Raw genomic sequence first — 72,089 nt, 5'->3', positions numbered from 1 at the left:
TTATTTAAAGATCTGATAGCCTTGATAGGACTACACTGGAAGTTTTATTCTTGTAAGATGAAGTCTTTAGTTTGTAGGAGTATCTCCCATCAGAGATTCAGGCTATGGGGCTGTCAATAGAAGTGAAATTTCTTAGCCAGAAATACCCAGTTTACACACACCAGATTTAGCAGGAACAGAAATAGTAGTGGTAAAATAAGCAGGGGAAACTTAATGCCCATTCATCCACACCCAAATGGATTGTGGATTAAAATAGCATGTAACAAATTGCATTTACTGGATGATCTAAATTCTGTAATTGTGCTCACTTCACTTTGTGTCATTTTACACAATTTACACAGTGAAAAAAGGGAGCTACTAAAAAGGAGAAAAAGGAAAGAAACTGAGAGAATAAATCAAATCGTATTTCCCATACCTTGCTTTTCCAGATGCACATGCATTATAATTGTCAATTCCCATATGATATGAATTATTCACTTCTAATATATTATGCTAGACCTGTGTGAACATATTCATTTAGCACTGATGCATACATTCTTACCAACCTACACGTCATGCTTGACTTAGCCAGAATTTACATCCGAGTTTGATTCAGCAATTTCTCTGTTAGACCTAAGAAGAAGCCTATAGACTGCGTCTCTGCTAAAACAATTCCTGGTTTTCGTAGACTGGTTCAAACTGAATCCTGGAAAATCTGTCTGTGTGTTTTTCTGGAGAAGAGAGAAAGTGGGGGAAAAAAAGAAAGTCTTTCATGAAACCAAAGGAAATCATTAGCAGTAGGGTATATCATGATATCTTAGTGAATGGCCTAGTGATGCTATCAATAAGGAGTTATTTACTATACGTATAAATCAGTGTTGTAACAGGAAGAATTAAGCATTGTATAGAAAGCAGTGTACCCTCAGGATTTTTTTAGACTTGTAAGAAAATTATGTTTCTTTCGTATTGCTTGCCTTCCCTTTTTTAAAATGAAAAGCCTCCTTTGGTTACGGATGTGAATCAGAACTGTACAGTTTTCATCAAGTAAGTAAACCTAGTTAATTCGTTTTTATATAAAAAGTATGTGAAGATAGTCTCAGGCAGTTACTTTGTGGGTAACAAGGGTTTTTTTGCTGAACTACTATTGCAAGCATTCAGTTCTGTAGTAATGACAATGTATGTGCACACTAACGATTAACAAGCCAGCACACAGTGTAAAAAGTTAAAAACACAATACCCCCTAGCCATTGTACACACAATAAAAAGCACAGGGTAGAAAAACATTTAGAAGAAAACCCTGTAATTTCTGAAGGCTGCAACGTGCAATTTGTTTAAAAGCATTTGAAATTGTAATTCTGTTTTCTGGGATTAGGCAAAGAACAGTCTGCAGATGTGACGCTTGTGAGGCCAGCGGTTACCTGGAGCTGTATCAGTTACATCAGCTGACAGTCCTGTCATGCGATCATTATGATGATAGTTTGTAAGTAGATGATCTGTTTTAATTATGGGGCTTGATTGCTACTTGGAAAATGTATATACATACAGAGGCTGATAGAGTTATATATTTAATATGCATAAGAAAATACAGATTTTTAATATTCCATGATGTCACACTTCCATATTTGTTATGTATACAGGGCTTGTGTATACACTAGGTGTTTCAGCAAGAAAATTTCTCCTCCTGAGGGTCTTGGAGCCAGCTGTCCCTCCGTTTTTACTGTGTTTGAAAGCAGTTCTGACTGAATACATCCTCATGTCAAAATGGTATCTGTCAGAAACAGGACATGAAAAAAATGGTGTATAGTAAAAGTATGCACATGGAGATAACTGAACTGTTATCATCATTATTAAGTAGTTGGTGAATGTGAATTTTATAAAATACAAATCCCGATCTCTCATACATTAGCAGAATATGCATTTAGACCTTTGATTCATTTTTATGCAACCAACTGCACACTAATTTTTTTTAGTAATTGGTGCTTTTTTACTGAAATAATATTTTAAAATAATAAATACTTTCAAGTAGATAATAAATGCATGGTACTAAAAACTATCCAAATTTTCTGGGAAAACTCTACCTCTTATGTAATTGTAAATAATTTCAGTTTGTCTTTGAAGTTTGTGAACTAAAAAATTTACAAATATATAAATATTATGTGGAAATTGTATTGTCAGAGATGTGCAGTGTTGGGACTGTAAATTGTTTTTATCCTAAGAGTAAAGTGATTAATATACAGCATGCTTGGAGATGTGGGAGTACAGGGCTGGGGAAGGGAGAACTTGGTGAGAAAATTAATAGTTCCATACAAATTTCCGATGAGCAGCAGTTAATAGTATCTCGCATACTAATGTCTCTTTTGCTGCCGTGAAGGACACCGAGCTATTTTTTCCTTTAAAAGTGTATGAGCATTTGTACTTCATGCTCTGTTTGCACACGTGCACTGTGGTAGTAGCCTGGCTCAGAAACATCTCCAGATATTCCAGAGAAGCGAAAGGTCGGCCTGTGAGTAACCAGGCTCGCATTTGGATCCAGAACCACGTGCTCTCTTAAAGAGGCCGAGTGAGATATTTTATGACTAAATACATGTATATTATTTTAGCTTTTAAAGGAAAAGAATTAGTAGCAGTGAGCCCTTAGTGTGCGCGTAGACATCTTTTTAGTCAAGACACCTTCTGTGAATTAGCATGAGAATTATGCAGATAAGCTCTTTATCTAGCTCCTGTATAGTTCTTTGAAGTCTTTAGAAGTATTAGGAATTAAGCTAAAGGAAACTGAATAAATAAGCGGTGTTTTGTTTGCATGAGAGATTAACTTTGCTAAATATAGGCATTGCTTCACATTGATATCTAGTGACAATCGTTTTTCCATATGCCATGTAAAAATTAATTTTATATCTAAGATGAGTTTTATAATTCACAGTACATTGCTGTGAGTTGAATTGAAATTTATTTGAATTTCTTAACAAACAGTGGTATTGTCATGATAATTATGGAATAGTGTTATTACTCAGGGGACACCCAGAGACAAGAAAATAAGAGATTGCTGCAGCCAGACATTACATATGCTTAAGTACCAGCAACTATGTTTTAAAGACAGGGAGGGAAATCAGAGATGCCAACAGAGAAAGGAATATGGGAACCTAAATCTCACAAAAAGAAGAATTCCAAAAGACCTTCATCCCCACAGGAGAATGTCGCCACTTTTTCCATGCAAAAATGACTTCAATCTAAAAGAAGATCCGGACATACATTCCCTCCGGGCACAGCAGGAGCCTTGCCTAGAATGACACCCACCAGTCAGCTCGCTGGCGCGCAGTCCTCTCAGCACGGCCCGTGTCTGTCTCCCGCAGCCAGGATCTTACTATCGTTTCATGAATTATTGACTTAGCTTCCATAAATGTTACAACTGGATACATGCCAAAGCGGGGGAGTGATGAGTTATTTCAGATTTCTCCTTTTCTCGCTGGAGTTGTTGCTCCTCTGGAGCTTTTGTCACACATCTGGTCTCTAACGTAAAGAGACCCTTCTCCAGCTCATAGCATTTATGTGTTGGTCTTTCATAATGACGTTTTTAATATGTCAGGGTGCGCTGCTGTAGTCTTTTTATATAGACTTGTAACTTTATTAGAAGTTCTTGCTCACTAATCTGTTAGTTATTTTTAAAGTGAGTCACACTGATTTTTGCTTTATTTCCTTCTTGGTTGTGTATCTTAATGTATTTTTTTATGTGCAAATAGTGTTTAGCAAAACCTTCAGTATGGGAAGAGCTATTAAAAAGAAAGGGTAACCTGATGCTTACTCCAAGTTGGCTTACCTAGACCACAGGCAAATGATTCATCTCAAAGGTAGCAGGTAACTGTCTAAAAAAAAAAACCCAAACGAAACTTAATGTAACTCTGTTATAGGAACACACATTTTCCACTGAATTAAATTTATCAAAACAGATTATCAAAGCTTTATAATTAACTTCCTAGCAAATAAGATTTAGCATATATTATGTGAGTGCTGTGTGTTAATCAAATAATATTTAGTGAGGCACCCACCTATGCATGCTCAGGAATTACGAAGTTAATGAAAGACGGCAGTACACAAAACTGTAACTAATTAAGCAAGACACAAAAAATTCGGTAGATGTTTGACTGAATATGTTAGAATATACTCATTATCATATTTACATGGTAAGTTTATTCCAGTACTTAAGTTTGGCAAACTAGGCTATTTAAAGTTAACTTTCTGTCTTCTGTACAGATTTATACTCTCTGCATTTCTTTATGTGTTTTTCAACTTCTGATTTTAAATAAAAAGTTTATATACCTAAAACATTTTGGCTTAAAAGGGGAGAATAGAAGAATAACGAATGAAACTCCATACTAGGGCAATACCACCGCTGCTGTGCAGCTCCCCAGAGGGTTTGTTGCTGTGTGACACACACACACGCCATCTTGCAGAGTGTCTAAAGCTGCTGCGACCGCCCAGCACAAGCCTCAGCAGGTCCAACGCTGGGCAGGGCCAGGGGCTCACCCGCTCCCTGTGCCCGCGGGGAGGCTGCGAAACAAGGCTGCGCTCATCCTGCTCTTCCATCATCAAGCTACAGTGCCCTCTGAAGCTTTTTGTCCTCTTTAGAGATGAAAAATATATGGAGAGAAGATATCACAAAGTGTCTAAACCCTGGCTAGGCTGAATTAGACTGCGTGGCTGTTTCCATGTATTGCAGAAAGAGGCGTATAGGCAATAAGTGCCCAATGCCCAGGCTTCAGTAGGCTACTGCAAGTTAAGTGGGCTAAAACGGGTGTCAAAGAAGTAGCACAGCCCAGGGACTAAAGCATATTAGAAATTAGTGGGCTACACTTTGAAATCTTTTTGTGATAATTCAGCAATTTCATGTAATTGCTGTGATTCTACAGTTTAGCCTTTTCCACTTACTTATACACAGGCACGCGTACTTAAAATTAATTTAAAGATGCAACTAATAATTCCTCTTTTTAGAGGAATAAATAATGAGGGTATAAACATCTGAATGGTTTTCTATACCGTTTTCCAAGGAAAGTGAAGTGGTTGTTTCAGAGGTGCATGGAATAAAAAAAGGTGTAACGTATCTCTGTAACAACAGAGTCTATGTTGCAAAGATCTTTAAAAATAAAAATTTCTTAAGTCATTCTGTAGACACTAAAGTATGAGTATGAGAAGCCACTCAAACTTGTACCTCTCACAAATAGTGTGTTCTCTGTCTTTAGACTGAATTGCATTGTACGAGAAAAGATATCATTTCTGACTCTAGTTTACCACTTTTTTTGCATGATGCTTTAAGCAAGCATTAAGTGAATCACATGAAATTATTGAGGAGGAGTTTGTTTGTTTTAAGATAAAGACAGGTCTCTCTAACTCCATTCTAGAAAATGCATAAAGGAAAGGAAAATCACAATTATACAGAAAATCATCTGTGATGATAAAACACAAATACATGCAATGGAAGAACAATTTAGATGAGAAACTAGCACTGTTTGTGTCCTTAATTTATTTCCACGATTTTCTAGATCAGAATGAGAAATGCTCCGGCTGTTTTTAATTAAACCTGTAAGCTGAAGACTGTTTGCTTCTTTTCTTTTTTTAAACAAAAATATTGTTGATTATAGAGCATATGTTGTTTAGTTAGAATGCTAGCTCTTGCTGTTCAGATGCATTTGAGTTTCCTTTGTATACACTTTGAGCTTGTGAGGGTGGTTTGGTTTTTTTTTTCCACTAAAATGTCTTTAGAAAGTGAAGCCTATCAGTTGAAATGCATCTTTACTGTTAATCCAGCAGAAGTATGGTGAGTAGCAGACTCATGTACTGACACTGAGAAGGATGGAACATCCTATTTGTTTTACCCACAGAACAAAACTGATTTTTGATGTTGTCGAAGATTTGGATGAAGAGAGGGGAGGGGGCTTTCAGCTTACGTTCTTGTGGAAACAAAGGTTATGAGGTTTTTGCTGGCTATTCATCTCCTCCCTGATAACATTTTTTGATCTATTGGGCAGTTTCAAGCTAATTTGAAAGTGTTAGAAACTCAAAGTGAGTAAGTTTCCACTGGTTTACTGAAAATATAAAACCAACACATGGACTGACATCAAAAGAGTGCTGTGGAGGAAAACGTTGTAGTACGCACTCAGCCATAGTAGAGCACATTAGAAAATCCACTTGGCACAGCCATTAGAGTGCTGTTAAGGATTTGCTTATACTTTGGACCTGGGTAATCTGGAGATACAGTGCCTCCAGAAACCCAGCTATGTATTCTTGTAGCTTTTAGTTTTATTGTGTCATCTATATGCCAAATTGCTGCTGTTGAACGTCATTACCGGCTGGTACCTCATGTATTCATGTGCAGGATGCTTTAATTTTATAATTTACCTATATTTTCGTTCTTGAAGAAGATCTCTTGCCTCCCATGCTCATTAAGGTTTTTCCTGCTGATCACTGGCAGATCATTTGTCCTATATAGTGTAAAGTGCTTAGACAGATTTTACAGGTCTACGAGCCACCTATTCAAAACTCCCTGCTGTATAGCGGGAGACTTCTGCTTTCTGTTTCTTTCACTGAGTTTTGGATCAAACTGTATGGAGTATTTACTGCACTTTGTTTGAAAATAATAATGTTTTTCTGGGGAGTTAAAAATGGGACACTGGATCAACAAAAAATTGTTTACTGCCATTGTATTACGAAGTAGAAAAGGTGTTCTACTTATGCATGGGGATGAGCTATTTAAAGTAAGCACCATGTGGGAATATTGATAAATATACAGAGTTTTGTACCAATAGAGATGTTTGTTTTCGTGCCAAGGGGGTTTCGCTCAATTTTTTTTTCCCATACATTTCCTTTTCCGTTGGAATCTTTGCAGTTAAATAGTTTTACAATTTCGTATATGGTCGATGTGTTTGATGTGTGGTTGGCCAGATGGTGGATGTGTTTTTGTATCAAAAATCCAACCATCAGAGAGCAGGTTTCATTCTTCCATTTCTGAACGGTGGAATGGACTTGGATATCCATTTTGCAAATGTAGGACTGTACTTCCTCTTTCAAAGAAGAATTGCATGTTATTTCTCATTTTCTGATCAGAACATGCAAATATTGTAGTAAAAATAAGTTAAGCTCGGACTACTTGGAAAAGAAATTATCTTCTGAAAAAAAAAATTAAAGTTGACATTTCAAGCATGTTCCTCTTCTATTAGATTATAACAAAGATGTTACAAAAAATCGGCAGAATGGAGATAGAGGAAAGGTGATTGGAGGGGATTAGGCTGGTAATTAAAGTGTGTTTTATTTAGGGAACATGTAGTTTAAAATCTCTGCCACGCTGCCTTTCTGTACTCCGGGTGGTGCCCTAACAGTGGATTATAAAGGCAAGCCCACAGCCGGAGTGTCCATTTTTAATAAATTGGGGAGCGTAGCTCTGAAATACAAGAGACTGAACTTCATGGTTCTGATCCTAAAGATATTAATAACGTTATAGAATTAAAATATTTTATCTAGCAAGGCCCTGGTGGTCAGCACTTTAATTGATAAGTGTCATTACAGGGGAAAAAGGCAGAAGAGGTAATTAGACTTGAGGATGTCACAGCTCAGGCAAATTCGTTCTTATTACTGTTATCACTGTTTTAATGTATTAGCAGCAGTAATGTGTTAATATTCAACTGTTAAATCTGATTCTTAAACAAGTTGTTTCATCAAGAGGAGTGTTGGGGGGAGGTATGCAAAGTAAGATTGTAAGATTTAATAGAGCAGTTATAAGTTTTACTTCAGTGACTAGCACTGGTGGGTTTTTTAGAGATCAGGTCTTTCTTATTTTGAAAGTACCTAATTACACTCTAAAATAAATAGAAAATTCATCCAACTGCCAGCATGAGTGGTCCCCAAAGAGGTGCGTGTCAAAAGTCTCCTGTACAGTTGAAAGTGGAGTTCAGGGAGTGAAGTATTAAATGCAAACAGAACGGAAGATTGTTCTCATAGCTAAGTGTGTTTTTTTCTGAATGTTTTTGCTATGCTTAGAAGTACAAGCGAAAGCTTCCAAGTGCTTTTATTTCCACTGCTGTTTCATGTGTAGATCTTTTGTCTCTATGGATTGAACACAGTAAAGTATTTCAGAAGAGAGGTCTAAGCACACAACTAACTACTGTGACCTGCGGTTTTATTTTTTAAAGACTTATGGAAGTTAGCATGTACAGTTTTTATACTTATGAAGGCTGACAGGCTCCAAAGAAAGGGCCTGTCATTGATGTGGCATCCCAATAGGAAATGATGTAAAGTGAGTATCTTTCTGCTTATTATGTTATTGGTTACTCTAATAAATTCATTAAAATAATGACATATGAAGTTAGGAAAAGTTCCCATACAAGGGTCTTCTCAAGAACACTAAGCAGATTAAATCCTCAGCACCAATCTTGGTACCTCAGTCACGAATAAAGATATCAAAGAGATCGCTAAACTGTTAGAATTTCTCATATGGCTGAAAAAGGGTGTAGGAGAGCTAGAAGAGGTTTTCCAAGTGGCAGTGTAATACTGGTTGCTTAACAAGTGGATACAGAAGACTGACACAGAAAGTGCTGTTGTATTGTGGAGAAACAGATCATAATGATGTTAATAGATGAGTTCATTAAGATTTAATTCAAATAATGTTCAGTGACTATGTGCAAGTCTTTTAATTTTTTTATTTTTCACATCTAAGGAAACTAATGAATAATGTTTTGCTTTAGAAAGTTGGTTCTGCATCTTTTGAAATGATGTTGTGACAGGCTGTTAAAGAAAACCACCTGAACTGGGCCTCTGCCCTTTAAAAAACTGAGTGAGCAAGTCCAGTAGCAGGGCGAAGTCCAGCTGCCATTTCAGCAGTAAACATTTGAAAACAGGCTGAGCTGCTGGGGCATGACTAAATGAAGGTTTCATGCCTGTGTTTATGAAGCCTTCAAAGTGACCAGGATTATCCCTACTGGCCTTTAAAGTTCTTGCAGTTCTGAATTGCTTTGATCTGAGCAGCCCTTTCTTCTGCAACCGTGCTTGGGGATCCCATAGTCTTCACCAGTACTTATTTTTGGGTCTGCTTTGTATACACTTAAAAAAGGTGAAACATTTGAGATTCATAGTCAGCATTGTACTGTGGCCACCAGTCATAGCTAGTGGGTGATACTGCCACCAAATCATCCACCATCTGTATAACTAGTGTTACAGTTAATATCTGAAATTCAAGAATTCACTTTCTCCTCTGTCGCACGTACTGTTTCCTACAGATGCACAAAGGTTATTGCTTCTATTTTTCATTTAAAACCTTTCTGTATTTTTTATAACTGCTTAGAAGTCAGTTGTCTGTCAGCACACAGCAAGGTACTTTCTTTATAATATCTTTGTTCTGAACTTTACTTAGAAATGAAGATCAGGTCAGACCTTTTTTTTCCTTGTATACTTTTTTTCTAGTGCTCTTGGAGGGATAAAGCAGAGGCCTTTCAAAGCAGTTTGGCTTCATTCCAGCATCAGACAACGCATTTGATTATGAGGTCCTAAGATCAATGTAGTTTCTTGAAAGTGGCCTCAATTTCAAAAATGCGTGATTGGGATGTGCAGATTGACTTGCTGTACATCGTCCTGTGTAGATTTTTTCCAGTGGAACGTTAGAGGTCATTTTCCAAAAATTTACTTTTCTAAGTTGACATTAGAATGAATACAGTATTTTGCACTTCACATTTGTCCCCTCTTTCTAGACTAACTTCTGCTGTTTCACAGGAATTAAGACACTTCCTCAGTGTTGTAAAGAGAAGCAGGAGCAGCCAGCAAAGATCAGTTCCTAAAATCACAAATGTTAAAGACCAGTAGATGCAAGACCCTAATTTTTTTCAGTAAGTGTCAGCAATTTTACATCTGTCACCAATTCTCTTGATTTTTCTCTCGTGGCTCGAATGGGAGGTGGAGTGATAGTTGAAACACCATGCTTTCTGGAGGCACTTGATTAAGAATCTCAGCTCTTACATTTTTTACATAAAAGAGACGATGACAAAAGAAGTGTGCTTATCTTGCTGCTGCAGTTTACCTTGTCATTATGCTACAAAAAAATGTATATAGTATATAATATTTTGCTTTTTGAGTATCACTCCTTGCATATTTCCATTCTATTATAGTGAATTGGAGGCAAAGTGATGAAATAAAAAAGACTCACATCTGAATGAGAAAATGGTCAGAGAGACTGAAAGGTAAATCAGTGACACGAATTGTGATTTCCACAAGCTGTTAGAGAAGACAGAGAACCAAGAAAGCAGGTGAATGAAAGTATACCAAAATGGAAAAACAGGAGCTTATTAACATATGATCTGAATTAAAATATCTTGAGTTACTGAAAACAGTTTTTCATCTTTTAAACATTCAGTTTTTGCCACTTTCAAAAATTAGTAACAGTTCCCTACTGTGTTCAGACTAATTTAACACTTTAATGTCTGTATATTATTATTCCATATTCTTTCTTTTTTAGACAGATCAGAATAGAATCAATTTTATACTTCCAATAATCTGTATTGCTTATTTTGTTCTTCATGAATCAGAATACTATTTATTAACAGTTATTATTTATTAAATACTATTTATTCTTTGAAACTTGGAGAATGTTTTGTTTAATGGTAGTATCAACAAGTCTGAAAAATGTTAAAATAATGAGGTATGTTGAAGTATTACTAAATAACGCCCTACCATATCTTACATCCACAGCACACATACTGAGCAGAAGCTCTACTCTCATGAGGTTTAACACAATGACTCTCAGACTTCGTACGTATGCTTTGCATACAATCTCTGTAGATTAATAAAACTCAATGAAATATTTACCTTAATTGCACTTCAGCCTCTTTCTTTTAATCATGTTTAATAGATCTAACAGCAAGTACTGCTTCCCACTGGTGGTTTTCTCATTAGCACACTATTGGAAATAAAATCTGAAGATGAAGGTTAGCCACTAAAACAGCAGACAATTTATTTCCTGGGTTTTTACATAGGACATCCACATAACCCTTGTACTAAAAGTTATATCACAGAATCACTGAGGTTGGCATTGACCTCTGCAGAGTGTATAGTCTAATATCCTTGTTCAGAGCAGGGACAGCTAGAGCGCGTTACTGGACGTTGTCCAGCTGGTTTTTGAATATCTCCAAAGACAGAGACTCCATGACCTCTCTGGGCAACCTGCTCCAGTGTTAGACAGCTCTTACCATAAAAAAGGTTTTTTTTCTTATGTTTAAACAGAATTTCTTGTATTTCAGTTTCTTGTATGAGAGAAGCTCCTTGTATGAGAGATCTGCAAGCACCTAATCATCTTCATGGCCCTTTACTGGACTCTCTCCGGTAAGCCCATGTCTCTTTTCTGCTTGGGAGCCCACAACTGCACACAGCACACCAGATAAGGCCTCACCAGGACTGAGCAGATGAGAAGGTTCACCACCTTTGACCTGCTGGCCATGCTTTTGTTGCTCAGACTGGGATGCTGTTGGCTTTTTTGCTGCAAGGGCACATTGCTAGCTCATGATCAGTTTGGTGTCTGCCGGGATCCCCAGGGCCTTTTCTGCCAAGCCATTTTCCACCCAGTTGCCCTGCAATGTGTACTGGTTCACGTCTTCTAAAAGATCCCCTATAAAGGGTGACAGGTTTAACTTTCTACTAAAGTCCATTTCACAGTGTGGACACAGCTGCAAGAAAAATTTTATTTCCAGTAGCCCTTTTAGGATGTTCATTGTGTTGCTACAGTAGAAGTTTTCATGCTGACCCAGTGCTACCCTCTTGCTCTCTTCCATCTTATAGCTACAAAATAGATACTCATAAAGTGTTTAGTGTCACTTCATGTCATTGGAGAGAATGAATTTATTTTATTGTTTGAAAAGCAGAAGTTTAATATGTTATCCTGGTACATCTGACTGTATCCTTCTAATAGGTATTTGAATAATTTTATTGTCACAGAAATAAATTGTTTTTTTCCTAAAGATCAAAGCATCTCCTTTCCTTAATGTTTTGTATTCAGTGACAAACATACCACATCTGATTGTGGACTTGGAAGACATGCAGAAAGAGTGCACAAGTGACAAACAGGAAAGGAAATTGGTATCTGGGTTTGAATCAGTTGTCTCGCAAGTGAAATTGTCAACAAGTGTGGAATTTAAAGGAAGATTAAAATATTTTGATTTATTCCATTCTGCATATTCAATATCAGTAGTTTCATACCAGAGAGAACAATGTAAAATATAGTAAGACAGATCAGGATTACATCAGGATCAATATTCGGATCAGGATACCAGCAGCAGTCACTTGTATTGACTCCTAGCATCCATTTTTTTGTGGTGCCATGGAAGTAATGAATTTTTAACTTTTTCCAGTGTCTGCAAATCGGGCGAAAAACTCACTCGTGTTATTGGGAGGTAAGAATGAACATCAAAGGGTGGTTACGTCTTAATTCGTATAGATGTGTGTGTAGATATATGGGGGTGTGTGTATATATATATATATGTAATTTATAGATTAGAAATTATGCATGAGGAGGGTCTTTATCAGTGTCCATTGATAGGTAGATTTTTCTTTAACACAAGTTCAAGACCCATTTATTAGTTGTCCACGTATCAACAAAGAAGAGACTGAATAATTTTCTGATATTACGGTCCATAATGGTAAAGTTTTGTTTTTTAATGTCTATTTTGACACTTAGCTACTTATCAGCCAATATCTCTGACTTGACCTTATAACTTTCAAGCAAGAAAAGTCACCAGGAAACTTTGTAAAACTTGTAATGCTTCAGAAAGGTAAACTTCAAGCCAGGTTCATCTCTTGTTCTCAAATCCTCCCAGCATTAAAATTGATGAAGAGATGATTTATCAGGATGAGGAGTATTCAACCATGACATACAGAAATTCAGAGCTCCATGTATGTCCTCATTTGTCATTGTCTTCAGTCATTCGTCATTTATGATCATTACAGTTTTATGCAGCAATGGTTCAAGTTCTGTTTTGAAATAGCTCGCATCATACATTTGTAGAACCTCATTTAAAATCTCTGAAAGTATTAATTTATTTAAAAGAGAAACTTAATGAGGCTCTTTGCAGTCCCAAATTCACACTTAAAAGTATGTGGGCCAAACCGTGCTATTATATACCGTCTTTATTCCTTGTTTCAGTGAAAACTTTTTCATTTTTTCATAAGCAGGCTAAGCAGGAAAGCAAAATCTAGTCCTCTTTCTATTTTTTTTCCCAGAGAACAAAGTACTTGAAAATAACTTGAATTGTCTACTGCAGTCTTGTAAATTTTCATAGTATTTTATATTAGGATTAATCAGCTGATAAGAATCAATGCAGCTGATCATCTGATTAGCTGAACTAAATTGTAATTAGGTGCTAATGAAGATCATTTATAAGCATACGGCATGCATATGATTCTTAAGTTTTATTTCTAAAGCTTGACAGTGTTCTACTAATTTTTATTTTCCTCTTTGCTTTGTGTTAGTATGTTTGAATGCTGTATTTCCTTCTTGCTCTTAAGATAGTAGAAAAAAAGCACATCTAGGTTATTTTTTTAAGGAGGTTGAAAAATTATTGTGAATATCTAAAAATTTGTTTAAAGTTTGTTTCACTCTCTAACGTGTAAGGTAGGTAACAAATTGGCTGGACTGCTGGGCTGCAAAGACTATGACCCGGAGTGCAAACTCCACCTGCCAGCTGGTTACCTGTAGTAACCCTTAGGAATTTATACTGGGGCCAGTGCTGCTAAACATTATTAAGAGCATGGATGTTGGGACAGAGTGCCCTCTCAGCAACTTTGCTGGTGGTATCCGCTTAGAGGGAGTGGTTGATACAGTGGAAGACAGGACTACTATTCAGAAGGACCATGATAAGCTGAAAAAGGTTGACTAGAGTCTGATAAACTGCAACAAGGGCAAATGCGAAGTCCTGCCTCAGGGGTGGAATAACCCCATGGAACAGTATAGGCTAGAAGCTGTAGATGAAAACCAGAAAAGTACCTGGGGTGTCTTAGTGGACAAGCTGAGCAAGAGTCAGCAGTGTGCCCTTACAGCAGAGAAGGCCAACTGCATGCCACGTTAGCAAGGGTGCCAGAGAAGGTCGAGGGAGTTGTTTCTTTTTCTCCGCTCAGCTGTGGAGCGTTGTGTGCGCTCTTGGGCTCCCCAGCACCTGAGAGATGTGGGCATGCTGGAGCGAGTCCAGGAGAAGCCATAAAGATGGTCAAGGGCTTGAAGCACATGATGCATAAGAGGAGACTGGGCTAACTGGGTTTGGTCAGTCTTAAGAGGAGAAGCCAAAGAGAACATCTGTGCCATCATAATTTAGGTATTCTGCTCTTTTGTAATACCTGGTTCAAAATAAGTAACAGAGATTTATAAACAGAGCTTTGTAAACAGAGAACTACAGTAGCCTTTGGGAAATTTGATGTGATTTAAAGGCAAAAATAGTAACTTAAATTTGAAAAATAATAGAACCAAATCGAGCCTAAAGAGATAAAACACTCAAGTCCCATTAAAATTCACTGCACTCTTATTTCACTCACACAAACAAGGTTTCTTGTTCTTTAAATTACAGGTAATTAACATTTGTTTGCTTGTTTGTTTTCAATTTAAAATAATGATGTAGAAGTTAATTCTCTGCTGCCTGGTGTTTGAGCCTTACACACAGACACACACAAACACACAAAAAAATCTCATTTGGACCAAGCTTGTCCGGTAATGATTCCGATCAGAGAATTACATTATGGTTTCATTAACTCCAGCAAAAACTTGTGGTTCTTTTGCTTACACTAGTTATAGTCTGTTGAGATAGTGGTGTAGGTTGCTGTATCTTTTTTAGGGCTATTTCTCACTGGAAAAACAAAGAAGGTATTGAATTGTTCTGTTCAACATAGTTACTGTTCGGTGAAGTTACTGTTAAGCATTATTCGGTGCTTTCAATAACTTGAAACTGCTTGAAAATACCCACATGATTACAGAGAACTCAACCCCTCTTTTGTATGGGTTAGCATATTACTCTGTCAATAAGACGATAATAATAATAACTTGAAAAAGTAGCAAAGCAATTTCAGTATCATGATAAATGTTTCAGATAAATTGCTAGCTTATGCATTGACCTTGGTGAGCGCTTTCATGGGAATGTAGGAGGATTATATACAACTTGTCAAACAAAACAATAGTTTATGATCTTAAAAAATTAAATTGCCTCAGCATAATTGTAAAAAATGGACAAAAAAAGACAATAAATGTAAGTAGCTGTCCAGGTCATGTCTTTATTAATAGCATGTCATTAAGCAAACTAAAAAGCGTTAACTGTGCCATATTTAGGGATTAAGTGGGAGCAGAACCTCATTAGCTCTAACAGGAAATCTCCGTCAGATGATAGCAGGGCTGGGAGCACTTCACTGAGTACATCTGTACAGTCCATCCTTATTAAAGGGTCAAGTAGAGAAACAAGGCACCTGAAGTACCACAGTATATCGGGTTGTCTCAGAGCCTCGTGGAAGGACTAGAGAGCTCCTCCTATCCTCCAAGAACACATTTGCCTGTCTGGCTTGAAAATGCCTAATGTTTAAAAGGTTAGAAGAAGTGATTTGTCCAAGATGAACCCAGACTGCTCGAGAGAATAACCTCTGTATGAAACAAGCTTAGTGGCCTCTGTGGCTTTCGTAACAGACAAGTGTCCTTATCTTCACACCTGCCTCCCTCCACCCCCTTTTTAATTTTATCCTCTTCCAGTTTCTTGCTACATTTTTTTTCTTACTTCAGCTGTTTATTCCAGTGTTGTGTGCGGATAGCCTCTGCATTCCTCTCAGGACCCTGTGCGCTCCCTAACAATTTACCGTCTGGGCAGTTCCAGCCCGTGGGGGCCAGCCAGATCCTTGCCCAAGATGAAGGGGAGTGAAAGGCTGTAACAGAAGTGCCCCCTCTATAAGGATGATGAATAGCTAAAGAAAAGCAGTAGCAGTAAGTTGAAGCAAACCATTTTCTGCTGCAGCACTCTGGGCTGAGGTTTCCAAGGGGCAGAGTGCCAATTTAGCCGATCACTCTCATGGTTGTGATAGGACTACATCACCCATTATGAAAAGGATTAACGCCTGCCAGAAGTAACAGAGACAATTTTTTATTCTGACCCTTCTGGCCTGGGTCAGTTTAAACTGATATTTGTTGAGAACCCTTAAAGCACTAAAACAAAGACAGCCAGCCAATAGTGAAATTTAAACCTACCAAAAAACCACAAAAGAAATTAGTTATAAGTAGGGGAAAAAGAGTTGGGTTGCAGAAAAGATTAGTGATATCTGGACACTACTCACTGCATATGCAGAAAATATTAAATTCAGTGCTGCAATTTGTTTTTTTCCACGGTAGCAGAAAGATTGTTGAAGCAGATTAGGAGCTATTGAAGACACTATTAATTCACTTGTCTTTTCTTGCACTATTTCTGTGAAATTATTCTTTTGTAACCTTGTAGCCCTGTAAGTACGGTCTTGCTGTTGCTTGCAAAAGGCCATAGTCTTTGTGTTAACGTAGGCCTTAGGACCTGTCAGGCTTTGTCTGGACTTGATTCAGCCTGTGTGTGCTCTGTTTTATCTGGTTTAGCTGTAACAACAAGCAGGTGCTACTGCCTATTTTTGTTAGTTTTTGTACAATTGTCTGGTCTGTGCGTGTGTGTATATAAATACACATCTATGCATGCTTATACATTGTTATATGTGTTCTGTAACCAGTAGGTAGGAAAAGCAAGTAGTTTTTCTGTGCACAATGATCTACCTATGGCCCTGGAACAAAAATGCAGCATAGAAGAGTATAGACAAGAGATAACAGCGGGGGGTTTGAATCTACAGGAACATGATGATATCAAAGGCCCAAGAACTATAAATAACTCACCAGTGGAGGATTGTTGTTAAAAGAAACAAGCCTGAGACCTGGGTAAAACAAGCTTTAGGGGTAGGTAGCAAAGAGAAGAAAGAACAGCAGTCTAACATGCATGAAAACACACCATATATAATACATATTAATGTCACATGTACTTGCAAACCGGTGAAGAATGAGCATGTGTGCAAGCATATAAAAATGACCTCAAGTAGTTCCAGGGCTGAGAAGAAATAAAACATGGGTAAGGGTAGGCACGACACCGTAAAAAAGCATCGATTTTAGAGCATTTGTGTAGATATTTTAGCCTAATATATTGTGAGATATAAGCGCTAGTATCATAGCAACTGGACTAAATGTTTAGACTGGTAAGACTTCAGCTGGGGTAACAGTAATTTCCTGGCTTTGCGTAGAAGGTGTGTTCATTTTGCTCATATTTAGATTTTTAACCGCAAGAAACAATGAGATTTTAAGTGCAACACATGACAAACTGGTGGGAATTTGTACAACCTACACTGTAATTTAGGTGAAATAAATTGCTAGCACTTGGTTGCACAGCAGTGTGCACAACCTGGTGCAATAGTGACTCCAAGGTGTGCCTCTCCAGTTTAGTAAAATTCCCAAGGAGTACTGAAGTTCTTTCCGTAGCAGAAGTAGCTGATACTGTTTTTGAACAAGGAAACACCTATGACTAGGAAAGAATAAATCTATTTCTAGAAATATAAAGTTTGTCAGTTGACCCCATGGAGGTCGAGCAACCCAACCTCTGTACGGGGCCAGGAAAACTAGCAGGTTACCAGCCGTTTTGCTCTAGAAGAGAATGCAGTGTGAGCCATCGTTATCTAGTTATAGTCCAGAAATACTGTGTCCTGTCTTACAGTTGAAATTTTTGTACATGTAAGTAGCTGACCAGTTTAAGAAGTGTGACTTTCAAGTAAAGCCCTCCCTAATCCGCTAAAATGTAAACATATAATTTAAACATTTTTTAACAACTAGTTTTAACAACAACTTCACTGCAACTATATATGACCATGAAGGCAAGGAAAACGTAACAATTTGTAAGCTGGAACACTTTGCTGCTTAATTTATCTCATAGTGGCATATTGTAGTTCAGCTGTGTCTGACTACACACCGTCCTACCTGTAAATAATGTCATTAGACTGTCCACGGAGCCTTCCAAACGTGTCTATAATCAGCAGTGTTATAATCCTAACACTTTCTGTATTGGTAGTTTGATCTATACAAACATGAACACAATAGTAGAGGGATTTTAAAAGTCAGATAAATGTCACTGGAGTGCAGTAGTAAATGTGTCCAAGGAATGTGCTACCTTAATTGAAAATTCAAATTACTGAGCATTGCTACTTTTCAATAAAACATTCAGTGCTGTTGAATGGAAAATCAATAGCTGCTTTATGGTGCATTTTTTCTTAAGCTGTAGGCAAGCACTCGATTCCCCTTCAAAAGATTTTTATTCTTCCATCTTTAGTATTTATATCTCTTCCTCTTTCTCTCTCTCTCCACAACGGAACAGTCTTCAGTTTCTTCTGTAAACCAAAACATAGCTCACTGGTAAAAACCAGAACATGTGGTATTCAACTTTGGTAGTCGTTGTTATAGTTTAAAACCATGACAAAGGTGCCTGGATCCTTCTTTTTTCCTGAGCGAACGTTTAATTTAGACGGTGTCTACTGAGCTTTTAGGAAATACTCTAGTTCCCCTTTGGATAGGGTAGGATTTACTTTTAAGGCAGGAGCTTTAACGTTCTTGTAGGATAATATGAGTTTTGTCCTTGTTATTAAGAGGAAAAAAAAAAAGATAAATATGTAAACGTTCAGCTGGAAATGGTCAAAATGTGCTGGAGACTTGTAGGCTGAAATGAAATTATAGATACCTATTAAAGCAGAGATCTCTGTGAAATGTTATTTCTTGGAGAAGTTGTTCTCTGTAATGCTTCCTGGAGATAAAGTGTACTCCTGTTGCTTTTCATGTTTGGCCTGTAGATCTGACAGTCTTCCATCTGGGTAGGCTCTAGCATGAAACCACCAGTTCTTTGTGTCACTTGCCCTTTCTATTTTCACTTTCTTCTTTCAGGAGGTAGCACAGAAACAGAATATCACAGAATAGTAGGGGTTGGAAGGGACCTCTGTGGGTCATCTAGTCCAACCCTCTGCCGAAGCAGGGTCACCTACAGCAGGCTGCACAGGACCTTGTCCAGGCGGATCTTGAATATCTCCAGAGAAGGAGACTCCACAACCTCCCTGGGCAGCCTGGGCCAGGGCTCCGTCACCCTCAGAGGGAAGAAGTTCTTCCTCATGTTCAGACGGAACTTCCTGTGCCTCAGTTTGTGCCCATTGCCCCTTGTCCTGTCACTGGGCACCACTGAAAAGAGCTTGGCCCCATCCTCGTGACACCCACCCTTCAGATATTTGTAGGCATTTATAAGGTCCCCTCTCAGCCTTCTCTTCTTCAGGCTGAACAAGCCCAGTTCCCTCAACCTCTCCTCGTAGGAGAGCTCCTCCAGTCCCCTCACCATCCTTGTAGCCCTCCGCTGGACTCTCTCCAGTAGCTCTTCATCTTTCTTGAACTGGGGAGCCCAGAACTGGACACAGTGCTCCAGATGGGGCCTCACCAGGGCAGTGTAGAGGGGAAGGAGAACCTCCCTTGTCCTGCTGGCCACACTCTTCTTGATGCACCCCAGGATCCCATTGGCTTTCTTGGCAGCCAGGGCACACTGCTGGCTCATGGTTAACCTGTCGTCCACCAGGACACCCAGGTCCCTCTCCGCAGAGCTGCTCTCCAGCAGGTCCACCCCAAGCCTGTACTGGTGCATGAGGTTGTTCCTCCCAAGGTGCAGGACCCTGCACTTGCCCTTGTTGAACCTCATCAGGTTCCTCTCTGCCCAGCTTTCCAGCCTATCCAGGTCACGCTGAATGGCAGCACAGCCTTCTGGTGTATCTACCACACCTCCCAGTTTGGTGTCGTCAGCAAACTTGCTGAGGGTACATTCTAACTCTTCATCCAGGTCGTTGATGAAGAAGTTAAACAAGACTGGGCCCAGTACTGACCCCTGAGGGACACCACTTGTCACCAGCCTCCAACTAGACTCAGCGCCGCTGATGACAACCCTCTGAGTTCTGCCATTCAGCCAGTTCTCTATCCACTTCACCGACCACTCATCCAGCCCACACTTCCTCAGCTTCCCTAGGAGGATATCATGGGAGACAGTGTCGAAAGCCTTGCTGAAGTCAAGGTAGACAACATCCACGGCTCTCCCTTCATCTACCCAGCCAGTCATGTCATCGTAGAAAGCTATCAGATTGGTCAGGCATGATTTCCCCTTGGTGAATCCATGCTGACTACTCCTGATAACCTTCTTTTCTTCCACTTGCTTGATGATGGCCTCCAGGATAAGCTGCTCCATCACCTTTCCCGGGATGGAGGTGAGGCTGACCGGCCTGTAGTTCCCTGGGTCCTCCTTCTTGCCCTTTTTGAAGATTGGAGTGACATTGGCCTTTCTCCAGTCCTCGGGCACCTCTCCTGTCCTCTAGGACCTCTCAAAGATGATGGAGAGTGGCTCAGCAATGACATCCGCCAGCTCCCTCAGCACTCGTGGGTGCATTCCATCGGGGCCCATGGATTTGTGGACATCCAGATCGCTTAAGCGATCCCTCACACAGTCCTCCTCGACCAAGGGAAAGTCATCCTCTTTGTAGGCTTCTTCTCTTACCTCCGGGGCCTGGGATTCCTGAGGGCCAGTCTTAGCACTGAAGACTGAAGCAAAGAAGGCATTCAGTAGCTCTGCCTTCTCCGCATCCTCCGTCACCAGGACACCCGCCTCATTCAGCAGCAGCCCCACGTTGTCCCTAGCCTTCCTTTTGCTGCTGATGTAGTTGAAGAAGCCCTTCTTGTTGTTTTTGACATCCCTTGCCAGCTTCAATTCCAGGTGAGCCTTGGCCTTCCTCGTCGCATCCCTGCATGCTCTCACCACGTTTCTGTACTCTTCCCAAGTGGCCTGTCCCTCTTTCCACTTTCCATGCACCTTTCTCTTCTGCCTGATCTCCGCTAGAAGCTCCTTGTTTAACCATGCAGGTCTCCTGCCTCCTTTGCTCGATTTCTTTCTCAGGGGGATGCATTGCTCCTGTGCATGGAAGAAGTGTTGTTTAAAAAGCGACCAGCACTCATGGACCCCCCTGCCTTCGAGAGCCCTGGCCCACGGGATTCCTCCCAGTAGCTCCTTGAAGAGGGCAAAGTCAGCCCTCCTGAGGTCCAGGGTTTTGATCCTGCTTATCGCCCTGCTTCCTCCCCGCAGGATCCTGAACTCGACCATTTCATGGTCACTGCAGCCGAGTCTACCTCCAACCTTCACGTCCTCCACCAGTCCCTCCTTGTTTGTTAACACGAGGTCCAGCAGCGCGCCTTTCCTTGTTGGTTCCTCCACCACTTGCATCAGAAAGTTATCATCGATGCTCTGTAGGAACCTCCTGGATTGCGCCTGCCTAGCTGTAGGGTCTTCCCAGCTGATGTCATACTAACTGTATTATATCTATTATACATACTAACTGTATTAGTATTCCACTGCACACAAAGCAGAAATGGTACCTGCTACCTTCTCTCTTGTACCTGCTACCTTCTTTTCCTGTATAGTTGTGAGACAGTGACGGTGATGCTTTATACCTACTAAATCTGCAGCTTTGAGGCTTTTTGAAAGGACATACCTCACCTCTCAGTTCTTCCCCAGCTCTGTTCCAGCAAGTGCTCTCATTTCCAGTGTGGAAACAATTGCAATAATCTGTACCACAGTGATGAGAAAAAAATTTCAGATTTGCCATACAACTCATGGCAAGAAAAGCTGTCATGTTACAGACTGCTATGCACATAGGCAGTTGGGAGTTTTGAGTCAAAATTATATTAATCTTTGAGGATAAGTATGTAATAGGTCAGTACATTTCAGCATATAAATCACAGATACTGATTGTAGCTGGTACTTGAATGCATGGTATCACTACGTATGACATAGCCTGAAGTTTTGTACATTCTCAAAGCTTTTAGAATCTAAGCAGCCATTGTTTTCCAAAAGAGGAGAGAGCAATGACACTAAATGTTACTTAGAGTATAAGCTCCCAGGGCAATGTGCCCTGCTAAAAGACCAGGAACGAGCTTTAATTTAAGTTTGCAGATCAAAATAATTCCTTGGAACATGGATGAAAATTGTGTGTGCCAATATAGACTCATGCATTTAAATGGAACTTGTCCTTTCATGGCATTGCACTGATGTGACTTAGCAACAAGGATCATTAGCCTCCAAGCTAAAAATGAGAAGGAGAAGAGAGCCAGATCAAAGTATGCATTACAGCTGGAAAACCACCGCTGATGCATGTGCTGAAAGTACTCTTGCTTTTCCCTATTTCAGATTGCCTCTTTATATCAGCCTTGTGATAGCTTCCAATACTAAAGCAGCTGCTTCTTTTTTTTTCTTCTGCAGCTTATCAATTTAACAGGTGCTTGTTGAGGAGCATGTGCAGACTTAGAAACAGGAAAATACCAAAATGTTATCAGGATGTAGAGCCTGGGTGTGTGGACTGATGTTGAGTTTCTCTTATGTATAGTAAATCATGAAGAAACTATGGCTGGTCACTGGCGGCAGAATCTAATCTTTGTTTGTGATAACAGATGTAAATTCTGGAAGCTTTTTCAGTATTTTATACAGTTTGTTTTCAACTAGCTAAAAATGTGAGCTTGATTTCTGTCTCATCAGTGAAAGTCAACGAGTGATGAAAGAATCAAGTCTGATATTTTGTTCGCTGCATAGAGTTACTGTCCTTAAGTGACTTCTGACTTTTTCAGTCAGCATATGATGGTTTTCTGTTTGTTCTGAGCATGTCCGTGAGTGTTAAATAGAGATCAAATCAAGTACAGTCTGTCTTTCCATCCTCATCTAGTTTGCTTTTACAGCAGAGACTGCTTTCAGCATGGTATATGGTGTCCGTGTATATCCTGGTTTGGTGCATGGCTCTTTGGACACTCTGTGTCATGATACCTTCCACCGGAGTTCAAGTATCGGAACCAGACAGAACGAGTTCCTGCTACTGGGCTTCCTGCAGTCTTGGTAAGTATCCTCACCATCTGACTATTGGTCATCCTGGTTTTAGGGTTGTCTTTAAAGCAAAGGACAGGCATAAACCGCAGCATCCTGTGGTTCTAGTCTATTGCTAGCCCAGTTTGGGGAGTTGGCTGGTGTGCGCTGTGGCTTCTTGGGAGTCCCTCTGCTTGGTGTCCTTCATACAGGAAGAGGAAAGTGGGATGGGGAGTGGGCAGGAGGGATGGAAATTATCAAGGGCTTGGTCTTGCTGCGACGTGGAACAGGGATGTGACTGGAGCATCATCTGAGAGCTGGGAACTATCCTAGCATCCCATATGATGGACATATCATTGCTCTCATTTTCTGTGTAGTTTACTTCTTTTCAGAAAATTTTGGGGCTAGTAATTCTGTCCTGAATCAGAATGTGTGAAAAAGTTATTTGGAAATGCAGCATGTGAATGAAAGATTTTCTAGTTGCTTCAGGCTCCCAATATTTAACAGTTATGATTTGGACACTGAAATTTTTTTTTTTTTTTTCCCCCAGGAAAATCTTTTATAGCAAAAAAAAAGAAGAATGTAGAAAGTAATTACCAATAATTGCATAGAGCCAGAAGAGATAAGAACTGAAAAAACATGGCAAAAGGAAGAAATAGACAATAGATAATTGGTAACATTGAGGTAAGGTAACAGTGAAAGATGGGTAAAATCCCAATTTGATTCTGAACGGGTCTTGTTAACAAAATAAGTCATAGAAGATGATGTCTGGAGGGCTATGGAATTAATGAGTCATCTCTGGACTTGGCTTAACCTTGAAGAATTTCACTGAAGTCAATGTTTTTGTAAATAAGTGTAGTCAATATATACTTTTTCAAATGAAAGTCGTAGATATTTTGCTGTAAAAGAGCAAGAGGTGCAAAAATAATAGTAAAGCGAACCCTTCTTACTGAAAGACTTAGTAAGTTTTGAGAACTAAGTAGCAAAAGAATATTAACAAAATTGAAATTAACATTTTATTGATTTTTCTTTCAAGATAAAGAAATAAGAAATTGAATATTTCTTACATCTTATTTCTAAGTTCCTAAAACCCAGATCCTTTTTTTTTTCCCTACTGGGCTGTAGGTTTTCACTATTTATGATGTCTGTATCAAACAGGGTAACTGAGAAATGTTAAAAAAATCAAATTGGTTAGAGCATGTTTCCCCAGAGTGATATAAATCCTAGCATTTGAATGCTATATTCTGTTACCTTACGCTAAGCGGGAAAATGAATGGCTATTGCCAATACATAATCTTATTTTTAAACAATGCTGAACGGCTTCTTCAAAATTAATTTCAGGCAAGACAAATGATATTGAGGAGCCAAGCCAATCCCCCCATGACCTACCCTAGAGGCTGTTTCCAAACTGCCACTGCTACTACTTGTAAAGCAAGTCATGGGATCTGTCAGAGAGCAAGCCAAATAACCGAGGCAGAAAGCCCGATTCAGATGCTGGAGGCATTCCAGATTTTGCTCTGTCTCTTAGATGTTTGCTGATAATCTTCCATGTGTGGATATAAGGCTTCAGGAAGGAATTTCTGCCATAGCAAAGATACCCAAGTATGTTGTTTTAGAATATCGCCTTGTGTTAGATGCCTTTCAAATCCCACGTTCTTATAAAGTGCTCTGGTAGCAGACTGACGCAGAGGGACAAAGTAGAAGCCCCATTGCTGGGTATTACTATTATTATTCTGAGATGCACATAAGCTCAGCAACTCAGATATGACTAATTTGGCTGTTTATACTGTGATGCTTTCTAAATCACAGAATCACAGAATGTTCGGAGGTGGAAGGGACCTCTGTGGGTCATCCAGTCCAACCCCCCTGCCAAAGCATGGTCACCTACAGCAGGCTGCACAGGACCGCGTCCAGGTGAGTCTTATTGAACTGATTCATATCCGTTTATGTCCTTATTTTCTGTTCCATAACAGATATATGGATAGAAGGGGTAAGAAAGGAGTTAATGGTTTTGTGACATTGCCCATTCCGGGCATTCTTCTCCCCCTTCCTGTGATAACCACAATGTGAGCAATGGAAAAAAGGGAGCAATACTCAATACCAAGTAAACCTTTTTCATTTCAGGGAAAGAAAGTAATCTGAAACACCAAAATGTTTCCTCTTTCTGTTAAATGATATTTTTTTTTCCTATTCAAGCATATGAGGCATCATAGCTGATTTTAGAACCTATACATGGCTGTATTCTGCCTGATTTAAAAATAAACAGAACAAAATGTGCCAAAATGCATTAAACATTAACATCAGAGGGTGACCCAGCAGGCCACACGCAGCTTTTAATTAGACACATGCAATTCTGTTTAAGCGGGTTGGCTTACACAGAGTTAAATGAGAACAGAGTTTGACCTTCTGACTACAGAGTGCTAAATGCTGTAGCACTCAAGACAGCGTAATCCAAGACACATTGCTAACCTTCCCATCCTATACAGTCCGTTGTGGCTGCTGCCAACTGGATCAGATGAACATTTGGAAAGGTGTGTTAAATAGTAGCCAGATCCCATTCTCTCTTAATTATGCAGCTTTCACCAGTGTGCAGTACTAAATCATCCTTGCCCAGGGGTAGTATAATTACTGCTGAATAGCCTAATGCTGGGTAACTTAATATACTAGAGGCAATAATTGCTCCCAGAATGTGTCTGTTCCATTTTGCCTATTTACTCGTGTTCTTCAGAAAAATTATCCCACGACTTAAATACTCTTTAGGGCAGTTCTGGTCTTTGCCTTGAATATGTTGGTCACAGGCTCAGCCCTTTGAGAGTAAGCTAAAAGACTTCCTTAGAAGAATGAAATAGTAGTGGAATAAATATCATCAGTATCTCTACAGAACATATTTATAATTCTATCATGGTCGTGCTATTCATTTTAATTTAATCTGGACTGTCAACCCATTTCTTTTTGAATTGCTCAAAATTCTTTCTTTGTGATTTGAAAGAAAAGAAAGCTAAACTTACAAACCCCAGTAACTGAAGGTCACTTTTATCTGTAATATTTTAATAACCCATTACAGTTTACATCCGCAACTGGAGAATGTTCGTCAGATCCAATGCTAGATGCTGCCCCATTTCTCTCAGGCACATAGCCCCTGTCCTCCTTGCTTGGTTTGTCCCTGGCGTGAGTGGGGCCAGTTCATTGCTCTCGCCCTCCTCTCTCCGCTTACCGCCTGTGTTACATTTGTGGTGAACAGGATGGTGATACCAGCTGTAGAGAGTTTGATGTAAATGTGGGAGCAGTGTGTTGCCTTTTCTGCATTTCTAGACTTTTCACTGATGTGTCAAAAGGGTTTTCAAAAAGTACATTCCACAAATACTGCTGTGGGAATATTTTCTTAGCATTAGACAGTGGAATAACATTAACCCTCTGGAGAGTTTTGCAACTGAATATATTTCAAAACTCTAACTTATTATTTAATGTAATTTGTTATTTAAAATCTACATCACAGTGAAGTGATTTTGAAAATTTTACCTTCTTTGCATTGGAAGTGCTCAGTTTTGAGTTGTAAATGTTTGATGTTGATCTATCATTTTTTATTTGCCTGATAGTCTGGCCACAATGGGGTATGCTATTTATCTTGAGATGTGACCTTTGGGTCTCACAGTGATTTGACAATTAATTTTTTCGCAATTTTGTTTACTAATTTGGCCTTAAGATGTGAAAGACACCTAGCTATAGAAGGAGGCACTGGGAATAAAGAGTTAAGTCTATATAGACTAAAGCTAAATCTTGAATATGGTCCCTGTGTTCTTAGTACTCTGTATTCACCCAGGGTGCAAAGCTCTTTGCGTATGATCCCAGACTGCATTTCTATATATGTTTAAATGTTGCAGCAAACAGTTAAACTCCCGAGAATAAGTGGGGAATGGATTATATTACTTCAGCAGACACTCATTCTAAAACATATTTGCTTATAACCTTATCTGAATAAAGGCTGCCCTGGTTCTGAAATCTATAATGTTATTTCATTACCCTCACATTCAAACACGCATACAAATCTGACAAGCAGTGAAGTCATTGGCTGAAAGCAACTTCCACTTTAGCAGCTGTATCTATTTTGGTGTATTGTCTTGGAGGCTATGTCAATGAGCCTCCATATTCAGTATTCAAATGCTGAAGTTTTTGATTGGAAGCAGACTAACGTTATTCTTCAGTTATCAAAAAGTCTAATTCATAATCTATTTCCCCCAAGTCACCAGTAAATTATTTTTTTTTAAGTCTGACAAGAATTCATTTTCATTTGCTGAAGTAAGATTTTTTTTTTTTTTTGAGACAAAAATTACCACCCCCAGAACAGGATATGAAACTGAAGAACTTAAGTGTCTGATGTTACAGCATGTGAAAACAAAATCATTCTCTGTACCTTGGAGACAAGACCTACCAGATGAAAATCAAATAAACTAATTAGTGTTGAGCAAAGAACATTGTATACATTATGGCTCTCTGGGCTAATTTCACCCCTTTCCAACTGCTCATTATATAAAACTCCTTAAATCAGTGGGACATAAGGCACTGTACTGAGAGCAAGGTCAATGAAACCAGACTCTTTCAGGATATAATGAATGGAGACAGAATTCTCCAAGGGATCTTCTTAATGTATGTCAGGAGCACAACAGATCACAGAGTAGTGATTATGAAATGGACCTGTAGCTCTATTTTTTTCTTCCCCCAAATGCTGTTTCCATATTTTTTCTTGAACATTTCTAAACTGAATACAAAGGTTGAATAGGAAGTTCTCATCATCAAGCTTCCTCTTCATGGGAAAAAGGTAAAGGTGGACACACGGAAAAAAAAATTGGGAATATGTTCCTACTTGGATAAAAACTGAAACTGATGAGCAGTCATGCAGTATGACTTAGATTATTCCTTATTTTATGGAGATACATGTTTTTAATATGCATATCTAATTGCAGAATTTCTTCAAGTAGGTGGTCGGAGTGTACAGAAGGAAGGAGTCCGGGAACACTCCTGAAACTCTAATCTGAAAGCAAATGTTTGTCTAAATTTACCCACTGCAAAGTGCATGCCTTTAAAACTAATGGTTTGGCTTTTGTGGTCTGTGAACAGTTCTGACGGAGGTTCTCTAACTCTAAGTATGTCTAAGTAAGATTATTTAGAAATACTGTTTTTTGTTCCCATTTGGAAATTACTATACTGAAAGCTCCATTGAGCGTAATTATTTCTCATATCTTGAATTGATAGGCTAAATACATTTTGTTAATAGACTCACTAGCTAGCGGTCCAAGCGCAACAGTTGCAAGAGTTTTGGTTTTCTTTTAAGTGGTATTTGTCAGGAAGATTTCAGTTAAGAAACTTGTGGTACTTGGAAGTATTTAGAATAAACAAACAAAAAACCCCAAGAAAAAAAATGCGTAGCTCAAAAAAGAAACATAAAGCTTAAAGAATATTATGTATTTTCTCTTGAAATCCATATAAAAATTCTCAATGACTGTTTTGATGCATAAATGCTCATTGAGTGTTATAGTTAACATCATGTAAAACTAGGCAAGCAAACAAAAACAAACAGATTAATGCAGATTATCCATTAGACTTTAGAGATGTACTTGACCTATCCAAATCTGATAACTTCGTAGTATCATTTTTATTCCTTTGGGTTTATTTCATATATTAAAAGCATGACTCATCCATACCAAGCATGAGAAACAAATTTGCTTTATTATACAAACCACAAATTGGTAATCTGGAAGAAGCAAATATATTGGTTCTTCAAGAACATTTCTGATTTATGTCTGAAGACAAACTGAGGGACAAAAAGATATTAAATTAAAAAAAAAGGGTTTACCATTGCTGCTCAGATTATGGTATTAATATACCACTGCTGGAACTATTATTTGCATTTTGAGGGGGGGGGTTGTTGTGGGGTTTTTTGTGAAGGAGAACAAAATATTTGATTTGGCGTAACCTTGTCAGTGTTTTGGTAGGCTGCCTTCAGTCAGAAAGGCTTGCATGCTAATACAGTATAGTCCGTCTTTAATAATTTTTGATGTGGTTACCCTTAAGAAGCTATTTTTCTGTGAACTGCTAGAAGACTTTATATCCTGCAGCATCTCTACTTTCTCCATTCATAACTAAATTGGAACACTCAATTTTGAAATAATAGTTAGTGTGATTTATTATTTACCAAGGCAGCAATGAAGAAATGTATTTGAAAAGAAGCCAGTAGCAAATTACAATCGATTTGCACAATATAACAAATAAAATGTTTTACGGAGGCAGACTTGCTGTTTCAAGTGATATGTGATCCATAATAATATCTCCAAGATGTCTGCTTCTTTATTACTGTCAACAATTCATTAATCATCCTCCTACAAAAAGGCAACTGCGCCCCCACCCCGGTTCAGACATCTAAGAAAGTGCTGATTGTGGCTCTGCACTTTCTACCCATTTTTTTCAAAGTGCTGTTGTGTAAGTGAAGTATACATACAGAACTTCAAGAAGTCCCCTCAGGTGCCCTTGAAGTGAAAGCAGATAAAATTACTTACCCTGTGATGGAATTGTAATAGTGATTATGATGATGGACTACAGTTACCTGATGTGTTCAACGGTGGCTGTCAACAAATACAGAAACTGGAGTGACTAATGAGGCACAAATAATTGAATCCATCTTAAAATAATGTGTGCAGTTAGAGATTCTTACAGCTGTAAGTTCACTAGGAACAGACTTTCATGTTCATTTTCTGAGATGGTAAAATAATGTATTTTTAAAACCAAAAAAATTAATTTGGTTAAAATCTTTCTGCTGTATTTTTGTTTGGTTTTCATCCCCAAATGCTGGTACGCCTGTGTTTCAGTTAACAGAGCTCAACTGCTGTGTTCTGTGCGGTTCTGGCATTTGGGGAGGAACACTTCTTCCAAGTGCCAAGAACATTGCAGCTAGGTCTTTTGAGTTAATTCATAATATTTTTTCCAACAGTATTATTTAACTATGAGATCTTTATCTTCCCATGCTTTAGTGTAAGTTTTCCTGGCTGTTGATGTATTCCTGAGGAAGAAAAGACAACGGTAGCAAAAGATGCCTGAGCTACAAAAAACTTTTTAGCCCAAAGATAATTATGTGCCTAAATGAGATAGGCGACTAGCTGCTGAATAGGAAGCTTTATTGAATCCTCTGCTACTCGGTACGTGTGTTTCTCACATTGTGCTGGACGTTTCACTGCATCCTTTAAATAACATAGATGAGTCACAGAGGGATGAATTTTCTGCCTCTAGTGAAGTATAAATGAAAGATTAGATCTACAAAGATGTTTAGGCGTGTAAATATGCGGATAAATGCTGACAGGATCATCAGCAATCTCATGTTTAGGCCAGTGAGTTTATTCAGAATTAAGTGCATTATCCATGTAATTCACTTCTGAAAATATCATCCATCGCCAAGCTGGATGCTAAAATGCCACGGTAAATCTGGCTCAAACCATTCTTATTGGTTATCTAAGACTGAGGAGGAACACTGCAAAATTTACAGAACACAATGGCAGAAATAGAGCTACTGTTTTATTTTACCCTTGAAAAAAGCACAAGCTGATTTCCAACCATAGCTCATTATTGTAGAGGAGATCATTCTGCCAAAAACACATAGTAGTGCACTAAGTTATCTAAAAAGCCTCAGGAACTCCTTGCCCAGCCAGCACAATCTGTTAAGGCAGTTCGTTGATATGCTGTCAGCAGACAGACAGCAATCTGCCCGTGTCCGTTCCCTCGATTAGTCTCCCAGACTGCAGCTTGGTTACTGTTCCCTGAGTTAGTTGCATTTCTATGCATATCCATGTACTTAGTAATCCTGAATGGATTTCCCTTGCATGAATCTGTGCAATCTATCCTGAAGCAGTGCGCAGTCAGTATGAAAATGCAGGGTTAGCATCCTTCTTTCAATCAAACTGACCCGGAAACCGCAAAATGCAACGTTAGTCCTAATTAATTAAACCATCAGCAAAAGGCTTAACCACTTTTCTTGCTGTATTGTGCTATTTATAGAATGAAAATAACAACAAGCCAGTGCATCAGGACTATTAAATAACAAAAAGATAGTACCTTCTCTTTCAGGTAACGCAAGATGCGTTATAACTGATGGAACAAATAAAAGCTTGATCAAAATCCGTAAGAATGTTCGCTGAGGCAGATGGGAGATGAGATAGTGACTCAACAGCGGTTTTACACAGCTATAAATAACCACAGTAATTATATATTAATATAATTGCTGCTATTCATTGTCTTTATTACAGGTGGTTCGGGGAGACAACGTGGGAAGAAATGTTATGAAAGAGCATAATATCACCAGAGCAATGCCTCCCAGATTTTTCTTAGTCGTTGAACTCCTATTTGCATAAGAAAGCTTTCGTAAGAAAAAGGGCGGCACAGACATTTTTTGTTTGAATGGAAGTCATTTGCTTTTGGAGAACTTCCTTGGGTTTCTCTAGTCTTTCATTTTGGAATTAAACTCTGCCACTTGGACAAGGCAGACAGGCAGCTAATTAGCCAAAAAATGGGCATTGAGAGCTCTTGGAAAAAAAATTTCACACTTTGGTAACTAAAATGATTGCTGAGGATATGGTATTGATTTGGTAGTTTTGCAGCTGAAAATGTTTGCTAATTGGAGAGCCAATTCTGTATTTTTTTTTCCTTGCACAGAAGCAAGAAGCTTCTGAATTAAGCATCAAGAGAAAATACTTGCTGAAGGAAAAATAAATCCAATAAAAACCCAGGAAGTGATATTGGATGAAACAGAAACCTGGTAGCCTTGCTCTGGGCGTTCTAAAACTGCCCTATAAACGGACAGGTAGGTCTTAAAGAAATCAAAAAATTAATATCAATGAATGTTAGTAGGCAATTATGGCTGGCCAAGCTAATAACACTTTTCAACTATTGTTTTCATCAGAGCAGTCTATGGGATTATTACTGCTGTTGTAATGATTAACAATGAGATGCAAAACCTTCTGATGTATTGCTCGTGCTTTCACAGAATTGTGTCACTTTTCTGTCAAATCGTTGTGATAGAAAGAAACAGGTAAAGAGGAAGACTGAAAATGTTAAATGGTTCTTTTTTTGGTTCTTGAAAACCTTAAAAATTCCAAGAAAATATCGGAACAAAATGAGAATTAGGTTAGATTATTTTTTAAATGAGTGCCTTTTTTCATTTTCCTCCAGATAATTTTATTTCCTCAGGCAGGATTAACCCTGTGATAATGCTACATTCAAGATAAATCATAGCTCTTTTCTGTTTCAGCTGTCTTTCAAATAGAAAAAAGTGTTTGGTGATCTATAGGAGCTGAATATTTGCAGGCTGCTGGTAACTGCTGACAAATGACACCAATCACCTCCTTACATCTGTATCCCCCTCTTTGAATTTTCTTAGGTTTGTTTTGGTTTGTTTTGGTTTTTTTAATAAATTTTCCTTTCTATTCCAAATCAGATATTGACATTTCTGAAAAAGTGCCAGCTACTATCTCAGGTAATTTCAATAAATATACGTCCAGCAGTACAAGAAGAAAAAAGAACTATAGTAAATCCCCCAGCAACAATATGCCGCCAGCCCATCCCTTCCACCCCAAGAAAAATCTGTAGAGCTATGGGATACTTGCTAGGAAGATGACATAAAATATAGAAGTATGAATAAATAAAAGAGTGCTTGTTTCCTCCTATGTGTATGCCTTGTGCCATTTTATATCCCTTTCATGTCCCTCCCTGCATCCCTCCTGTCTCATTCCTTTTATTAATTGTTCTGCTTTTTCTCCCCTTCCTTTTCTCCGGCCTTTCTTCTTCTGGAAAAGCATAACTTCTGTTCTACTCATTCATTTTTGCTCCTTCATTTTTCTTTTCTTCGTTGTCTCTTGACTGTGTAAGTCTTCTTTCCTCTACCCCAGAGATAGTTTCTCATTTCTCTTGTTTCACTTGCTATGATCTGTGTGCCCCTCCTTCTGTCTCTAATTCTTTCTGTTCCTTTGTCACATGCACTCTGTTTTACTGACCCCTTTCCTCTGCATTCTGCCACTGTTCTTTCTTTTTATGTCCTGATCGACTTCTTTCCTGTGGCCTCTACATAACTGATCGCCTTCTTTTCTGCCTACCGCAGTGCACAGCTGGCACGTCCAGCTACACCCCCCCTTCCTCCTTAGTTCTGTAACATGGTTTCAGCTCCTGGACTTCTACCCTTCCACCACCTCACTGGGCTGCACCTGCAGCTGCTTTGGTTTGCTCTACTCAAAGAGCGTAGCGGAGACAGAATTACCCTAAAGCACGGCCCCTTTCGGAGCAGGCTGCCGTGCTGATGTGCCGCTGCTGCTCGGCGTTCTCTCCCTCCGTCAGAGCGTGTAGGGGCTGGCTGCGAGGAAGGGAGGATTCCTGGCTGGCACCTACTGTGCTCTGATTATTCTGCACTTCCCAAAGCTGCGAGAAGCAGAGCATAATTAGATCAGCAATGAACCTTTTTACAGTTTGGACTCATTTGTTAGTCCCACTGATGGTTTTGTATAGTGAAGGGTTGATTTTATGTAGAAAGGAAGTTATTGAATTACGAGACGTCAGTCATAATAATTAGCAAGCCCTAGCTCATGCTTGCTGCAGCAGAATGATGTGGGTTGCTTTTCCCCTTAGGTAGGTTCTAACCTGGGTAACAAGTGTTTGAAATTTCACCTTCACATGTACAACCCTCTGCTAATATGTGAAGGTCCATACTAGACCCAAGGCCTAGGGCAAAAGCTTGATATCGCTAAAATCTATACACCTTTGACACTGGTGGACTGCTGGGTAGGACAGCTGCATCCGCACCGGCCTGTGAGCACCCTCCTTCATACTGCAGATTTGTTAATTGCTGGCATGTTTTCCACTCATGATGACTTAACCAGCATCCACTCAACGATGCTTGAGCACAGTTTGAGGCTCAGCGCAGGCTGGGAATCACCCCCTGCGAGGCAGCTGGGATCGGACTGCCCAGCTTTGGGAGCAGAAGGGTATAGACAAATGGAAACAAGTCGTGCCTCTTAGTTGGCCCAAGGGCCTGAAAACAGTTCCTGGGTTATTTCGTTTATGTATCTGAATCTCATGTCTTGGTTTTGTAACTTTTTAATTGTAATGTTTATTGCTTATATTTGTACCACAGCTGTACTGATTTATATCAAAGGTCGTTCTAACCCTGTGCCATCTCTCCAGTAGCAGCTTGCCTGGACACTCGTAGCAGGTGTCAATGACACATTCCCCAAATAATCCGGTATGATGGAGGTCGTCTCCAACTAATTGCCCAATTTTCAATTCAACTCACACAGATTTTCTGTATGCACAACATCCTGTGTCAGGATTTACTGCCAGGTGTTATTTAGAGAACCACCTTCTTTTTTTCTTGTTTGAGCTTAGCTTCGGACGTCGTGCGGTGCCTTAGTTCTTTTTGCAAGAAGCAATAAATAGTTGACTGCTGTCCATTCTCTGTCATTTGTGAATGTGTTAAAGAGTGCAGGTCTTAGCACAGACTGCTGGGAATTCCACTATTTATCTCTCACCATTTTAATATCTGACCATTTTTTGCTTTTACGCTCTCTTTCTTATCTTTTAAATAGAAAATATGTGGATTTTTTTTTTTTTTTTTTTTTTTTTTTTTTAGTTTCACTGAATACTGATACTTGTGAAAAGTAATGTGTTATTTTTCATCTGGTCAAAATCAGTTCTGTAGCATCCTATGGACTTGAATTCAGGCAAATCGTTCACAATGGTCATTTTGTGCCTGGAGTTCCAGGCTTGCAGAGAGAGGGGTTTAAATGTTCTAATAGCAGCAGAATTTTCGAAGAGTTGAGTCAATTCCTCACTCCCTCCCCTATACCAGTATATCATGTGGATCTATTATTTAATGTTATTTATGAGCTTTGTTAAATTGGTAGAATGAACAGCACTAGACTTATGTGGAACATTTTTTTTTTATATATACCAAATAGTTTTGTCTTTTTGCCTAGTAATGATGAAGGTATAAATGTCTTGACTGTTTTTGTTTGGATGCTAGGTTGCTTTGATCACTCTCATCCAGCTCGCACCAGTGAAACTCCATGAAGTACTGTTTGTTTACGTCAGCCTAGGTAAATAAAGATCATCTTAGGCAAGGCAAAGGCTTTTTTAAAATTCTTTAAGTAAAATTCAATTTCCTGTGTAAGAATTCTTTCCTGTCCACTGTTTCTTCCACATGCCTTTGAAATGGGGAAGGCCTGCTCATGTCAGAGAGTGCTTTCCTGCTTTCCCACGCTCTTATACAGTCAGGTTATAGACAGAACCCATGCTGGTAGGTACTGAAATAAGAAGCTTGCTTTTTAGGGTTTTTTTCTGCTTAGTATAATGTTAAGAAACTTAGTTTAGTATTGTTTCGGGCTTCATTTTTCTTGCCCCTTACCAATTTTGCAGATGCTGGTGCCAATGCTATTTCTAAAAACACTTCCAGTTTACGCTGCAGTCTACCAAGGAGTGAGCCTGTCTTGATCAGAGGTGCACGTGTGTAGTGTGTTTGTCAATGACCCGTCTCCTTCACCTTTCCCTGCAGGAGGATAAATTATACAAGCTAATTATTTTATTTAGAAGTTAGTATTGGATGTGTTTGCTAATTCTTATGTTGTATATGTCTAAGGAGTTAGAAGTTCAAGAAGACAATGTAAATCTCAGAGTATTTTTTCAGCAATGATTTCAGCTCTCTGTATTCTTTAAGTACGGTTTATTCTTAGAGACAAATTCCCATGTGAATCTTGCATTTGAAGTAATTAACGTGTTAGTGTTTAAGGCAGAAAGCATTTGTGAACTGCTAACATACAGGATGATAATATAGAAAATTATCAGCAGATCTTAACTCAGATTTTCATTTCTGGAAGAGTTTTTCAGAGTTCCTGATTACAAGGCTGTGGTTGACATGTCTTTATCCTAATCTCAGCTGCCTGTGTTTGCTACCAAGAGCGAGTTTCTAACTTCTCCCCACCCACCCACTCCCATATCCTTTAGCTCTCGGTGCTTTGTCACAATGCATCCCACATCGCGTGGTAGTGGTGATTAATTCCGAACACATTTACAAGGTGCTCCCAAGACGGACTTGCATTCCAAGTGGACAATTAGAGATAAAGATGGTAACTTTGTTTAATGCTTTATACGGAAAAAATCTTCAAAGTGTGTTATAAGCTTTAATGACAGGGATGTCGGTGTCCTTCCAGGAATTTGGGAACCTTGGCCACTTTGACTGTGCGTTCACTACAAGGAACCAGATGGTCATTTGAAAATATTTTGTGTAAACTCAGTGCAAATGATGGAATTCTGAAACTATTCGCAGCCACGAGGGAACAGGTCCTCTGTACAGGGCTACTGGAAACTGCATTTCTTGGTGGGCACTATATAATGAACACTTGGAAATCATTGTAATCTGATCAAGCAATACCCACAAATGTGAAGTAAACCTGGTAGGAATTATTTATTCATTCATCTACCCATGAATCAAAAGGAAGTCAACCTCTGATTTAGAATCAAATCACAGCTCTGGCAGAGACCTGTTAACGGTGAAGGGATCAAAGATGTGATGCCTAAGCTAAAGCTATTTCTTTTAGCAAAACTCCTACAAAGCAATTTTAAATTAATACATTCATATACACTTATATTTAAGTATATTTGCATATAAGTAAATATAAGTGTATTTATATACATCTCTGTATAAATAATATTCTTATATATGGTACATTTATATATATAAAATTTATATGATAATTACACAAACAATTTATCTAAATATATTTGTAGTTTCATTGTTTTCACTTGGAAAATGATCTGCTTTTCCTGTAACAGACTTCAGTGACTGGCACACTTCATAATACCGGCTCCGCTGAGATTTACAGAACCCTAGGACCTCCTCCCATTCGTTGGGATGAACTGGTCAAAGGAATATTGGAGCTTATCTATAGCTCCCATTTAAAAACTGGCCAAATAAATTTTGAAGTTTTAATGTTGGAACTTCTAACTGGGTAAAAGACTTTGAAACAGAACATTCTGAAATTTCTACAAAAAAAATGTCAGATGTTGTCTAAACTAACTCTTATATGATGGTAGAGATTATGGAGGGTTCAGATTCCAGTGGTTTCTAAATTCTGGCACTGTCTGCTTTATTTCACATTGATTGTATTGACAACTTTATCTGGAAAGGAAATGGAATGAAGTATTTGTTTTAAGTAAGTTAATTCTGTTATTAATTTTAAGTGGTTCATACATATAAGCTTGTAATTGTTTCCTTTGCAGCTTCAGAATTCACGCTGAGATGCTGGTAGAGTAAGATACTGAAGTTTACATTGCTTTTTAAGTCAGCAAGTAATTCTTAAAAGTGATTAAAAAGAGTAATTGCCTAACTTAGTGATTGTATGTAACGTGTCTAAGACCATGTCTAAGCTAATCATCATAAAGTATGTTAATACTTTACTGCATTCATATTTTACATAACCTGTCATTGTTTATAACCTCTGTTTGCACGCACCTATTTAAGATAAAGGCGATGTGCCAAGAGAGTATGTTTAAATAATATTTTAGATGCGATGGCATCATAAGAAAAGCAGGGAAATGGAGAAATAAGGCTGCCACATCATTTTAATTGGTTTTACAGTAAATTCTATTGAGATGTAAGATCAGGTCACAATTACACACGAGCTACGGAATCAGTGCGTAGAAAATGAGCTAAGGGAAAAACTGATATTAACTCTGAAATTTTTTTCTTTTGTCAGTTTTACTATAACACATAAAAGTGGGTGTTTCTTTAATAGAGACAATATTTTCTTACAAAATATTCTTGTATCGATTCTGATGTACACATCATGTAAATTTAAGCTCTGTCTTCTTTTAGTGGTAATTAAAGTGTTGGTCAGCATTCATGAGAAATGCTGACTAAGAAGTCCAGTTGCCAAACGTAGTGGCCTCTTTCCACTGAAGCTCCGACCTCTTTCTCTGTTCAAGAACTAGCAGGATCTTTGGATCTTGAAGTTCAGTTAGTAATTTTTTTTTTCTTATTCTCGAGTTTAGTTCAGCAGAATTTATTTTCTCTGGAACAAAATGACCTGCAGTTTCAACTGTGCTGTCTCGGAAAGATTCAGCAGAACATTTTATTCTTTCTTTTCTGAAGCACCTCAGATTTTTAATTACGGAAGTCATAATTTTCTGATTCAAAGTCACAGGAAAAGGACAAGAAAGGACTAGGTCTGCTACATCTGAGAAATTGTTAACTACAGTTTCATCCAAATACAGTAAAGTTTTAATATACTTTTTCTTTTAAGTCTCTTTTTTTCTTCCCTCTGGAATGCTGTGGTAATGAAACCCTCTTTGCTAGATCTTTTACCTAATAATAATAATAAAAAAAATCACTCCTTCATTGCTTGTGCAGCTCCGTTTCAGGTTCTCCTGTGCCAGTGTATCAGAGTCACAGAAACCACTTTGAGGAGCCAATTTCTTATTAGAACAGAAGCTCTCCCACGGACCTGGGAGGAAGAAGAAAGAAGTTGTAGGTGGGAACCTCTTTTATTTCCAGCACATAGGAGGACAGTGGAGGCTCTCCTCATGGTCTGAAGACCAATGAAAAATTAACCCTCCAGCTCCTCCTTAAGGAGGCAGGGAAAGACCAGCATTGTGGAGAGCAGATGCACGACAGAGAAGTGCGATGATTTTTGGAAATAGGATGAACCCTGCAGAGCCTGATCCCCATCAGATCCCAGTTACCTCAAAGAGCTAATGTCTCTGAAACAGAAATCTTTTTTTCCAAAATGTTTTCCAGAATTTTTATTCCATTTATATTCGTCTCACAGGCCCTTGCTTATAAAGGTGTTTGACTCTTCAAGCTTGATTATCCCTTGTATATCAAAGGAATGGGAAGACATAGGTACCGTATAAAATCAGGGGGCACGATCTCTCTTCTGTGCTGAGTAGATGTCATCTAGCCAACACCAGATGGAGAGGAACCATAAATCCAGTCCTGGCGCAAAAATATGTTTCCAGCCACATTTTGTTTGAAATTCCAGGTTTGTCTTGGTTCTAAAAAACCCCCTTGATCTTTGTCCAAGCTACTGAAGATTTGAGAGGGTCAGTATCCTCTTTGGCTTTAGCTGAAATCATTTGTTCTTAGGCAGCTTTTCCTTACCAGCACTGAAACCTGCTACTCTGGATTATTTTTGCAATTAGCAATTTGGCAACTTCTTTTATCTAAGGATGCCACAGATGCTGCAAACTCATTTCATCAAAACTGAAAATTCTTTTACTTTGTGCTTTGAACTGCTAACGTGTCATTTCAGTCCTTTACTGATTGTCCTATATCACCATATGATAACAAACACTACTATCAGTTTATGCCATACATTCTTTTATTTCTTGCTTTAAAACTTGGACAGGTAGCAGATAGCTAATGTTTTTTTTTTCAAATTGATATCTTCATACTCTTCATGATCTTCCAAATGAAGCATTTGAAATCTCTGTTGTAATAGGTAGCCTCTGAATGATTTGCAATAGTAACGTAGGTTTTAAATCTTGTAACAAGTCATCGCCAAAATATTTGCTACCTGGTTTGAAGCATCATCCACTGAAAACAGGCAGTGCTGTAGAAGTCCCAGGAGCTTAATGAAGCACTTTATGATGCTGCTACGAAAATTGTTCTGGAGATTTGGCAGTCACTGTTCACCTTAGCTATGAACCAACCAGTTTATACAGGAAAAAAAATCCACCTGAAGTACTGTGGCTTCCCTTTTAACTGCAGCTCTGTTTCCTAATCAGGGCTCTACGCTGTGAACAGTTTAGAATGTCTATATTGATTAAACCTTAGGAGTCTTCACTTTAAATTCTATCTGGTATTCTGCGAACTATAATGAACATTACTGAATGCGTGGTGTCTTCTGGGAAACACCTTGAGATTATCAAGTTTAATTTCCCCTAGGAAGTTCTTACAGCAGTGCAATCAACCTAACTTTTACTCTCTGTAATGGAATAAGATTTAATTTACAATTTTTCAACCATCAATGTTTCCTAATTTTCTTCTTTTATAAAAGCTATAGAACAGAGTTTTGCTCTGGTGTTCAGTTACTACTACACATTTTCCCATATTGCAGCTAATGAATATCCTGTCCCTGTTTAATATGCTGAGTACGTACAAGCAGCTTAAACCCTATGGTTGGTAAACAATTTATGTAAATATTGCAATTAAATCATGTCTGTAATAATAGGTGACCTTTAATCTAGTATATATTGAGTCCCTTAATCTCTCAGATTATAATTGAGCGATGAAGATGCAAAGCTTCATGAAAGAAAGGCAGATCATAAGAAAATAATTATTTTCTTGTGTAAACCATGATTTTCCAATTACTGCTCTCAGCTGGGAGAGAAACACATCTAACTTGTGATACGTTCTGATCCAAAATTAATCCTTTTGTAACCGTGCCTTTTTTGATTAAAGACTAGTTTTCTTTCTTGCAGGCAAAATCCTCAACCCCTGTGGTAATTTTAATGTGAGTTGTATCTTCTTTTTTCTTTCCCAGGATATTATTACAGTATAAGCATATAGGTAGATATAGGTTTAAACAATATTGAGAGGTATCTGGAGAAATAATCATCAGAATGATTTTATTATCTATAAACATTGCTTTGAGGGTGAAGTGTAGCTGGTACATGCAAAAAGACAAGTCCCTGACTAGCGTGCAAGCCTTCTTTTTTCAATTTATGGAGTAAATATCCACTTGTTGTAATTAATATTTTTAATGTAAAAATGGTTGTAGATGCTGAATAAAGAACTAATTAAGGTTCTGGTGATATAATAAGTGCACAAAAAAATGGGGATAAGATTTGAGTGGCCAGAAATTCTGGGCAAATGTTGATAGAAACATGTGCCTTTGCATCACAGGTGAGAAATTTTAAAAGATTGGCCATGCTTACAGCGTCTGTGTATGTGCCAAGAGAATCATGCAAGAAAACTGTCAGCTGTCATGGTGATCTTGTTTGTAGTTTGAAATGTCATGATAAAAAGTACTGTGTAAGAATGAGGTGTTTATTTTAGTTATGTAAACTATTGTTTTCTTCTGCTTATGTTTTTGCTTCCCTTTCCTGTATTTGCTTGTATTTCCCAACATCGTTAATAGTGGGAAACTGTGTTCCCCGGTTATCTTCTTTCCTCTTTGAAGTATGCCAATGCATAGCAGTATTAGTCTGGGATATTACTGGATGTTTAACGTTTGCATTATCTGCTGTTCAACGACGGAGAGCAGTTATGGCTTTAATTTAGACGTGGGGAGTGGGATACTGCTGAGAGCAGGTGGTCTAAACCGCTCTGCCAGCCGTCTGTCAGTGCGCTGCTGCCGGGTAGGTTGGGTTTGTACGCGCTGAGCTGTGTGGAACTCTCCCCAGACAACAGTTCATCCCTGCTTTTGTCGGTCCTCTTACCGCAGCAGGCTCGGGATCACCTCGAGAGAAAAGGAGACAAATAGAAACAAATCAAGCTAAGCAATAGATACAGTTTCTCAATTAGCTCATGCCTTTGCTCTACAAGGAGTTTGCTCTGTCCTTCGTGCTGCACCAGAGTTACGTTTATATTTATATTTCAAAAGAGTAAATCTTTCTGCTTCGCAAGGAAGCGAAATTCAGCCTCGTGGTCAGCGCGTTACCTAACATGTGACAGAGCACTGTTCCTTTGCGCATGATGAAAAATCATTCCCATTTCAGACTGGGGTAAAAACAAAAGTAAATTTAAATTTTATGTGAAACAAAACTTAAAAATCCCTATTTTGGCATTGACAGATATTTTAGTCTGCGTATTACAGAACTACATTAAAAAAGAAAGTAATTTATACTTCAAACCTTAAAACATTTGACTAGCTTGTGCTGTACTACTGTGGATCTTTTAATTAAATCAAAAAAAATACAGGTCAATTTTTATTTTTGTCCTTGAAACAGAATTTCATTGACTTTTATATGGTCTCACTGAACGTAATGATTTTAATGATATTTTTTATTTTCTTTTTAACTTCCAGGGAAAAAAATGCAGCTCAGAAAGCACCAAACCATCCTCTCTCTTTCCTTTAAATCTACTCCAGTTAAGAAACTACAGTTAAGACATCAACAGCCTGTGTAAACTGTGAATGAGATCAACTCACTTCATACACTCAAAATTACAAGTAAATCCTTTTAAAGGTTGAAGAATTCAAGCACTTTTCAACCTCCTCAGTACGGATTATGTCAAGAGAGGACCCCACAGGAATTTGAAAGAAATCTGTGCAGTCCCCAGCCATAAATGAATGAAGACCGATAAATATCCTCTGCAGGATAAATTAGAGGTGTTTCAGGAGAACCAAGGGAGAACGAAGACACGAAAGCAAAACGGGGAAAAGAGTTTAAGTAAATGGTGTGTCCCTAGCAGTTCAAGGGGGCTGACAGGTGAACAGGGAGGCGGAAGGAGAACTCATTCTCTATTTCTACTTCAAAGAGGCCGTTGGAGACTTAGATTGGTTTCAGTGGAGTGAGAGGGATGGAGATCTGATCTGAGAGATGTGAATATACATTGTAAATAAAAAGCTTTAATGAATATAGAAATAAGACAGAGACAAGAAGTGAAAAAAGAACTGAAAACAAATATAGCAAAGGATGTAGTTTTTTTAAAGATGAATGAAGTTCTGTTTTCTTGTCTGGCAAATGGAGAAGAGCTACAAAGGGAGCAGAAAGGTTACGTTGCCCAGTTTCTCCATATTGACGTACGCAGGGAGAAACAAGCTTAAATAATGCAGCAATTGAGAAGATAATCAAAAGCAGTGGGAAGGTTGCTGGGTTTACAAACAAGGGATTAAAAATGAAAGTGAAGAGTTGTTAATGTCCATTTAGAAAAGTGGCAGAAAGGAAAAAGAGTGAATTTCTAATAGTGTAGCTGTAGTCGTGATGGGACTGCTACAAGCTGTCTGGGTAGTCATTGGCAGTATGGTGCAGTATGACAGCATGAGCCGAATGACACAGACACAGCTCCAAAAAAGTGGGAGGAAGGAGACCTCTCTGTAGGAGAGGACAATCTAACAGGCAGAGGTCACGCCTGGCTTGTGAGCAATTAAGACTTTTTTTTTCCTAAAAACGGTTCCAAAATGGTCCCAGGAAATCTCCCTTATGCAAAAGTTGGTGCCTCTTTGTGAATGCAGTCTGGAAGACTTCAGGTAACATATTTTCTCTCCTTAAGTAATTTTTTCCTAAAAATATTTGCTTCCTTAGTCCAGTCCTTGTAGCTGTTTGCTAAAAATAAAAGGACCTGATGGTGAACACAAGTTTCACAAATGCCAAGACAATTTTGCAGGATGAATTTAAAATGTGGCTTGAACTAAAATAATTGGTATTTTGTTGGTTGTTCATGGTGTTTATGTAGGTCTCTAATCGCTTGAGGTGTGTTTAAGCTTTTTAACTGATACTTAGTGCGTTCAAATCAATAAATTAGTCTCTTGGGTACACAGCAACTCAGCATACCTGGGGTGACAGTGCAGAGTTATTTTTTGTTGCTATCTACAGATTGTCTTAACATGCAGCATATACCCACAGGGTCAGAAGAATTGCCCTTTGATTACACGTACAATAATCTGGATCTCCCAAGGTATTCAAGTGGTTAATTAAATATCAAGTAATTGCTGAAACTACTAAGTGACATTTAATTAGTATGTTAATTGATATCAAATTTGCTCTCACTATCTTGTTTTATGTTAATAAAATCCCTCAACATTTCTTAGAAGAAGATTAGGAAACAATGTGCTTCAAAAATACTAATGCAAAACAGCCTTAAGCATTACTTCTGCTCGTGGAACAGAACTTCTGACTTGAATTTTTTATCCCAGCTGTTTTCCTTTGTCTCCCTATAAACTTACTTTTTGCTAAGAGTATATTATATTTAGGAGTATAGACCTCTCTTGGAACGGAGTTTGATTTCTCTAAGTCTGTAAACCCTTAGAAATCTATCTGAAGTGTGATAACTGTGAATAGAAACCTAGGGCTGTCTCTCTGCCCGTCGGCACCTACTGAGTAGAGACAGCACGGCACATGGGGCGTGTGCAGTGCCTCCGTCTGACTAATGGGAATGGTGTATTTCTGCACTGCCTCCCAGTGTGGCGTGTAGAAGTCCGTGCTTCACGCATAATACAAAATTGCTATAAAAATATGAAGTGATGATTATTTTGCAGCAGCAAAATGCTGTCTTAGTGTTAGTTCACACCAGGAAGGGTGCTCCCCTCCTCTTCTCCGTGAGCCTACCTAGGAAACAGCCCTTCTTTACCTTTCAGCTTGAGCCTTCCAAAATTTTCACTCCTTTCTTTGACTGAAGAGCCCAACTATGATATAGAAACGAGATGCCTTTAGGCTTGGGTCCAAAAGACTGACTGAACCCCAGACTGACAAGAGCCCCAAGCTTGTCCTTCCTTCCAGCCACTGAAGTGTTCCCAGTGGCCTCACCAAGAACAGGTGAACAGGTGAAGTTTTTTTTATAATGTTTAATTTGAGAACATACCACAAAAAAACCTCTATGAATATTCTTATGAATATTCTTATGAATTTTAAAATGGATTCCTTTCAGCTGTGCTCATGCCTTTTGTGTGTCAACTTTTTGTGGAGTTTCTTCTGCATTTCACTGGTGCCAATACACAGAGTTGGTTTTGCATTCAGGATCACAAAAAGCCGAGTCTTAATTTATTCTCCATGAACATTCACACCCAATTACTTCAGAAGACTCCAACTGGGGAATAGAAACAATGGCGTATGACCACGCACAACTAAACTACACAGCTCTCGGTCTAACCCTTCCCAACTTCAAAATCTGGAATATCCATGTAAGTAATGTAAACACTGTAAAGGGAAGCGGTTGAGGAGGGACTGTCAGAGAACTTTGAGTTACAAATAAAGAAAATCGTGATCTGTTTATTCATGGATATGTCACAGAAAAAGAGGCAAAAAATGGTAAAATAAATTATTCATTACAAAGTACTCAGCTTTAGTGATGTGTCATCCAAATACTGCTATAGAACTAAGAATGCAGCAGAATGATCATGATAGGCAAACTGACACTGATTTTCAACTATTTTTTGACTAATTTATTTGAGCGTCGTGGCTTCTTATGTGTGACATTGATTTAGATTTCATAAATAGTTTCACAGAATGTATTTTTTAAGTTTTCTCTTTCCCTTTGGATATATTGTGATAATCCACATTTACTAACACAATTTTTTTTAGCGACAGTGTAATATTTTAAACCTTCTATAATACAAAGTGGATTTATTGTTGTTATTTGTATTTGTAAGTAGCCTTTCTATCAGTTCAGAATGTCCTCTGCAAAGTTAATGCTAGTGGTGCAACTCATATACACTGAAATAATGATACATGTGACTGTAAATATGAATAATACATGTGAACAATAGCATATTTAGAAGTTGTGTAGGCTTAAATTCTTGAAAAATAATGTACGGGTACAAAAAAATTTTCAGAACTGACATGTGTATTTATAAAAACCCTCAAATTTGTCATAGGAGATAAAAGTATTGCTGCCACTCTGAGTCCCCTTTCTGCCTTGTGCATTAGCCCTCTCAGATAATGTCAGCTTTAAAAGTGTGATAAAATACAGTCCGGCTTCCCCACTAGCAGATACGGCTGTTTGCGGTCATTGTCACCAGCAAGCATTCTCTGGTCGCCCAACACTTCCACTGTCTTTTTCTGCTTTCCACCTCGTCTTATTCAACGTCTTGCCTTTGCCTCGAGCCCTTGTGGGCCGCCCTCTCCCCACCGTGTCTGCGAGGGCCGATGAGGTCCAGCTCCAGTGCTGGTGTCCCTGACAGCTGCCTTTCTGCCTCTGCGCTGCCCGAGCACCGAGGGAAGCACTATATCACAGTACACCGTGCCTCTTCTCTTTCGTATGAAGCGATTCCAAGTCTTTGCCAAATCATTAGGCAAATGACTGTGTTTGGAACGCCCTGTAGGAATTCAGTGGAAGCTACTGCTTCACACAAAAGCGAGACACAGCTAATCAGCTGCTTACCACAAAGCAGCAGCTCCTGCTCCCGCTGAGCGACTGGGGAGGTTATTTGGTGCGGCGAACAGCACCTCCTTGCAGCGGACCCCAGGAGCTCGGCAGAGCCTGAGCCCAGAGCCAAGAGGCCGTTCTGCGAGGGTCACAGGGCACCGGGACCTCCTGCAGACAGCCTGGGAGCCGCTGTCTGACACGGACACCAATACAAAACCTACTTATGTGTGTGAGGAGTAACCCCTTGGCTTCAGACGTGAGTCTGAAGCTTGTATCTCACTAGGGCAAGATGCTCAGAGAGTGCCTTGCTTCTGTGTCAGGACCCGCTTCTGGCCCCCGTGCTGTTCAGCTCTGTGCCCACCGCTCTTCCTTCTCCAGTTCAGGCATTTTGTGGCTGCAGCTGCTTCATGCTCTTATAATTTCCAAACCTGACTGGATGCATTTTACCTCCACAGCCTATCGTGCTCCCTAGTGATTCAAAACAGCGTTATGGAGTGCTATGTTGATGTGCTTTATATACACCTTTATGGATATCGAAAGTAGTAAGTATGCAGGTACCAAAACCTTCTGGTAATGAAAGGATGTTTTACGTACCCTGAATGTGACAGAGAGATAGCAATGCTTCAATCCACCGTTCATTATTTTATCCTGTGCAGAATAACATAAACTTGAGATTAATTTGGTCACTTGCTTCTGGATTTCTTTTTTTTATGATTATATTTTTCTCTAGAAAAGATTAAGGTTTGATTATTAATTTTGTATCCCAAAGTCTTCTGATAAGGGCTGGAGTATGAGAAATGTCTGTCTTAGTTATGATTGCTGAGAACTTTGAGTGTAATTTTGGGCGTGTCTTTTAGCAAACTGCGTAGCTTAAAACAGAATAGCGGTTTGGGCTGTAAAGACACCACTGCTGGTGTTCATGCTTTACAGCATTGCTGGTTTTTCGTTTTCATTGCAAAAGTAGAAAAGCGACCAGTCCTCACCAAGAGCTAAACCAGCAGTTTGATTATTTTCTGCCTGGCTAATATGATTTCAGTTGTTTCAATTATATTTGTTCAGGCATGAAATGCACTGTAGATCGTTCAGCTAATTAAGAAGGGATGTACTTTTCTTTAAATCATTTGTCCAGCAAGGTAAATCTAAGCAATGTTAAGGAAAAGCTGAAGCACACAGGGCCTTACAGCCCTGCCTGCAACACCACAGCTGCAACCGTGCTCAGCCGCCACGCCTATGGCTGCGAGCATGTGATGGAAATTTATACAATGATTTTGGAAGAAGGGACAAAATCTTTAGGAAGTAATGTCTGAAAAAAATAATAAAAAGACTTAAATACATTTAACAACCTGTTCGTAAGATCTCCGAACTTATCTCCCACTAGAAATACAGCAATAAAGGGTAGTTTTTGAGTAGTTCTGTTACTGCCCTGAGTAGCAGCAGCACTGATGATGCTACACTTACGTTGTAATGACCTATGAGCAAAACTGCAAAGTCAGTTGCGTAGCTGTTGATTACATTCTATGATTGGTACAGCAACCATGATGAGACAGAATTGTCACATGTACTTTCACATTTAACATGCAGTACCTCATTTAGTCTGTACTGAGTTTAGAAAACGCTAAACGTTAAAGAATAACTGGTTTATAAATGATGAAAGGTTTTTCAGCATGGCTTAAATTTGCATGTAAAGAATAACACACATAACATTTTCTGATATCTTAATAGTTTAGGAGGTTTGATGCTGAACTTATTTCATAAATATATATGCTGCGTTTATATGACTGTGTACATGTTTGTATAATTTTCTAATTGTTGGCTTTTTTTAATGTGCTCAGTTTCTATAATGTGTGCATCTGCCAACTGCAAAAATTTACATTTTGCATCTACCCACATAGATAGGAGCAGTGACCTCTCCGTGTATATAAATACATATGCACGAAAACTCAGGACTGAAGTGTTACCGTTTGAAAGTGGCAGAGTGGGAGTGTTCCGATGGTAATCTGTCACGTAGGGCCTGCCAGGAGCAGCCGAGTGACCCACCAGCATGCCTAGAGGTGCTTTGTGCGGTACCCTCTGGGTGAACATGTATGCTCGGCAGAGCTGTGCCACCACGCACCGTACTGCACTCGGGGAGACCAGAAACCCCACCGCCATCGGCGCTTCGTGGCTATGGAGCGAGCCAATGGTCCGACTCTGTCAGCCACAATGGCCGTTGTGACAGAGATGCACAGGGAAGAGGTTGCTTTCCTTCTGCGCAACCTGGCTGATCGACAACGTGGAAGTAAAGGATCTGCAATGCGAAGACAGTGGAGCTTGTGACAGCGAACAGGCCCGCTGGCTGCTGCCAAGTGGGAGCGACGGCTGCGGCGCTGCAGCTCTTGTGCTCTTGCCGGCGTGGAGTTCTGTGTTTTCTCTGCGCTGCCTCTGAAACAGCCACCTGGGGAGCCCTGCTCTGCACCTTTTAATTGAATACGCATATGTCTTTTTCACAAATTTGTTTGCTCTTTAATCTTGTTTTCAGAACTGCCTGAAACGTTGGAGCTGAATCTTTACCAAAACGTCATTCTAAGGCAGAGCCTCGTATGGAATGTTTCAGCCCGGGTGGCTAAAGATTAACAAATTTCAGAGAAGGTCAAAACAGGGTTATAAAGAATGTGCCATGTGCTTTTAGAAAAGATAATACTGCCAGTCCTGCTAACAAAATCCCCAGCAGGGATAAGCACTGCTTAGAATTGCTGTCTGAAAGGGGTTTTTTTTATACATTTTAGTAGATTTTTGGTGTAGAATTCAAGAATCAGTGCAGTGTTGTCTGTAAGCTAGTTTTGTAAGGGTTTTTGACATCCCTTTCTTCAATAAAATAAATCTAACAGGTTCTGTTTCAGAGTCTTACAGTTTTCAGGATACGATTGAACATACATCCCATCATGGTGAATCTTTCACAAAAACAGTCTGTATTTGTTGTTGGCTACAGAAAAAATATTCTCTGTGTAGAATCTAGTTGGTAAGACTAAAAGCAGATTTTGAAATAGAAGAGGAAAAGAAGAGCAGCTGTATTTTTCAAATAAATTCATTCAGATACCCGGTTCCTAATGAGTATGTTCCTCAGTCTCTGTTGCAGATTCATACCTGAAACTGTAAAGAATTAAGTGAAGAAACATGGACACAGTGTCTAAATGCATGGCAGAGGTAAACAAACTGTGGATCTGGTCCTGTAGGTCTACTCTAAGCTTAGAGAGAGTTCGTGAGAGTTGTTTTCACTGGTTTGAGTGGGTTATGGATTTCCTTCTAGATGTAGACCCCCCAGACCGATAAGTACTATTTGAAGAAATTTACTATCACAATCTTTGTGAAGCCAAATGTAGAAGAAAAGGTAACAGAATCACATCTCAGAGTAAGTTAGAAACATTCCCCTCAAGCATTTCCATTAGAGAAAGAGCAGATACCTCATATTTGTGCTAGAGAAGGTCTACTAATAAGGATGTTTCCCTGTACTTCTGAAAGTATCTGCAAAGAAACCTGTTTTCTCTTGCTGACCTGTGTCTGTTTTAAGATAGAATTGTCTGGTCTCTGGGGCTGCTAATCTGGCTTGTTTCACCGGCATTAGATTCCCATTAAAGAAGAAAACGTACAGCTTTGAGATGAGCTCTCCTGAGGTCCTATCTAAAGTACTGAGGAAACCTGAGCAAAGGGATGCTCTTTTGTACTGCTCTTTCACGTCTGAAAGCATTTCTGCTTTAATTCATTCTCTTTACTTCTGCTGTGCTGAGTATTATTATAGTCTAGTGAGTTCCTGAAAGTGGGAAATGCCAAAGAAACAGGTGTCAGACTTCAAAAGAAGCATTTGTCAAGACTTAATCTTCTGAAGCTAAAGGTGACAGCTCAACCTAAATAAGCTCTTCTCAACAGGATATAAGTTTCCTTAATAAAAAAGTAATAACAGAAAGTAAAGTGCAAATCCGATAGCCTAGAGAGTAGAAGTCTTAGAAAAATGTGCATCATTTGACGTGATATCCTGATGTAAAGACTATTTGTAGTATAGTACTCAGAGTCCAAGGTTGTTTATATTCCCCTGATAAGATAATTTAAGACCTATAAAGGTGCAACTTCTCAGCACGAAGATGTGCGTGGGCATATTCATGGGGCTGGTTGGCCTTCCATTATCTTGTGGTAAGGGTAGAGTCTAGAATGAGAACACTACAGAAAGAGCAAGAAACCAGTAGAAAAACAGTCATAAGTTAAAGAACAAATATTTAATTAGTGCCCACCTCCCTCTCCCCCCCCTCCTCCCCCCCCAAAAATAAAGGTAATACTGTTAATGGGATACTTCCTGAGGAAGAGAGAAAAAAAAGAGGGCCATATGAGCTATGTATTTATACATCCTACATGCTGTTTTTCTTGTCATGTTTATACTATGTGCATAAATAGCTTTGAAGTTGGAAGTTTATCTATCTGCTTCTCAGTGCATGAGCACTGAAACTATGAAATCACATTTAGGAAACATAAGTAGCAGAGTACACGATTGCATATAGCTGTTGGTGGATTAAAACCAGTGCTTTTGATTTTGATTTAAAGTCTGATAGCATTATTAGCAGTGTCTGCTTTGCTACACTTTAAAGTCCAGTCATGGAAAACAGAGCTGTTCAACAACAGTACGTATTGCTGATATGAGAAGATGGCCCTTTTTATCATTGGGTCATTTTCCATGCTCATTGATCAAAATAGATACTGAACATCTTTGCTAAACAGCAGTATTTTCTCCTTGTCTCTTTCTGACTAATTGCATGTGCATAAGATCTATGAATGGGCAGTCCAAGAGCAGCTGCAAGCTCCTCCATTGTTTATTTTCCAGTCTTCTTATAATAAACCATTCCAATTATCTACTCCCATTAGTCTTTATTTGTTAGTTAACCTTCAGCTGTAGCTCCCTAACTTATTTAGCTACATGATTAGTCCTTTTATAAAGAGGACAGTTAAAGTTGCTTACCTGGTTGTGTTACCAATCCTACCTGAGGTTTTGGCGTGGTGGTTTTTGGGTGTGCTTCTTCATAAGTCATACTGACATCTTTCAACCGTGCTGTTCTCCTATCTTTTATCACGTTCCTGTGTTTGTTTTGGGTTTGATTTTGAAGGATGTGCATGCCTGTATTTCTGCGTAGTACCGAGTAGGAATTTCAACTAGCATAGTGTTAAGTAGGACTCTTTTTCCACCTCCGAAAAGCATTGTAGTCCAGTCTTGCACATAAGTGGGCTGGAGCCAAAGCTTCACTTGATCAAACTGTTGTACGGGACTGGTCAATCCACACACAGGTTGTAGCAAAGGCAGTATCAGCAGCTGTGGGGGCTCAGGACACATCACTCTTATTCTCCTTCTCTCCTTGAAGTGGAGTTTGTGGCAGTCGTAGTTCCATCTTCTGACAAGCTGATTGCAGAGACAGAGACTTGGATGTTTGCTTTTCACTAATATTAGTTGACATAGCATTTTATATTAGGTAGAGCTATCTTTTCTATCAGCTCCAGCAAACATTGCTTTGTCTGTTTTGGCATGCCCTAATTAAAAGGCACTGAGTGTGATGGAAACAGTCAAATGTGCTCACAGTGTGCATTTTGCCAGTATATTTGGATTTATCCATCAAACAAATGTCTATTATGATTCTTTATCACCAACAATTCAGATGTACGTGCTTGATGCAGTCTGTGTGGTTATCAGCATGACAGCTTTTCTAAGCGAAAATAAAATCTGACCCTCCTAGTATTGCTAAGCATTGTCTGATCTGGTCATCAATGACCCTGCAAAGTCAAAGGGCGTAGCTGTATATGAGAACACTCACACATATTAGTAAGGTTATTTGTGGTCTTCTGGGATGCACATGATTAGTCTTTTGCCTGGATCAGATACAATGAAAGAGGAGTGGGTCTGTATGAATTTGTGTAACAGAATGCCACATTAAGGAGCCTTTAGAAATCAGGCTCTGAAGACGTGGGAATAAAGAGCTACAGATTATTCTCATTGTAATGAAGGAAGGAAAAGCAAAAATAGCTGTGTGCAAAAAGAATTCATGTGATGTGCTTGAATGTTTGCTTTTCCAGAACAGCACAGTTCCATCTTCTGTCTTTTCAGCATTTGTCTATGATGGATGGTGTGACTCAAAGTCCTCCATAAATTCTGGTGGCAAAGCAGCAGGCGCAATAAAAATAGCTGAATTTTACTGATCTTCACCCTTGAATGGCTTCTTTCCAGTTCTTTTCTCATGTTAGCATTCTGTACGTGTACACCTTAGCAGAGGGAAGACTTCTCTATCAGAGTGAGCAAAGGATACGTTTTTCCACGTGAGGTATTGATTCATTCTCACGCTCACTTTGTGAGTCTTGAGAGGACACTCAGTATTAAAAATATCTTCAGAAAATTTTGTTCATATTACAACAACTTTCCATTTCCCATTACCGTATTGCTAACACAGTTAAAAATGGCAGAAAAAAATGGGTATCACAGTCAGTGAGAAACCAGAGACACTTGTGCTACATGCAGACTTGAAAGGCTGATATGAAGGAAAGTGCAGCTGACTTCTTGTGTTAATTTCCCATTGCACATTTAACGACTGAAAATCAGTAGCTTCCATTTCTGGGATTAAAACAAGGTAAGATTTACTCTTCAAACTGTGTAGCAGTGAATATAGATATTGTGAGCCAGAAGGTAGAGTAGGAGCCGGGCTTTTTTTATTTTTTATACTACCAGTCTGCCAAGAGAGTTGCTTTAGATCTGCTCTTAAATTTCAAAATTTGTACCTGGTCTAATTTTGCCTCTCAGAGTGCCAAAGTAATACAAGAATTTTGTTTAAGACCTGTATTTAATTTGTCAGTGAATCAGCTAAAAGTAAAGAACATTCAACTGTTTAGATGTTATTTCTTATGCACCTTTGTGTTCTTGAAAATATGAGATTATAGAAGTGTTTTATTTCAAACATATAAGAGAAACTCTCTATTTCCTAAAGGGAGTAAATGAAAATAGAAAATTAGCCACCTGAAAAGTGGAATGGGGCAAACATCTAAAGGAAGGAGAAAGTTCAACACTGGGAATAGGGACTACAGAACTTCAAGCAGCTTCAGGGTCCAGTACATTGAACAGAGCCCAAAGGGTGAGACGGCCTAGAGCAGTCTGAGCCTCTTAACTGTGGTATGCAATTCCCACGCGCTGTACTTACTCCTAGGCAGGGTATGCTTGCCTTCCATCTCTCCTCTACAAATGGAACATGATTTTCATTGTTAAGGACCCATCCAAGCTAAGAAAGATAGGTCTGATCTGCACTATCTAGTTACAACATATACCAGATTGTTGCCACTGAAATGGTGGAGCCTCCAGTCTCTAAATTCCAGTCTGCGCACAGCTTGGTCTTTCTCATTGCCAATGCTTTCCCAATAAATTGGCAGCAACTGACATCTGACTGGTGGTGCAAGATTTTGTTTGTTGGTAGCTTCTGAGACCTGGAATAAATTGCCTTTTGTGACCCCATCTTGCGATTTTACAATTCCTTTTCAGTTCTTACACCAAAACAACCTGTATGCTTTGTTAATCTTCCTAGGCCTTACTTTTTGTTGTTGAAGTGGTTTATTTATACACTTGGTTTTCTAAAATCATGGCAAGAGGCTCAAGATTTATATACGTGATTACCTCGGTATATGTGTGTACCTGGCTTATCTTCTGCCTTGCATGTTTCAGGGGCCTGTGAATGTGACTGAAATCTGACTTTCTGGGTCATGCTCAGTGTAGAGAAGAGTGCTTGAAATATTATCAGGAAACTCCAAAGGAAAGATGAGCAAATGTGTACAAAAAGTGGTTTTTTTGAGGTTTAGAACTATGTCAAATTTGAATGCCTTCTCATAAGGACAAATTCAGGAATCTCTTTCATTGCGCTACAACTCATCCTGTCAAATTTCCAATTCTGTTTCAAAGCAAGGGCCAAGGGAAAACCTTGCACATGTACTGAAAGAAGTAATATAGTCAGCTCAGTGTTATTATTTCCTGTCTTCATTGCAGGACACAGATCAACCCAGACCTTCCAAAAACATGGCAGAGATTTCCGAAAGACAATTCCAACTCCAATAGTTAAAATTTAACCATTAGAAGGAATCCAAAGTAAGCTACACTTGTAACCCTATAGCCCTAACCATAGCAGTCTGTCAGGTCCATTTCTAATACTTGATATAATCAATACATTAAAAGATAGGGAAAGCAGAAGTTATAAATGTAGAATTCCAGTGAAATAGTGCCATGCATAATTGCTGCCCCATAAATGAACAATAGCATCTCATATTCTACATTTTTTAATACAAGTCAATGTCAGAAGTTGTGTTCTCTGGGCTTGAAAAGATGGAAATTGGATCTGAATTATGGATGTTTTCTACTGACCTATATGTTAAATGATCAGGAATTATAGAGGTCTCATGCAGTAGTCTGCTCTGCATATATATTTGAAGAGAACTGTATGAATATTCAAAAATGATTGTTTCTCCTGGTTCAAAGAATAAAAGAAATATAGCTGTTCTGCTATGTATACATAAAGCATTTCTCCCAAGGTTGGAGGGAGAGGTCAGAGCCACAATAAAAATCACTCCTGGGAGTGGTTTGCCACATGATCCTCTCTATGTTTTGAAAGGTCAGAGCCTGTGTGGGACAAATTTAATAAACAGATCCCAGAAGTATTCTATTCAATTTCCGAGGAAACATTCCAGAATGCTAGAATTGGGATTTTACTACACTGAAATGCCAATTGTTTTGAGATGTTTTGTCTTATAATTATGAAGGTGGCTCTGCTCCAGCTGAATCATTGATTGGTTATGTCCCTTCCCAAAGAATAAAGTGTTCTCTAGGATGTCTGAAAATTGATATTAGAAATTGTTAAAAGTGATAGCATGGATCTGCTTTCTCCTATTCTGTACCAAGCTTGACAAAAGAGTGAATGGTACCAATAAGGAGCATCACATCGTTAAGCACCTGCTGTACAATCAGCAGTTCAAAGCACTCTGCACCTTTTGAGAAATACCGGATGGATATTTCTTCTAAAAAGAAAATAACCTGAGAAAAAGCTGAGAATCTCTGGTCCTTTCTGGGGCATTTTCCTATAAAAATTAGAATCTTAAAAAAAAGGAAAAGGAAGAACTGAGGTATAATAAAGGCAATGTCCTTGGAAATATCTGTCAAAGTCTTTAATTTTAAAAATTATTTTAAATAATTCTTGATTTTATTAATTTTTTATAATATTTATAGTTCTTTATATTCTTGTGTAAGATCTCTTTAACAAAGATGATTTTGCATCTTTGTATCTTCTTTCTTAAAGAGATCTTATACAAGAATATAACCAAATATAACTAAATATAAAATTAAAGAGATGACAGTGAAGCATACTATTCCCAGAAAGAAAGCAAATGTAAATTCGCAGTCATTACAGAAAATAGTAATTACATACGCATGCAATCCCACTGACTCTGTAGGCACAATCTGGACTGTAATTGTGTACATTGGTTATTGGTGACAGGACAAAGCACCAGGTACTCTGACTACTGGTGCATATTTCTTTTTTCAATATATGGTAGTAAAATGAAGATGGTACACTTCTGTGGACAGAGTCCAACCTCAGTTTCAGGCCGTGTGGATATGGCCATTATTTCATTCCTGCTGACTTTACTTCAGCATTGATCGTGTCACTCATTTCAGTGGAGTGGGTTGTGATTGAAGCTGGTAAAGGTAAAATCAGCCTTCATGATGATTGCAGCTGAACATAATTTACTTTCTATGCAATACAGTAATTTTTTTGTATTCTATTTGCTACTTGCTTCCCCAACATGGCTCAACACTGGTTTTGCCTTTCTGTTTGTCACGGATGTTTTTTTAGCCTACAAGTATTTTGGGGCATTTATCATATGAGACACAGTGTGTACAGACCTGCTATGGCTATAAGAGTAAATGAAAAAAGATAATTGACACGCTGTTTCCTGTCCGCATCTGATTAAGCAGAACTGTGCTGTAACAAGGGCCATCCAGCCCAGTGCCTCACCAGCTATCCGCGCAGTATCTAGCACAGATCCTTAGAGGGTGGAGAAATCGGAACAGAGCAAATATAGCCGCAGTGAGGGAGCAGTTGGAGTCTGCAGACAATGTGAAGTGTTACTTCAGAGGAGCAAAGCTTGGGCTTGGGACTGAAACCTAAAGGTAACAACTGAAATTATTTTAGTGTTGTTCTTTCAGCAGAAACTGCCCAGAGGCCCCAAGCACTTTTTATTCCTTCCCCTGTGCCAGAAGCACCAATTCATTCCCACACAGGATTCAAATTCTGCAGCTGCTCTCTCAATAACTTCCACAATGCAGTTAGTTACTGCTAATACAAAAAATCTATAACACACTGTAAAGTGGAAATATAATACAATATATTTAATGGCTGGATACTTCTGTGAAGATTTAAGGAAGCCATACAGGAACAGTTCAGGATTTGTAGGGCAAATTTAAAATTTCCTGATGGCAAAGTGTCACCATAATTTGCTTTATGACATCTGCTTCCTCTTCACAGAGGGAGAAACATGAGGTGATGCAGGAAGGGAAGCGAGGGGCATGATATAGACCCGGTCTGCACCTGGAAACCCTGATTGTTGTGCTCTGCATTGCTCATACTGGGAGAATGCTGCTGCAGCCTCTCCTGGTCTCCTTCTCAGCTCCTGCAGCAGGAACATAAGCTAAAGATCACCCTGAAGACGGAAATGGAAACCATGGAAGATGTGCAGCGTCAGTGTTTTCTTCTAGTTGCTAAGCTTCAAAATTTCCTTCAACTACTTCCAAATTGCTAGTTTACTGGGAACTTTAATAAACAATATCAGCTCTGTGTATCATGAAGTATGAGAGGTTCTCTCTATTTATCTATGACGTTTGAAATGGTAGATAAATAGAAAGTTTTTACTGATAAACCTTCTCAAGTGTTACTTTCCATTTCAATGAAGTGAAGATTGTTCTTTCTGAATGAACTCTGCATTATGTCTTTAATTTACCTTCATGTAACACAGAGCAAAACTTCATCTGATGGAGGATCGGAAAAAATGTAACACTACATCTACATCTACAAGTTATACTCCTAATTACTGCAACAGTTCAGGAACTTGTACACAATTAGTTATATTATGTATTGAAGTAATCTCACCTGAAAAACTTGGTACTGCCATATATTTTTCGTTTTCTGTAGTGATGTCAATTCTAAAAGTAAAACCAAGAAGAACTTTTCTTTTTCTTTTTGGAAAAAGACATTGACTTGTGTGTATGTAATTAACATGCATCTGCTGGTGTCATATTTGGTTTAAAATAAACAGTATTTTGACATACAATTACAAATTAACCACAAAATATTTTGTTACATTTAAAATGTAGCTTGTCTTCATTTATGAGTTAAACATGGGTTGTATTTAGTGGAAGTAAAAGTTTTTAATCCAGAACCTTGATGTATTTGACAGTTTTATGCTTATTGTCAGCCTTTTTTGTTGTTGTTTAAGGAGTCCATATATTGTTATATATTGTTCTTCATCTTCCCGTAAGGGAAAAACCAGAAGCAATTATAACATAATAACATTCTCTATGCTAAGAATGTGTGGTGACAGATAATGAAGCCCAATATACCTATCTGATTACAAGTTGCTCTTTAGATGTAGGACAAATAACTACAAGATGGCAATGTCAAAGCAAGGAACACTTACACAATGAAATATTAATGAAAATACATTGCACTTACGTCTCAATGACATCTAAATGGGAATCAGTTATCAGATCTTGAGTGTTTGCAAGAAATTTCTACTCTGTTAAAAAAAAAAAAAGTCCAATGAACTTTAAAAATGTCAGCCAGCAGGGCTTTCAAATACATAATTTACTATTTTGTTGGCTTCCTATAAATGGATAATAATAAACTCCTAGCTAAAAGCAAGCTCATAAATGCTGACTCAAAAATGTGAAGAACACCATGAAATGATAAATGCGGAGCTGTATGGTAATTTTCTTCTAAGTGGAAAATGTAGCTGTAGTGTTAAAAATGTGAATGGAAATTTTGACATTCTGCTTGTGCGGAGCAGGGTTGTCATAGGGAAGAATCTTTGCCACTATTAGTTTCTATATTGCTACAGCAATGCAGCAGCAACACTGTGGGAATTGCAGCTTAAGTTTGGTGGACTTCCATGAGCAATGTATTTTCATAGTCCTTCTTGTTACACTTGCCTCTTTGATACACTCTCATACTTATTTATTTAAACATATGAAAAATAGACTGTTATATTAATCAGAGGGTATAATGAAGTAATTTCTCATAGAGAAGTTTTAATCTTAATCAAAAATTGACCTATGTGTTATATTTTAAAAAGGCATATATTATTGAATGGTATTAATAGAACTTTTTATGTTAAAACATTTTATACCAGCCAGAATTAGATTCTATTTTAAGCTAGTACTGTAGGTCGAATGACGATAAAAACTTCTCATTTTCTGGTTCAATTCTAATAGCATACAGACTACATTTGAAAGGCTCTGTTCTGCTGATCAGTGCTCTTCATGCTACCTGACATTATGGTCTCCTCTTTATGGGACACGATCTCCCTTGCCGAGTGTATTATATTAAATTAGTAGGTGTGACTTGACCTGGGCAGACTAGTGAATGGAACAAAACTTGATAAGTGTATCAGGTCATGACGACTGTTAAATCTTTCATTTGGATAAATTTGTCTAAGTCTATAAAATACCATTCCATGGTCCCCTGCCACAGTGGATTCAGACTGCGCATTTGAGCTACAACTTAACTAATTCCTCTGCTGAGATTGGAGAGGCTGAGAGCACCCATGCAGGCTCTGATCAACTCTTTGGAAGGAACCCTAGATTTATAACACAGTCATTTAGAGACTGCTCTCTTCTGGACTTGGTTTCAGTATGTGGCTTAGGAATAGTAGTCTGGGCCACACTGTGTGACACCTCTCTGAATTCAGTTAGAAGAGATTTAGGAATTATTTCTTCAAATGTTGCATCATAACAAGAAAAGGAAAAAAAAGCTAAATGTTTCACACAGGAGTATTTACATAAATTGCATTTATGTAGGACAAATCCAGAAACTGTAAAACTAATTGATAATTAGATCAGTTTTTTGCAGTTTTATGTTTAAAAAATTGTCTTAAAGCTTAGATAGTTAGTCCTCTGTTAAAAACAGGACCTGTCATAATTAAAGCACGGTTACAGCAATGATTTAATTGGATTTCTCTTCTGTTCACATTAAAATCTTTGTCATAAGAATGAGCTACAGCACTGTGAAATACTAATACGGGATATATTCTTACTCACACTACACTATCTCATGGTAGACCTTATATCAGAAGAATAAAGTTTCAGTTAATTTTTTTCCTAGTTTAGCAGTATTCCTGAAATAAGGATAAAAACCCTCCAACTTACTTATCCTAGCTCTTTTTTTTAATCGTTCAAGTATCTAGCAGTATGCTTAGGATGGCTGAATAATTCTATACACACAAAAACTGTAAACTGTTTTACAAACTTTTTTTGTATTATCTTTTATATTATGTTAGAGCCTGAAACGTCTGTTCAGATTAACGCCATAATAAAACAAGACATTGCAAAATATGGAAAGTAGTCAGAAAGTGATCTTGGAACCCTCACTAATTTCATCAGCTAATTTTGTCTTTCCGTATTTTAGCAGTAGCATGACATCTGCTGCTAGCAGGTTGAGGGTGGTGATCCTTCCCCTCTACTCAGCATCAGTGAGGCCACATCTGCAGTACTGTGTCCAGTTCTGGGCTCTCCAGTACAAGCGAGACATGGACACGCTGCAGAGTCCAATGAAGGGCCAGGAAGAGGACTAAGGGACCAGAGTATCTCTCCTCTGAGGAGAGATACAGAGAGCTGGGACTGTTCAGCCTAGAGGAGAGAAGGCTCAGTGGGGATCTTGTCAATGTATATAAATGGCTGAAGGGAGGACACAAAGAGGATGGAGCCAGGCTCCTTTCAGTGGTCCCCAGTGACAGGATGAGCGGCAATGGGCACAAACTGAAGCACAGGAGCTTCCATCAGATCATCAGGAAACACTGTGAGGGTGACCAAGCACTGGCACAGGTAGCCCAGAGAGTTTGTGGAGATTTTGTCCTTGGAGATATTGAAAAGCTGTCTGGACACGGTCCTAGGCAACTGTCTCTAGGTGGGCCTGAGTTGGACAAGATGACCTCCAGAGGTTCCTGCCAACCTCAGCCTTTCTGTGAATCTGTGACATGCACCATCCATCTGCAACACTGCATCGTGTGTCCCATAGTGATCAATGTAAAAGCCATGCAGGATAAAGGACAGCGAGTTGTCCACAGGACGGTTTCCAAGATGAGCTGTATTTTTGGAGAAGAGCTCCCTTCACTGACCATAGCAGCAGCTGCTTTCTGAAGCCCTTACAGCAAGGATGCTAAGCTATAAGAAGCCGGTAGCTCATTTCAAGATAAATTTCTTAACTGCCTATTTTGCTTTGTGAAATGGTGAATTGTCCAATATATCTTTCTAACGTGGTATAAGTAAGTTTTCAGAAGGCACCTAGATCTGCTTTTCTCCTCTTACTAATGTATTTCTAAGTGGAAAACAAAACAAAAGTATTTTTGTAGGCATCATTAAGCAACTCATCCTGCTCCCTACCAAGATCCCCACAGTTTACCCACAGCTTTATTGATTCTTCTGAACTGTCTCATACACTGTACACAGCCAGTCAATAGGGTGATGATGGCAATCAATAGAAAGTATAATAAAATAATAAACTTGTCCGAGAACAGCAGCGGTACGCTTAGACCTTAGAATTTAACCTGTGAACTATATTTACATTCGACAGGTCCTTTCTCTATTAAAGCTTACTCCAGTGGGTTGGGGGCTGGGTTTATATTTGTTGCTTGGAAGAAGTAAGGCAGACAATCAATCTTGTGTAAAATGTGTTAGCAGAATAATGGTGCAAAACTAGCTACTCCTAGGATTCTCATGCTGCAGTTCCTTTTGTTGAGCTGTAACCAATGGCTCTGAAATCTGAACATTTAAATCTCATTAATGAATTACCAGTGTCTAAGATGTTTTGAGTTACAATATACACAGCAACACACCTTAAAGTGTATTTGTTTTTTTGCTCTTGTATAATGTAAATTAGCTCAATCAGTCTTTGCCGAATGACTCGCTAAAAATAATTCTTGCAGGTAGACACATGACTAAATTTGAAATAAAATCTGCATCTGTTTTTCACGCACTATAAAGCCCTGTAAACCACAATTTACATTAGCTAAGGTAATAACTCTTAGCTATGGTAGTATTTAGGTATTTTCCTACCAATAATAATATTTCAGTGTGCTGCAGATATTTTCATGTAATTTATAAGTTCAGAAGTATTGTGCAGCCTCCCAGCCTAGCAGGGAAGGACTATAATATGTTGCAGAGGCGCACAGAATAAGACAGCAACTGCTTACAGGCTGCTTCGGCAGAGGTAACATCAAGGAGAAGTCAGAGCTGTTGTTTTATAGAGAAACACATAATGCAATGCATTTTACAATGTTTAAAATGCGTCTTCTGTTATTACATTGTATCCTTCATTTTTCTTCCCCTGGCTTTCTGCTATCAGCAACTTAATTGCCCCATGAGCTTTGTGAATTGACTACCTTAGTATAACTTACAAATTACTGCCCTTGAGCTGCAGACTGAATCTTACAGGAAATGTAAACAACTGAATTGGCAACATTGGCTTGAAAAGGCTTTGCATACTGGCATCTTGTGTATCCCTGGATAACTCACATTGAAGAACACGTTAGGGACAATCACACAGCTGTGCTGTAGACAAGAAAAACTTCAAAAATAACAAGGCTATATCTGAACTTCTGACTAAAGGTTTCAGCTGCATGCCAACATTGTTCTGGGGTAAGACCCAAGTCTGGGCCAAATTTCGAACTCGAACACATTGAATTTTTTTTGGCATGAAATAGAGTCTCGTTGGCTACGAGGAAAGGGGGGCTGGCTGCAACCTCCCCCCAGGTGATAGGAAACCTAGGTCAGAGGGTGTGCCCAGCAGCTCTGTGTCTCTTTAAATGCGGTTAAAGGGGGTGTGGGAGCAGCTGGTTTTTGTTCTGCTTGTGGCCGTGTGGACCTACAGCAGCCTGTGAAGGTGAGGGAGCAGCGTGTAAAGGTCAGTGAAGCTATTACATTTCCATGGATTAAGTAGTTTTTCTGCACATATGTATGAATCTATGGTAAATTCCCCTGTAGCTTTAGATGCCAGTAATTATCGGCTATGGTGTGGTACAGCTGTAGTTTTACTGCATCATTAGAGGAACTTCTTCCACTCTGATGCTTCCAGAGATGTCTCCAGTCACATCCCAGGGTACCTGTGTTGTGTACCAGAAGCTACATTGTGTGATTTCTTGCTTTCTTAGAGGAAAGTATTTTGTGTATCTTGAATATTTTCATTCTCATGTTGGTTACAGGCAGCCTAATGATCAGTGCTTAGGGTTTGGTTTTCTGAGTGTTTTTTATTGGTGTTTGCATAGGTGGAGAGCAGGCTGTGTTGATGTAACTCATCATCTGTGCAGAATTCTCTTCTTCAGCAGTCTATAGTGCCTCAGACTTTGCAGTGTGGGTGTATCTATACACATATGTATAAATACAGAAGCGTATAGCAGGAATCGCTTCTCTTATCATTGAAATGCAGCCAGCTCTTAGATGAGAAGTGGTGACTTTTAGGTAGTGGACAGAAATACTAGATGAGTGGAAAGTGAAGAAAAAAGAGAACACAACAAGTTGTGTGCGAAAGGTTTTAGTTGGGTTATATAGTTATGACCTATATTGGCTTTACTGGAAATACATGAGCTTCATATACTACTACTGGCAGAAATGGCAGTGAATATTTAACACAAGTCACAACTTTTACACTTCCATGTTTCATATTCAATATATCTTTCTAAGTGTGTTATTCATCGTACTAAAAGTGATATAAACAAATCCTGCTCTACAGGCTGCTGTTTACTCTCCAAGTGGCATTTTAAGAGCAAACCTTCCTTCCTTGACATACCACAGTGACAAATTACAGCTAATACTTCTACATCCAGTAGGAGAGGAACATAACAGTGGTAAGGATTTATACAGTAGAGCGCCGTATGGCATATGTAACCGGCTGGCATTTTTAGTGCCCTGACTTTATTTGAGACAGCTTTGGTAATGCATAGCCTATCTTCTTTGTCCTTGACTATTTAAAGATTTAATTTTTTTTCCTTTCTTTTGTAAACTTAAGAAAGCTTCAAAAGATGTATGTGTAACAAATCATATGACATCTTTATACAATCTCAAAGAACATGATTAGGTAAGGGGGGAAAAAATAAAAACAGTGGAAAATGTGAATGGGAATAAATATGATAAATGGTATGTTATAATAGTCAGATGTTTCTTTAAAAGCTATATAAAATATTTTTAATATATTTCACTCATTTGGCAATTTTTCTGTTTCTCTAAGACTGCCTTTCAGATGCATTAAAGTGTGCTAATTTATTTTTTTTTTTAAAGTATGGTAAATAGTCTCTGACAAACTTCAGTTTAAATTTTGTTGTTAGGTAAGTCCAAGTGAAGTGTCCTCTAAAGATGATGTAGTCTATACTGTAACTGTGGGAAGACTTTTAAGGAGTCCACCTTTTTCAATTGATAATTATGGTTTATGAAGCTGGTGTGTTAGTTATAAAATGCCATTGCCATCATTCAAAATTTCTGGCTGTGTAACACTGAATTAAAATGGCTTTCTTTGTGTTTCTTAGTACAAACTGAAAATGACATTCAAAAAAGGAACACCTCGACTTCTAAGCTGTCCTGTGTTTTTCTGATAGTTTTTGAGATTGGTTTGCTTATATTTACCTGCCTGACCCAAAACAACAAACAAAACTCAAATCTTTGTGAGATGGAAAGGAATAAATACAACATAAGTAATTGTTCTCGTTAACATTAACTTGTAGTTGAAGATATTGGAGAACCTAATTAAAGTATGCTTCTGCTTATGATTCTTACCCAGATACAGCCTGTTTCACCAAAAAGCCTTTTTCATGTTTGACAAGCTATTTTAGGAGATAAGGAAGATTATGACTTTTTCCGTTATTAGGAATTACAATTAAGTATTTAAATCCTTTTCCAATACGGCATTGCCCTAGAACAGTTCCTTGCTTTGACGTGAAACAGGTTTTTTCTTTCTTTTTTCCCCCTTCTTACTTATTTAAAGGCAGAAAAGCTTTTGAAATCTGTGGGGTTTTGGTTTCTTATTTTTCTTTTAATTCCTCCCCCCACTGAGAAGCTGTTCTGTTAATGATATATTTGAAAACACAAAGTGTTTTTTCTCAGTGCTTTACAGATAACCTGTTATTTGAATGTCTAACAGTTCTTTATGCTTGGCAAATGGTACATCGGATTAGAAGAAAACTTTGGATAGTCAGAATGTTCTCTTAAATTTTGTGTAAATGTTTCTTTCAAGGTTGAAAGTAAATAAAAGAAAACATAACACAGAAAATAAGTCTTCCTTGCATGAGGGAATAACCCTTTTCTTGACTTCTTACTAGATTCACCTTGTTTAAATTTGCACAGGGAGTTTCTGTAAGCTTTATACTCTTCTGCAGATTTTTTTTTTTTTTAGCAAGTGGCTAAACAATGTTAAATTAAACTGAGCATACTTATGCATAGATAGAAAGGCTGTTTTGTAAATCAACGATTGTTAACACGAGGAATTTGGAGGACCATAGAGAAACAGTCTTGTGGAATGATCTTTCCTTAGATACATTTTGCTAAACTATAGATGTTTGTTGGAAAGTATTATTTTTTGAAAACATTTCACACTGAAAATGCATTTGGGATTTTTGCCAATGGTGATAGCCTCTTTCCATCCCGTGGAAATGATGACACATCCTGTGATGACATCCTATTTTGATTTCAAGTTCTAAATAACTTAATTTAATTCTTGGTGTTGTAATTCTGTTATTTGGAAAAGCCAAAATGTCAGTTTAAGAAACGGGACATTTGGTGTCATATTACATCAAAATAAAAAAGGGAAGGGATGTGTAGAATTTACCTCAATATGCTTCTGCACGTATCTAATTCATAGTTTTGTTTCCAGAAATATTTGATTTTACTTTCCCATGAATTACTAGTTAGATGTTGATTTTAACTTTGGTAGAGTTGACAAATTAACAGAAAAATGAGAAATTGATGTGGAAGCCAGACTAGGAACTTTTGGTGATTGCTGCTAGGATACAAAATATTTGAGCATTTCACTTCAGAGCTTAATGAGCAAGAATTAACATCACAAAAGCAAATATCTTCATAATTTTTCAGAAAAAGTATAACCTGTTCTAGTGGCATGATATTGATCTGACATACCTCAGCATGACTCCTTGCTGTCTTAGGTTTATGAATATAGCAGTCTCGTTCCTTAGGCTGTGCAATGTTTCATGAACATCAAGCACTGTTAAAATAACGCTTAGTCACTGTTGATTGCACATTAAAGCTTCTGGAAAGATTTTATTATTTAAACTGGAATAAGAATGCGACTTTGTTCATACTTAAGAAGAGAAAAAAAATTAGAAAAATCAAGAAAAAAACAAACAGCTCTGTGAGATTTTTAAAAGAACTATTCAGAGTTTTCAGTTAAGGTGAAAACCCTTTTGTGTGCATCCCCTTTGAAGCTGAATATCCTTTTGGTCATTGAAGATTTCTAGCCCTTTGAAGCACCTGATCGTGCTGATTACTCCTGAAGATGTTGGCTAAACAAACCTGCACAACATATCACTTTGACAAGAGACAGTGCTAGCTTGCAATCAAGACTGTAATGAGTGATTTATTTGTTCCCTTTTCCCTGGGCTTACCTGTCATTACATGTTCATTAAGTAATAATTGTCATTGATCGACAGGCTTGTGTATGGATGATGGTAAAAGAAACGGGGCTATTAAACCTTCACTGGGTAGAACAAATGCATGCCACAACCAATAAGGTAGATTAATGAGAAGAATTAAACTAAGGATAGTTACATTATAGACCACTTCCTTTCTTTTCATTTTATTTATGATTAGAGGCAAGATATATTGGACCTTAAGAAATAAAAGTATAACAATATAAAGTAGAACCATGGCCTCATACTATGCTATTCAAGTGCTCTGACCCTCAACAGCAGCTGGTCATAACCTGGTACAATAATTGAATTGGTTTGGTGGTTTTCAGGTAGGTTTCACAAATAATGTGTAGATCAGTTGAACTAACAGGACAAGAGTGTATCACAAATAAGATTCAAAGCCAAATCAGGTTTCTAATGGATCATTTGTGGGTAAGTCCCTGTATAAACAAATATTTAAAAGATCGAAAAGATCTAACTTTATATCAGTTGGGGACAGTGGTAAATTCATGGTGTTTCAAATTATTTTTTTTATTATACTCATTCATCTATATTATTTTCAGAACCCTATGTAGGAAAAAGTTTTGGAATTTACACATTTGATCACCTAACATTTGATCAGCTGAGGTTGCCGTAAACCCTTGTAAAGAGTTGTGTGTCTCCAGAAGCAAGGCGCTGTCGCTTTGAAAATATATTCAGCTCTGAGTATATTAATGTCCATAGTTCTATGTATTGAAATATTTTTGCCTGCCTTCTCAAGTAGAACAGTAATAGCTACCTATAATCTTTATTTTAATAGCTTCTTCCAGCTGTATGTTCAGGTCTAAATAGAATTATTGAAAATTTCTCACAGTACATGTATTTCTTTCTAATTCATAGCATCATTTATTATTTATTTAACGTTCTTTTGGTTTATTTTGCTTTGTTGCATCAGAAAAACAGGTATGTACTGTTACTATTATTGGGCCAAATGTCATTGGCTGTCTAACAAACTTGATGTGTTTTGAGCATAGATTATTTCTCCTTTTCTTTTCATTGTGGTCCCAGGCGTCCTGCAATCAATCTTTTAATAAAAAAGGAAATGCCTTTTGTTGATTTTTACAGACTGAAAGGTCAGGACAACACTTAATGAGAACAAAAGATGGAGCAAAAACAACATGAAAAATTCTTTGGGGAAATGGGAGAGAGTTAATTAAGTGTACTGATTGCAGTCATCTTATAGTTCCAGAAAGCATTGTCGTGTGGTAGTGTTTTAAAAATACAGCTTTAATTTTTATGCTAGGTAAGAAAACTACTGTAGGGTAGATTCTGCCAGTGTTTTCCCATTGATTGCTGCAGAAATCTAATACTGCGGTATTTTCTCTGCCACTACTGCCAGCACTGGCTGAGAATATCTACTGTAACTGCTTATGATTCGGAAGCAGTATGAACTCTGAAGCAAAAGTTTCCAGTCTGCATCTCAATCTAAAAACAGTGTTGATGAAAAGCTGGATAATTATTTTTGAGTTATAAGGATGGAAAATAAAGAAGAATTGCTTGACATTTTTTTTAAGTGATTAAAAATAGCCATAGAAATCTCTTCAAAAGACAAGACTATTTGTAATGTCCATTGTACCCCAGCTACAAAAGGAGTTTAGCCCAGCCAGCCATCTCAATTTGTCTGAACATGAGATGAATATGAGAAAAGAGAGTAATACTTGCAGAAACACCGTATGATATGCTTCCTATCTTATGAAACTTTATCCTTGGCCTCCTGTGAGTTACAGGAATAGATGTTTCTTATTTGTAAGGGATGATAGACATACAACCCCCCCGTTTCCTTCAGACACCCAGCTACACCAGAATTTTAGGGAAAATAGGATACAATATCGAATCATGAATAGTGACACAGGAACCACATCACCCTCCTACAGGTAGGAGAAACAGAAAAGCATTGAAGTCAGAGAGGTTTAGACTGTAGAAGAAAATAATCAAGGTGTAATTTTTAATGGAGCAGCTGAATGAACAATAAGAGAAGCCCTATCTAAGTCCCATTACGTTTACTGTCAGGATGGCAGCAACAATCAAATCTGAGCAAGCTCATAAATAATCATACCAGGAGAACATGATAGACTAGATGGCGAAAGGAAAAAAGACCATCGTTTGGATGCATTTCATCCATCCTTAACTTAATTTTTAAGAGGATATAAACTGTATTTTCTCAAATCAATTCTAACCTGTGCTTACTGAGAAGAAATAAGGGTGGGAAACATTATGTTTAAATATTTAGAGATAAATTCGTTTCTAGTCTGCTGTGGAAAGTAAGCATTTGCAATTAGCTGTAAAATAATTGTTCTTGCCATAACTGTTCTTAAACTATAGTTCTCTAATATAAGAACACAGATATTAAATTATGGATATGTGTAAGTGATATCTCAATCATTTTTTAAGAAAATGAAAATTGTGCAGGAGCAGGGATGAGGAAACAATATCAGAATTTCCTGAGGAAGGGGAAAATAGAACAGGGTCTGTCTTGTGTATATGAACTTCAGGTAAGAACAACGTTTCAGACAGCTACAAAATTACATTATATTTTCAGCATTTGTCTTTTTTTAGTTTAGAAGCTAAACACTGGGAAACCTTCAGTGGAAGAGAAACTGGAAATATTTCTTTCCAGTTTGAACCTACATTTGGCCTGATGTCATTTAAAAAAAAAAAAAAAAACACAAACAATCAAACCACAAAACAAACAAAAAAACCCCCAACAACCTCCCTCCTCCCTTTGACTGATATTTCACTATTTGTAGATGGGCTTAAAGAAGTCAGAAGGTTAGAACACTGTTATGGTTTATCTTAACAATGAAAATGAAGTGGAGAAAAATTTCCATAGTTGTAAAAATAGGTGGATAGTATTAGATTATTAAGCTGCAGAGAATGCAGAATCTCTGGCCTGCTACCAAGCATTGGTGAGGTCTTATGCCAGGAAGCCATTTCAGCAAATAGTAACTGAAAGTCTTCTGGGGAGAAACCACTTTGTGGGAGTGGAGTTATTTGAAAGTTGTGTATCTTGTCTAAACCAGTCCTCTAGATTCTTTCAGTGGCCGGGGAAGAAATAGCTGTGCCACAAGACCTTTTTAGACGCTTGTCTGAGAGGCTGCATCACCACCCCGCAGCATTTCAGGGTTAACGTGGCAGTGTCGCAGAGGCACTCTCCTCTCAGCTTAGGCAAAGCAAGGCATGGTAATCTCAAGTCAAGTTACAGAGGCATCGGGTCTAGGGATATAAATCTGTCAGAAAAACAACCTTTTCAGCAACTCAGTTCTTACCATGAAGCAGTCTTGCATTTGGATGCATCAAGATTCAACACGGACACAGGGCTATTGCAATTTGCTCTGTGATTTGGGTCTTCTGGCATGACCACCAAAATACTGTTATTTGACTTGAATGAGCAAAAAGAAGCCATTTCTATTCTTTCGTTTGCATTACCACATCTGTCACAGCTTGTCAACTCACCTTTTTTGGATTTCATTATTTATGAGTCTTTCCTGATTGTTTTATAGAAAGTGAAAATCCTCCCTTTGTTTTCACTTTCAATGTAGAGATTAAAATAATTAAGTACTGATTAGCCTTATGTTGACCTTTACTAATAAACCTGCTTATAAAATTGGCAAACTTCAACACTTTTTCCCTTTCCTGCAAACAACTTAATATGCTACTAAATGGCACAAAAGGGCACTGCTTTAATCACCCGGTAAGCCAGGATTATTATTTTTTTTAACTGTTCATTGGCCTGGGACAGCTCAATTCTTTTCTGCCTGCTTCTTTGTCATAAATAGCAAGTAACAAATTATCCTGAGGACACAAGCAACAACTTATGCACATCTAGGACAATGTTGTCCTTGGTCTTTGATAGTACCTCGCTTTCCCCAAAAGCATGAAACACAGCAGTCTAATAATCAATCTTATAATTGTAGCATCCTGTTGGAAGGCTGTGAAATGGAATGGTCTGTTAAAAACTCTTGAAACACTTTCTACATAAACATCTTTTACTTATCTTTGCCAGGACAGGTAAAAGCTCTGCATTTAACCATTACTTAAAAGCTATACTTACATTTTTTGTTTGCATAGTTACTGTATAAACATCTTGCCTATTAGTTAGTTACTTGGTTTTGTTGTTACCCATTGATTGCCCACATTAAGGTAAAAATTTTTTTGATTTGGTCTTTTTTACTGTTATCTTGAGAATGATTAGGTAATCCTGACCCTGTTAAGTACTGATGCTGTTCTTAAATTGGATTCTGGAGTACCTTACTCCTACATAATGTTTAGTTTCTCTTTATATAGTTTTGAAATTTCTCTGTATGTTAAATGTTACTGACAGCATACTGGTAATTTCTGCTTCCTTATTTGTGCTAAATACAGAGCAGATCCATGTTTGACCTAAGAAGTAGAAAGCCCTGGCACACTGAGGAAAGATAACCCCTTTTTAAAGTTCCATTCTAAACTCATTATCACACATACACTCAAAGCAAATCTTATGTTCACACATGTAAGATGCTAGAGCTGATGTAAAGGCTCCACCCTTATAAGCTTTACCTTTTTGTTGTGCAAAGGATCAGCTGAGTAGTCATCCCAAGGAAAGGCTTATTTTTCAGAAATGACTTAACTCAAGCATTGAGATTAGTTGTAGTTATAGTATTGTCTGCTTTTTACACTTCCCAGGGTGGCAAAAGGATAATAAAAACTAAGTAGGATTTATGTACTTATGTGGGCTGTACACTTTGGCTGCCTGTTCTAGGTCACCAGAAAAATGTTAGCACTTTCTATTTGTTGCTGCACTGTTTTTGTTTTGAATTGCCTTTGTTGAAGACAAGTTTATAAACATGATTTTTTTTTTTTTAAACAAAACAAACCCCCAAACTTCAGATGTTTTGGACAAGCCATGGTTTTATCTATTTTTTGATGCTGTCTCCTTGGTTACATCGTATCTAAGTCAATTCATTTTAAACAGACATACTTCACTGAATATCTTTTAACAAAATGTGTTAGTATAGTAAGACCACTAAACCTCACTGCGGAGTTTTTCAGCTAAAGAGGTTACTCGTTTGTGGTATTGCTATTATTCTATTTGGGGAAATCAGGATAAGAAATTGATTCAGGAATGAATACAGTTCAGTGCCCCGTTCCTTGGGTGCAGGTTTGAGAATAAGAAAATATGAGAAGATAGAGGGAGGGAACAGACCAGAGAATCTACTGCTGTGTACTTACTGTCATCCTGTTTTCCCTGAAGGAACTAATCCAGCTCTTCTTTCTCCTGAGATCCTTCCCAGGGAGGTACTGGAGTGGTGTAGCTCACAGTTGACACGTGGACTGGAGGCCAGGGAACTTGTACGCTAACTGCAGAGCTGCTTTAAACTCTGAAATAAATTTTTACAGAAAGAGGTAAAAATGCTAAAGCTTTCAGTGCGTGTAGATAGAATAAAGCTCAATTAAATGAACTGTTTGGCAATATCCTACATAAACCAAACTGCTGTAGATGACCTGTTGACTTGTGACTGACAACATGGCCACGAGTGTGCTGTGTAGAGGCAGGTAGCTGTGGAAACCTTGTAGGGCCTTTCAGTAAGATTTTAAAAAGAACTCTCATAATTTCAGCATACACTGAATTACTGCTTTTCTATTATTTATACCCCAAAACATTATTATAACAATATCGTATGCATATTAGTAGCCCCTTCTAAAGTTTGATCAGTAATTGAGCATAGATTTTATATTTGGATGCGCATCTAATACAGAACCAAATTTTTCTGATTAAAGGCAAAGGAAAATGATTACTTACTATTTACTTTATGCTAGCAGCTCTTGTGTCTGAGCTCTGCCATGTTATGCAATTTCTAAAAATGCATTATTAGGCTGTTTTTAGTGCACAAAGCATGCAGAAAAAGACTGGGCACAACTTGTAGATAAAGAAAAGAGACAGAGAAATTAATGACTTTAAAAAAAAAAAAAAAAAGTTAAATTACTTTTCTGGTAAATAACCCTATCCTCCTGAAAATCTGGACAGCATTGTCATTACCAGACCAACCTTTTCCTTCTCCTCTGTCTTCAGAAGAGAAAAATCATCTCTCTGAGCTGACAAAGGTGGTGTAAAGCTTGTATTGCAGCATGCAGAGCACCACATCTGTGAGGAAATGATGGCATTA

At 38.3% G+C, this 72,089-nt stretch overlaps 1 long non-coding RNA gene across 1 annotated transcript; it reads left to right on the top strand.

Annotated features, from left to right (window-relative positions):
• Positions 1 to 23,489: 23,489 nt before the first annotated feature.
• LOC142363149 (uncharacterized) lies at positions 23,490 to 49,272 on the top strand. The gene is made up of 3 exons (XR_012765534.1): positions 23,490 to 23,615; positions 24,741 to 24,845; positions 41,981 to 49,272. It is a non-coding gene; the product is annotated as an uncharacterized LOC142363149 (long non-coding RNA).
• The last annotated feature ends 22,817 nt before the right edge of the window (positions 49,273 to 72,089 follow it).

The sequence above is a fragment of the Opisthocomus hoazin genome, chromosome 14 (genome assembly GCF_030867145.1).
Source record: "Opisthocomus hoazin isolate bOpiHoa1 chromosome 14, bOpiHoa1.hap1, whole genome shotgun sequence".
NCBI lineage: Eukaryota > Metazoa > Chordata > Aves > Opisthocomiformes > Opisthocomidae > Opisthocomus > Opisthocomus hoazin.
This window is presented reverse-complemented; position numbering and strand designations above follow the sequence as displayed.